This window comes from Aegilops tauschii, chromosome 7, assembly GCF_002575655.3.
Source record: "Aegilops tauschii subsp. strangulata cultivar AL8/78 chromosome 7, Aet v6.0, whole genome shotgun sequence".
In the NCBI taxonomy this organism is placed as follows: domain Eukaryota; kingdom Viridiplantae; phylum Streptophyta; class Magnoliopsida; order Poales; family Poaceae; genus Aegilops; species Aegilops tauschii.
This window is the reverse complement of record NC_053041.3, coordinates 454,342,636-454,414,724: the sequence shown is the minus strand read 5'-3', so window position 1 is coordinate 454,414,724 and position 72,089 is coordinate 454,342,636. Positions and strand designations below refer to the sequence as shown.

The 72,089-nt window shown below is 46.5% G+C and overlaps 1 long non-coding RNA gene and 1 pseudogene across 1 annotated transcript; one reads left to right on the top strand and one right to left on the bottom strand.

Annotated features, from left to right (window-relative positions):
- Positions 1 to 9,985: 9,985 nt before the first annotated feature.
- LOC109748985 (vacuolar-processing enzyme beta-isozyme 1-like) lies at positions 9,986 to 13,037 on the top strand (annotated as a pseudogene).
- A 27,999-nt stretch (positions 13,038 to 41,036) lies between these two features.
- Positions 41,037 to 44,819, bottom strand: LOC141028136 (uncharacterized). The gene is made up of 3 exons (XR_012190417.1): positions 44,388 to 44,819; positions 42,989 to 43,066; positions 41,037 to 41,358 (listed from the first exon to the last, which is right to left on the bottom strand). It is a non-coding gene; the product is annotated as an uncharacterized lncRNA (long non-coding RNA).
- Positions 44,820 to 72,089: the final 27,270 nt, after the last annotated feature.

Sequence of the window (72,089 nt, the reverse complement as noted above, 5' to 3'; positions counted from 1 at the left end):
TCAAGATCGCGACTGGTATGCACTTGGTTGAGATAACCAGAGAGTACTTCACTGATGCTTAATTGAGAATAATTGGCAATGTCAAATCTCACTTTCCGCCTTTCAATAAACTCCTCTTTGGCGAAGTGCTTGGCCAAGACAGTAGGTTTTCCCGGCTCTTGGAAGCTGGTGCCAGTGATCATAACATCCTCAGTATGTGTTTCTGACGGTTTAAGTGGGCTTGATGATTCAGTGTTCAAAGGATTGGCGTTTGTGTGATCACTCGAGAGGTCAGGAATTTCTGGTGGAACATCATGGACAGGATCTTCTGGTTGTTGTACGGAGGCTTCAGACGCTGGAATTTGCTGCTCCGGTTCATGGACTTTGGGGTCTTCAGCCGGTTTGATCACTTTTGCCTTCTTGCTAGGCTTTGCCTTTCCACTGCAAAGAGTTGTGGGAGGTTAGTACAAGTATAAGGATACAAGGTGGTAGAAAATAATAATTGTTACCCAAGGGCAGTTTTGAAGGCCGTCAGTTGGGTCTGCGATGAGTCGCCAGACCAGGAGTGAGAAGTCCCCTGATAGTTTGAATCGGAAGAATTAAGCGGCTGACGAATAAGACCCGCCACAGGATAAAACGAGTTTAAATTTGAAGGGACCTCATTTCGACGTTTCCGCGGAGCTGGAGTATTTGGTAAACCAGAGGATAATTCTCCACCTCCGCTGGTCCGGGTCTGGCGCCGATTCTCATGCTGTTGTTGCTTCAAAAGAAAGTGACGATCCAGATGAGCTAATGGGTGAGAAAAGCTTACTTTCCGGGTTACTCGTTGAATTTTCTGTCTTGGCAAAGGCTCTGAGTCAGAGGAAATAATAGTTACCTCTTCATCGCCCGCTTGACAGGCCCCCGTGTCATCCTCGTAATAATCAGTGTCAATAAGATAATTGAAAAAGGAGCCAAGGGAGTCAAGGGCTACCTCCGACTCAGTACTGTCGTCCAATTCAAACATAACGGAAGCGCTTAAGTTCTTTTTATTCTTCTTGGCGGCTTTTTTGGCGGCTCTTGCTTTCGCCCTGGCTTTCTTGGCAGCTTTGTGGTCATACTCCTTATTCCAAAAAGCGGATCCAGCCTGTGAAGATTATCAAAACTGAGTCGATAGAACATGTGAATGATAAAGTAAAGTAAATGATTTGGAGACTCACAGCTGGTGCCGGGTTAAGTGTGCAGAAAGGGTTCAGTCCCACTTTACTGCAGTCTTCCAGGCTCTCATTAAGAAGGGTTTTTGTCATCTCATTGATTGTGTTATCAGTTAAACGCGTGGAGCTGTAGCGTAATGGATCTTTTGCACCACATGTATAAGTGCACATTAAGCCGGACCAGCGGCTCAAGGGAATGATTCTCCAAGAAACCCAGCACCAAACCAAGTCAATACCGGTTAACCCATTTCCCAGGAGAGCCTTGACCTTTGAAATAGTGGGTGCAAGTTTTGCACGTTCAGCAGTGGTAAGCTTTTCGGGAAGATGATGTTTTGGATCGAGCCGCAGGACACGATAACCCGACAGTGGATTCTCATCAGCCGGAGAAGCATCCTTACAATAAAACCATGTCTGGTTCCAATCTTTGGGGTGACTTGGCAGGCGAGCATAAGGGAAGATAGCATCTCTTCTCCGTTGAATTGAGACCCCGCCAAGTTCTAAGCTGGGTCCGTTAGTAAACTCGTTTTGCCGGTTCAGATAAAAATATTCTCTGAAGAGTTCAACACTAGGTTCCTCTTGAAGGTATACTTCACAGAAGACTTGAAAATTACAGATGTTTGACACGGAATTGGGTCCGATGTCCTAAGGATGAAGTTGGAAGAAATGTAGTACATCCCGGAAAAACTTGGATCCGGGTGGAGAGAAGCCCCGATTCATGTGATCAGTGAAAACAATGACCTCACCATCCTGCGGCTGAGGTCTTTCTTCCTCTGGTTTGGGAGCGCGCCAATGCATGATGTTTTTTGCTGGTAAAAAGCCGACTTTGACAAAGTCCACGAGCGTTTTTTCGGTGACAATAGAAGGAACCCAATTACATGAGGTAACTGTCTTCAGCATCGTAAGGGAAGAAGCCTAAGAGAAAGAAATATTGCCAGTTTAAGTTGATTTATTAAGCCAGAGATGAGTGTTGCAGTAAATATTCACATCGGCGGCTTAAATGGGGCCTAATGACATATGACTAGTTATAGCTGGTGATGTAAGCCGCCATGACAATACTAAGATCTATCAAGAGCAAATTCTACTAAGTGTTGAATAAACAGGTTTTATAGATTGATGTGGTCAATTTTGGATCTGACGCTATTCGGAAAAGAAAATAAAATTAAAAGCTAGTATCACAGCAGCGGAAGAGCTAATATATTGGCGAGATTTCTGCATCTGGGAGCCATATTCAATGATTAAGAGAAGGTATAGAAATAGATTCCGCATGTTTTAAAGGCCATCTTTGGATCAAAGTAAGGATTAAATAGAGGTGTGATGAAGAACGATGATGAACTCCCAAGAACTATAGAAACCCTAGTGGAGATCTGTGGTGAGGAAGATAAGATGCTTACTGGATCTATCGAGCAATGGAGAGGCGCCGCAGTTCTCTGGTCTCGTTCAGGTCGATGCAGCGGTCGGGGTCGAGGAAGTTGACGAGGTCGGCGGCGGCGGTATGTAGATGTGCATATGCGCTGCGAGAGAGAGGTTCAAGACGAGAAGGTAAAGGGGGGGAGTGAAAAAGGACCCCTGGCCCTATTTATAAGGTTGGAAGAATAAGTGGCATGCGCGGGAATCGAGGAGACCAAAAAATGGATATGTGACGATGCAGACGCCTCGATTTTCGGAGGTTCATTAAAAGAGAAGATTTATTAAGATTTGGGCTTTGTGTAGTATTAATGACAGGTGACGTCACGGCGGGTTATCGCAGTCGCAGGACATGACGTCATGGCGGGTTACAAGATCTCGCAAGAATAAATGAAGAAGAATTTTTTCTAAGTGTTGAAGATCGACATGAACAAGTTCAAATCAATTTGGGGCCTAATGTTGGGGATATGACTATTGGGTATGACCCGCCTAGGAGGGGCCGGGTTATACCAATGGTGGCTCATCAAGACAAAGCCCATGAAGATGTTGAAGATGGCGGATCATCAAGCAGACTTGCTAAGGGCCCTAAGCCCAAAGGCGACTTAAGGCCCATAGGTGTAAACCGCCATATATGTATGACTTGTATTGTAAGGCAAGTATAATTAGCCACCGAGCCGGACACGTTGTTTATGAGCCGGACACGTTGTTTATGAGCTGGCCGGGACTCCATGAGCTGCTGGGCGTCAACATGTGTATATAAAGGGACGACCCGGTGGCGGTTTAGGGCAAGAAACAAGAGATCGAAAGCTAGGTCAAGCGTATTCGCTCCCTGGTAATCGAAACCTAAGCAATACCACCTCAAACTGGATTAGGCCTTTACCTTCACTGCAAGGGGCCGAACTAGTATAAACTCCCTGTGTCCTTTGTCCTGTTTAACCCCTTTAAGCTAACCTAGTTGCGATGGCTCCACGACTAAGTCCTTCTGCTAGGACATCTGCCGTGACAATTCCACGACAGTGTTGCTTCTGGCCAAGGCCCGGTCTTGCAACCCCGAGACTGGTCTATAACTCCCTCTCTGTTCTTCTTTTGGGTTTGTGATTATGGTTTCTTTTCTTTTATTTCTATTTGACAGTTTTTTGATGTACCCTGGAGCACCGGCCAAAGTGATGTATGGCTCTGGCCAAAACCGTCGAGGCTCAGGGTACGAAGAAGCGCAAGCACCCCGCCGAGAGTACCGCAGACAAGCTCAAGGCCATCGCCCTGTCCAAGTCCCCCTCTCCGGAATCCCTCGTTAAGCAAGTCCAGGTAATATCTCTTCTTGACGATCTTTTTGGCGATCTTGATCGTGTTTTTTCATCTAACACGCAATACTAGTACTAGTAATACAACTTTCTGGGTGATCTTGCATGTGATTTTTGTGTGCCAAATGATGGTTCTAAATTGCTCTTTTGACCAAAACATGTGAGAGGTTGACATACATATGATTATTGCACATAACATTGATTTCTTATAGATTACTTTTAACTACTTTATTAACATCAATGCTAGCTATAGGAAATGCAAGATTTTAGCTCTCATGTCTTTGAAGAGAGTATAGTAGCCTCAGTAACTTGTGTTATGGATATTGCAAGTAATCCCTCTGCTCTCATGCCTTTGAAGACATGCTCTAGTGTCCTTGATCACTCATTTCTGTGCGTATATGTAGTTTTATATGGAGTAAAATATCGAAAATCATCTTATATTTCTGAACGGAGGTAGTAATAAAATATTTGGTTTATATTTTAATTAGAACCAGGTCCGCGGTGGAGATGAAGTTCTCAAAGTCATGCTGTGTGAACTGGAAGACCTGAGGATGAGTTCTACTACTAAGCTATCCAGCTACTGTGTCCTTGTCGCCACGTGTCAGGAACAAGTGTTTTCCGGTAGCATTGTTGTCAGACGTGTTCTCGAGGGTGTACTTCAGCACAAAAATTTCCTAGTTGTGCCTTCGATTATGAAGGGTGTGGTTCTTGTAAAGCTTCTCCAAAAATCTGATGCGGACTGTCTTCATCGTCATGTTTATGAGTGGAAAGACCACTCTGTTAGGTTCTCCAAGGTTGACGAGATGGCGATGGTGCCGGTAGACATCTCTCACGACGTCCATGGCCTAGTCAGTTATGTGGGGTACATCCTGTAGGTCGGTGGCTAGAAATAGTCTGCAGAGTTTAACTAGTGCAACTTTGCTTCTCTGTAGTAAGTACTATTGTTCAGTACTTGATTGTGTGTGTGAACCCTGTATTGTTTAGTATTGCCACTTTTGTGGTGTGGTGAGTCCTGAGAACAATCTATGTTAATGCCTGTCCACTCAATTCAGTCTGTATATGTTGAAGTATCCAGATCATCTTTTTTGTGAGGATGGTTTATCAATTATGGTTACACTCCAATATCTGTATGCATTGTAGGGTTTATCGCACCCACCAGGATTTCCAGTCCCATGGATGTTCGGTCCATACGATTTGTCACGACCTTTAGACTGTCCTGCTTGTGGGAGTAAGCGGGGGCCCTGCATGCCACACGTAATTGGACGATCAACCTTCAATTTAGAACTTGAACATAGTGATTTCCTGGTAAGGATTGACTTGTGCCACATTAAGTAAATCTTATTGATTTACTGTCTAAATCTTATTGATTTATATCATGTTTTCTTTCTTTTGTTGTAATTTTACGATGCAGGTTTTGCCATGTGACATTCGTTACAGAATAAACCGTTTGGTTTGCTCTATGATGGTTATTTTTACAGGTTTCACTTCTTATGTCATGTCAGTAACGAAGGCATTGTCCATCACTTATATTACTGGACACAATTGGATCAGTCTGTTGTCTGAGTACAATCTGAAGCCCTATGATGAACTGCAGTTTTGTTTAACAAACACGCCACAATTATTCCTTCTCACGTTTAAAAGAAGTGAAGAAAAAGATTGGATGAAGGTCACAGAGCCTAGTGAAGTTAGAAAGTTGAAGTATGAAATCATAGCAGACCAGAGACGATCGCTGATGTCTCGCACATCGGTACCACCTTTAGCATCGGATCGAGCACCGGCACCTTCTCCAACGGCACTGGCTCTAGCACTGACAGCGACACAGCAGCTCAGTCTGATCCACTAGAGGATTGGGCACAGACCGCGTCAGCGGATCAGGCTGATCTACCGGAGGATCGGGCACCGACACGGGCACCTACTCTGACACCGGCACCAACTCCACAAGGAACACCATCTCTGGTAGCAGCAGCGACACTACCAGTCGCACAGGCACGGGCACCAGCAACGGCTCCGGCACCTGCACCAACACTTGAAGTTGCACTTGCATCTACTCCGGCCCGTGTAGCGGCAACGGAACCAGCACTTGCACCGGCAATAGACTGGGCTGCAGTTCAAACTGCATATACCAAAGTCCTTACAAAAACCGACATCTCCACCTTCTTGGTAAGCATTGGCAGCCCAAGTGCTTTGTTCTTTTTTCTTTCCATGTATGTCTTCTTGTTTGCAAACAGAGAATTCCTAGAGCAACAAGGGATTCGTTCAATAATCCGGGCGACCGTGGCCAAGTTTCTCTTACCATGCGCAATCTTGGTGTGAATGAACCTGCTCAATATACCATAAGTACAAAGGATGGTCGCATGATGATTGATGCTAAAGGATGGTCAAGGTTCAAAACTCTATCAAATCTTGCGGTAGGGGATGATGTCAAAATCGAACTTTCTCGGCAAGGAGAGCTGGTCCAAATCAACTTTGAAATTCTTCAGTAGCAGCACGCAACTGCCGAACTGATCTATCCTCCGAGAGCTTTTGATGTAATAATGGGCATATTGAAACAAGTGTCCTGTGTGTATAAGTAGTGCGACAAGATTATTTATCATGTAGGATATCTTGAAAGAATTGCAACTCTGATTGCTGGTTAGGAACTATCCTTCGATTTCATTCTAACAGCTGTCGTGCTTTATTTAATTCTCTATATTCGCCTTGCGACAGCGTCTAAAACCAGCGATGTACCGATCGCTTGCAATATCAAATGCGCTGAGTTAGAACACATGGGCCCCCAAACATGCTGCCCCACCGACCAGTGGCCCAAAGTCTAGAACCGTCAACCTATATGAGTATTATATTCTCATTTGAACCCCCATATTATGTTATATATATTCCCCTTCATTTTTCTTATATATAAATTCGTGATATAAAAGATTTTTGTATTTATTTTCAGAGGGAGTATGTCTCTATCAAAAATATATTTATGTGTAACTAGTTACTCCTACCTTTCTATTTCCTTTCGTTGATATGCGGGGTATCCAGCAATGGGGTCCACGTGCCATGCACCAAATTAGAGTGCCCAACTGCACGACAGACTCACCCCAGTCGTAGCGCTGCAGTAATGCCCAATGAGCCGTGAAATCACAAAAAAACCACCTTTCCAGTAGTAGCAGTAAGCTGGACGGACGAAGCAACAATATTTCACTGGGTCTGAATCCCCTTCTCCCTCATCTGCTTGTTCAGAGAAAACCTCCTCTCGGCGATTGCGTTGGGTTTTCTCATGGAGAACCAGGTACGAATTCTTCATCCATCCCCGATAAATCCTAGTCCCTAGGTCGCGGGTGATCCTAGGATGGTAGCTGCCGCCATTGATGCATTTTTCTTCCTACTGAATCTAGTGTGTTTCATTTGCAGTGCCCAAAGTGCAAAGACCCTACAGGTTTCTGCGCCCTCGGCGAGACGCCACACTTGTTCCTTCTCGTCCTAACACAAGATTTTAAAACGCGCACAGTATGTTCATAGAATCCTCTTTTCTATCCGGGAGGGTGGGGGTTTTTGAACATGCTGTCGGCTAATTTGGAAATTTGGATTTCTATATTTGGATAAAAAGGTACTAGTACCATGGTCAACACCGACGTGAGATAGGAAATTATTTCTAGATTTGGATAGCGAATACATTGTGTTCTCATTTATTTTTCCTACAGTGCATTCCTTGCTCTGCCAGAACACATGTACCCAAGATGGTCGGCCTTGCCATAACTCAATACACCAGTTTAATGGTCACATTGAAGACAAGCCCATGGATATAAGTTTTGAATTGGGTTCATGAACCAAGAAGATTGCTGTTTTTTTATGGCCGAACTTGGATGAACTTTCTCAAGTATTACAGACTGAAAGTTGGCGCATGAATATTGATGGAAATAGCAGAACCTGGTCTCATCTTCACTGTGATCTTCCACCTCGACGTCATTCCAGTAGTTCATCCATGTTAGTTTTGTATCTGGTTCTTTCATGTTGCCTCATTTACTTCTTAATCGACCTATTCTGTGTAACTAAATTTGACTTTAGAAGTAGCAACGATTTGTGATTCCCTTTTCTCACGGAGATGCTACTTCTAACTGGACGCGGAGGAATTGATCCCGAGCTCATATGCTCTCACATGAACAGTAAAATCGAAAAAATATCGAAAAATATTCAAAAAATTCCAATTTTTTTTGGGAGAAACATTGACAAAAGTTCTAAGTGCCTGCAAAAATTCATCGTGAAATCACATTCCTAGAAGGCATGGCAAAAAAACAAAAACAGTACTCTGAAAAAGCTACTTTCAAAAGCATTTTGAAGCACTGAAATTTTTTTTTGCCACGCCTTACAGGAATGTGATTTCATGATGAATTTTTGCAGGCACTTAGAACTTTTGTCAATGTTTTTCTCAAAAAAATTGGAATTTTTTGATATTTTTTCGATTTTACTGTTCATGCGGGAGCATATGAGCTCGGATCAAAAGATGACTTTCGCTTCTTACTAATCTTTACCTTGCTTACGTCGTCAGCAATTTCACAAAAAAGTCCTTGTGCTTTTGTGTATTAAACCCGCAGTCCTATTTTAAGTGGCTACCAGAGAAAACGTTTCGCTTTTACAAAAAGGACCCTGCATTCTGGTGTATTCAACCCACGATCCTGGCTCTGAGAAAACGTTGCAAAAAAAAAAAACATGCATAACGAGCGACTGGGGGCGGCGGCTGCTCGATGCGGAACGACGCCGGCGGCTGGGGGCGGCGGCTGCTCGATGCGGAACGACGCCGGCGGCTGGGGGCGGCGGCTGCTCGATGCAGAACGACGCCGGCGGCTGCAGCTTGCAGGGGCCGGATCCGTGCGCGGCAGATCCTGGGGAGGCCGATTTGGAGGCGGGCGGCGAGGCAGGGGTCGCCGGTGACGATGAGGAAGGCTGGAGCATGGTTTCCCTGGCAGATCCATGGAATCCGCGGCTCCTGGGCAGAAAGAAGAATGGAGATGAGGGAGAGAAGAAGGAAGAAAGGAGGGGAGGTGCGGTGTCCTAGGCAGGAGCTCGCCGGAGCCGTGCGATGGAGGACGGGCGCTGGAGACGGAGGGATTCAGAGCCGGCCGATCCGGCGACACCAACCAGGCCAGGGGTGGCGTACGAATCTACATCACCATCAGGTAATCCATTCATCTCCTCTCTTTTCCTAATTCCCCACGATCTGGTCCTCAATCGCCATGTTCTTGAGCTGCAGAAATCACTCATTCCCCATGTACTTGAGTTGCAGAAACCATTGGTTAACCAAGTTTTCTAATACATTGCTGTCAAATTGCATGGGCCTATCAAATTTTGTAATATATAGATGATGTTATGCTGTCAAATTCCATCCATCTACATATTCCATGTGCAAAGTAAAGGAATTCAGATGTTGCAGGTTGCAAACAAGCAAAACCATGACCTGTCATCTGCAGAATTAACCTACATGTAAATAAGATTTCTCTTCCAACCATCTTTCAAAGATAAAATCGTACAGCGAATGGATCAGTTTTAACTAATACAAGTGCACACAACATTCAGCTCGACAATTGATCATCTTGCTGCAACACCACTACTTTTCTTGATAGCAAACAACCAGTTTCAGTAATCATATATTGCTTTTCTGATTTGTTTATTCTATTATACCATAGATATCGTAAGAGACAGTTAATCACTTAATGAGAGTGTTTTGTTCAGTCAATTGAGTGCCTGCTGGTCTGATTAGTTTATGTATGTCACAGTTCCTTTTAATAGTTATAAGTTGCAATTTCCAGACAAGGCATATGTTCTATTGTTTCTCAGGTTTGTGCATTCCAAGCCTGCCTTAGGACAACCCTTGTGATAGTATGCCTAAGATAAAGATAGGCCGTGTCAAATATACTGAAGGGTGGGTGCTTATTGAACCCACAATCCGTGAGCTGGATGCCAAAATTAGAGAAGGTATGCATATTATTAAGCATGCTATCCATCGATGTGACCTTTTCAGATGTCGATTGATATTTCATACTACAGGATGAGTACTAATATGATCTGCACGCACAGCTGAAAATGATACACATGACAGGAAGAGAAAGTGTGAAGCACTCTACCCAATTTTCCGCATTTCAAGAAGCCATTACATTTATGATCTTTTCTATAGAAGGAAGGATATATCAAATGAGCTGTATGTGTTTTGCCTGGACCAGGGTTATGCAGACCGTAATCTGATTGTAAAGTGGAAAAGGTCAGTTGCCTCAACTTTATATCATTTAAGCTAGGGACCAAGATGGATGAGGTTGATTTGGCTTGATCATGCCAAAGAAATTTACCTCCTTTTTGGAAACTGAAAGCATGTTTCGGAAGTTCAGGGTTAAGTTTCCAAATCTGAGCTTTATAGCAAGTCAAAGAGGATCAAGAGAAGCAGAGTAGGATAATAAAGGTTCACATAGATGTAGTAATCTGTCACTATCAGCTAGCTCAAGTATGTATGACTGTACGATAATACAGGTTCACATACATGTAGTAATCTGTCACTATCACCTAGCTCTAATTGAAATTTTCTTGGAGCAGTTTCATTTGCAAATAGACTAGCTACACGGGCACACACATACACACACACACACCCTAATTGAGATATCATATTACTTACATGATGTGGATTATTCAGGTTATTATGATAAATTATTTGACTGATCATTGTAAGCTGTCAAATCCAGTGGGTAAACAGATGGCTAGGCTGCCTATAGATCCAATGTACTCCAAGGCATTGATAGTGTCTACCGAATTCAAGTGCTTGGAAGGAATGTTGATTGATGTTAGTAGCTACAGTTATCTGCAATGTGACGACGTACAGGAGCAATAAGAAGGATCTCATGACTTATCGGCTACCGAGCAGAACCACATATAGCCGTGTCTCCTTTGCTGCATCAAGGTCAGGAACCTCCAGATTCATTGCTTCTTGGTCTTTATTTTGTTGGTGCATAAATTGTAGTGGTGGCTTGAGATTTTTTTTAATGTCTAGGTGAATAACAGAATTTTTTCTTATCACATAGCATTCTGTTTTGCTATTTCAAATGTGCTTGCCAATGTGCTCTTTATCGAACAATCTTTTGGCCTTTGAAGTTTCGAACAACTGTTTGTCACAATTTTTTAGATCGGTTGTAGATTTTATTGACCCTCTCACGTAAACTCGGAATTGAGTGATTCTTTTTACTTTGGAAAGCTTAAGTCAATAAGCATCTTGAGAAAAAATATTAAAAAATTGGTAAAAAAATTCAGAGGATAAGTTGAAGAGAGAAGTTTCATTAATTGTACATGTTTTGGAGCTTATATTTTTATCGAGAGCTAGGTTTGTTGGTCCTTTTGTGCAATTAAGCTCATGCCGCTGGAACCATGTGTACATGTAATCAAGGCATTGGGGTCCACAGATTTTGTTACGACACGAAAATATTTGATGGTTATCATTGCAGACGCCCTCAATCTCAGGAACACTCTTACTATGTCTTTGATTCTGTTAAAGACCCATGTAGGTATGCCCAACCTGCCATTTGTTTATGCTGGCGACTTCATCAAAGTGCTATGGCAAAAGCATGCTTCCAAAAGCTATTCCAATATGGTATCTATCCTCTCTTTTTTCTTTTCCATTAAAAATATATTTATTAAGCTGAAACGGTATGTTTCGAGTCTTATAACTAGAATTGCAATTTTGGCAGATCATATATGTTGAAGCATGTGAATGTGGCAGTATCTTTGAGGGATTAATGCCACAAGATCTTAATATTTATGTTACAACAGCAGCAAATGCGGAAGAAAGTAGCTGGGGAGCATACTGCCCTGGGATGGAAACACCACCTCCTGAATATATGACCTGCTTGCTGCTTGGATGACGCATACAATGTTTCTTGGATGGAAGACAGGTAAAAAGCATCAGCTGTAATATTTATGCTCTGTATGTTGTCTTGCTATTCTGAACCATGGGATCCTACTGTGCAGTGAAACTCACAATCTACAGAAGGAAACCATCAAGCAGCAGTACGAGGTGGTTAAAGCAAGAACGGCACCCCCAAATGACTCCAATATCGGTTCTCATGTCAGGGAGTATGGTGATAAGACATTCAAGGATGACAAGCTTTTCCTTTATCAAGGTTTCTATCCTGCGAAGTCAAGCATCACAAACAGGCCGCTGCTTTCGCCCAGCCTCAAGGGTGCAATCAATCAAAGAGATGTTGATATTCTTTTCATGTGGAAGAAGGTAAAATCCCAGTTATATATTTCTTGTGTAGCTCATCTTCTCTGTTACTACTAATTTTCATGTGTTTTGTTTTGCCAAATTTGTCTGCTAACAATGTATCTTCTCGCTTTCAGTATGAGCAGTTAAATGTTGGATCAGAGGAGAAGCAGAGGGCTCTCAGGGAGTTCAAAGAAACTGTGTTACACAGGAAGCATCTCGACAGCAGTATCGATTTCATCGGGAAGCTTGTCTTTGGATTTGAGGGGCCTTCGGTGCTTGAGGCTACTAAAGGCCCTGGCCAGCCATTAGTAGACTATTGGGATTGTCTGAAGACGATGGTGAGTGTAACAATTCCTTGTTTACAATCCCATAAATATGCAACACCCTGCAGTACTCTTTATTTTTCCGGTTGAGCTTAAGTTTACTGTGTACTGATGCCAATCACTGCTGTTAGGTGCGAGTTTTCGAGTCCCAGTGCGGATCACTCACTCAGTATGGCACGAAACACATGAGGGCTTTCACAAACATCTGCAACAATGGCGTCTCCGAGACCGAGATGAAGGAGAAAAGCATCAGCGCTTGCGACAGCTACAACATGGGTAAGTGGAGCTCGCTGGTTCTAGGGCACAGCGTCTGGTCGGCTGCACTACAGTAGTACATGCATGGGAGCAGTACCAAATGCTCCAGAGGTTCGTAGATAGACCTCATATATGGTGTGTGTGTGTACATTTATACATTGTTTTAAACATGCAAGAAACAAGCCGACGATACGCCCCATGTGGTGTCGGGTCAATCAGTAGTTTATGATCGTGCTCGTGATTTGACTGTAGTCAGTTGAAAGGCAATGATTGTTGTGCATGCTATGCATATGATTCGTATTTGTGGATTTTGACATCAATAGTTTATCCAGAAGAAATATTGTAATCTCGTACAAAAGAGCCGACTAAGTTTTCTTTAAAAAAAAATTGTCAAACGTGAAGGGTCATACAGGCATATGCTTGACTAAATGATATATTTATAAAAAAAAATTGAATTAGATGCACTAATTAGAAAATATGCATTTAAATTCAATCATCGCCTTTCGCCTCTACTTTGAGCTAGCTATTTTTTTAAATGAGTTCAGCTACTAATTTTAAAGACCCCTAAAAAATCTACTAATTTTAAAGGGTTCGCTAAATCTCAGTTGACTGAGATTTAAAGGAGTCTCAGACACCTTTTCAAGCCGTTGGATACATGCACACTAAGATTATGTGCTAGGAAACTTTCCTTTTTTATTGTGACCTGGAACGGAAAGAGATGCGTGTGCGATTCTGGACTCTACGAAGTGTGCGTGTTTTTTTAGAGAAAGAGCCTACAATCAACATCAGAAGCTTGTGTTTGGGCCAAGTCCAAGAAATGCAAAACAAAAGAAACATATGTAATATTGCAAACCAAACAACCAACATTTTCTAAAAAGAAAATCAACATAGCAAAAACATGTTTGCTTTTGAATATTAACAAATAACTGTATATAAACAATCTCATTTCAATGCACGCTGATTGAAGCAACATCAAAGGACACGAATGTGGGTTCATCAAGTTTTTCTGAACTGTGAACACCAAAAATCATATCATCATTGAGGGTGGTGGCAAACATGAAAAGTGGCAACATGAATGAGACACTAAAATCATGCGATGATTTTCTCCTTCCGATGGGACGCACAACACATTAAATTGCTGCATACAAAAGTTAGATGGAACCTTCTTTTGAAAAATGCAGTAAAAACACAGACTCACAAACACATACATACACTAACCCCTAGGGAGACCGACCGGACGGGTTTTGAGATTGATGAACACACCACAAGCGTCTCGCTATCGACACGAACATCGCCATCCATAGAAATAATATTTCGCCTTCGTGAGACATGAAAGCGTCAAAGGTAGATTTTAATTCCTGTTGGTATTGGGGTACCACCGCCCTCCAGACCATCCAATCCAACTAGAGGTTGGTTGTCATGGTTAAAGAGAAGCTGACGAATATATCGGCATGCACCTCCCTACACCCGCCATCTATGATGATGGGTGTTTTGTTGGACACATCAATCTTCCCTCCTTTCGCAACGCACGTGCATATTTGAACTCTTCCAAATCAAACAAACAATTACCTCTAAAAATCCAACATAGTAAAAATCCGTTTGAATTTAAATCTTTTGAAAATTCTATTTTTTTGAATTAGTTAATAAACTCTCAATTAGTATAGAACATTCTAACGTTTGTATGACCCACTAAAAATAAATACACCACTCTTCCACCCATTGATAGTGCTAAGCCGAAAGAGGCGCCATCAAAGGACACCACTACGACTTCTTTAAGAGCAAGTATAATAGGATGATGTAGACAGGTTGTAAGGGTTTAAATATTATATTTTTGATGAGTTCGAGGAGGGAAAAGAGGAGAGAGAAGAGAAGCGGGCACGATTAATAGTCGGCTATACTATTAACCATGCTCTAACTCTATACTCCATGGTCCGGACACCAGGAATCATTTTTTATTTACAGGCACTGACCGTGTGTTTTCTAAGATAATGAGAGTTTCTAATTGTTCCTGGTTTCAAAAATATGTACATATTTTAAATATGTTCACACTTTTAGGAAATGCTGAAAATTACCAAAAAATTGTTCCAATTAAAAAAATATTTATAATTGTTCACAAAATAAATAAAAAAATTCCAAAAAAAAATCATGCGTTCATAAAATGTTTGGCCTCAAAACATGTTCCAATTCTAATTTAAAAAGTTAAAAATGTTGAATTTCTTAAAAAATAAACAAATATTTATGTTTTTTTTAAAGTAAAACATATAACCGATTCACATACTATTTCATGCACCACTACTCTTTCACTAGACGAAGCAAGTTAGGCTGGTTCTTCACGTCCACACTTCATGCTCCAAACAACCTTATTACCAAGATTTATAGAATTGGTTATAAGAGCAGGTTTTGTAATTTTTTCGCCCGTTGCAACGCACGGGCATTTGTACTAGTATTTCTTATAATTGGTGGCATGTGTAGGTTATTTCAAAGTTAAGATACTCGTTTGTTATTCTATAAGAACTCGACTGTTACTGATGGCACTGAAGTTGACTCGGACGACATCCACCAGTTCCTACACTTTATTGATCATCTTGAGGTCCTTGTGGGGCGTTTCAATCATGGAAGTTCACGTGGGATATGTGTGCCACTGGTGCATACGTTGAACAGGTCCAACTGTGTCAAGAAACTTATGGTACGAGTTGTTTTCTGTTATATATGTTGTTCATAAACTCCTGCTTATACACAGTTTTACAACTATGATCTTCTTGAAATAGAAACTGCACAATTCTATTGTTCCTATACAGATGCCTAACCATGGTCGGGCCAGACATGCGCTTGATCACAACATGATGTTTATGTCGACCTACTCCATTTCCCTTGGAGGTGAAAAGATACTTATTCATGGGTGGTCTCAAATAATGAAGTCCCGTCCATCTTGGAGAATAGGACAGAAGGTTATGCTCATGCTTTTCCATGGATCTAAAGCGAATATCCTGTTTATTGACCACATTGCGAGATGAAGCCGCTTTCAGAAGGTTGTGGATGCGTGGGGTAGCGCCTGGGTCTTGGTGGCCTCACCCTTGGTTAACTGTAGGCAAAGTAGCACTGTTCGAGGTGTGCTTTGTACGGTTGAACCTGTATAAGTACTCATACTGCTTTCAGCTATGGTTGTTAAGTGCCCCTGGTGGTTTCAGTTAAGGTTGTTAAGTACTCCTGGTGCTTTTAAAGTCTATTGTGTTTCTTCAGTCTCGTCTTCCTCCATCCGCCAAAACCAAACCAGCGCCGACGGGACCGCCTGCTTCCGCATCCCACGACTGGCTGCACCTCAGCGCACGCATCGCCGCCCCACCTCTCCTAAATCGTTAATGCCGACGTCCGAGGCCTCACCATCGTCCTCCGCGCGCTTTGGTGCACTCCTCGTGGCGCCACCCTCTCGCGTTGTCAACATGGTCAACAAACAAGAGGAATCGGGAGAGGACTGTACGTGGAGAGGATGACAGTAGGGACCCACCATGTCCATGGTCGTATGCAAGCAAGTTCCTCATTTTTCGTTATATACTCCATTGTCAACGTATAGAAAAAGAAAATGCTTCCTCCTAGTGGTTTGCTGACATCTGGGACACATGACATTGTCAGCGTATAGTCAATAGACAAGAGAACAGCACAAGATCGGCTGACACTTGGGACGTAGCTGCTCGAGCAGTATTTTTTTGTTATTGTTGAGACGGAGCAAAGTTTCAACTGGGCTGTGGCCCGTCTAGCCCAGGCTTCTATTTTACGTTCACCACATGACCAGCCCAGCTATTTTTTTCTTTGTGAAAATGGCTAGCCCAGTTTATTTTTTCTGAAGAATACCCAATCCAGGCCTACTTATTTTTCTCCGCCCTGCTGGGCTGCAACTCTTTCAAGAGGGCTGCAAATCTTAAAAGTAATATGAAATGGGCTGTAAATATAAAAAACACACGACAAATTGGCAATCACTTTCAAATTTCATAATTTTTTCACATTTTCAGATTCTAATTTCACTGGGCTTTAACCTAATTTAAATATATCTTCAAAATACTTTAAATCTGGCTTGACATTCGGTATTAAAAATAGTTTGGAACCCACCAAAATATGCGAAATTTAGTTTAAATTTTTATCCCTGGCCCTGGCCAACAAAAAAACGGACTACAATAAATTGCATAAGAAGTTGCAATGAGCTATAAATTATTAAAAAACAGGAAATGGTCTGACTTGTGGGCCTATTAAGTTGACGCGTATGAAAGATTTTTTTACTTATTATATACGTCAACAAATGATTCTAGCAGACGTGACCGTTGGATGTCAATCCAACGACCGTCGTGCTTATTCAATCTCTGATCTTCTTGCTCTAGCCACCAAATCCAGCGCCGACGGGACCGCCTGCTCCTGCCTCCCGTGGTCGGCTGTGCTACCGCGCAGGCGTCACCGCTCCCTACTACTCCCACCGCTGGCCAGGCCATCCCTCTACTCACCCACATCCCTCCACTGTTGTGGCTTCGCCGCCTCCGGGTCATTCCCCTCCTGGGTCTCGCCTCGTTCATCGCATTGGTGTTCTCGGCGTGGCGTGGTCAACGTTGTCAACAAACGACAACATCGGAAGAGGGATGTACATGGAGAGGCTCAAAATTGGGACCCACATGGTCCATGGCTGCACGCAAGCAAGTACCTCCTTATTACGCCAAAAAGAATGAATCCTCTGTATGACAGCTGGGACCCACGAGCTATATCTTGGCACGGAAGGAAGTGCCTCCTTATTAAGCAAAAAATAACGAGTGCTCCCCATGACAGCTGGGGCCCACCAGATTTGGAGGCTCACTTGTGGCCCTACTAAGTTGACGCGTACGCAGGGCTTTGTCAACTTAGTCAACAAACGATTCTATCACTAGTGATCGTTGGATTGTTAACATCCAACGGTCGTCCTGCTTCTTCAACCTATTATTTTCTTGCTCCAGCCGTCCAAACCACCGCGTGCTCCTGCCTTCCGTGGTCGGCTGTGCTGCCGCGCAGGGCTCATCGCCCCTACTATTCCCACCGCTGGCCAGGCCATCCCTCTACTCACCCACACCCCTTGTTATTCTGCGGCGACGGTAGCCTCACACCACAACCGAACCAGTCAACCCTCGTACTACCCTCCGCGTGTTCCCCGGCTCTGGGTCGTTCCCTTCCTAGGTCACGTCGTCGTCCACCACCTTGGTGCTCTCGGATGGTATGGTGTCGTCAACACGGTCAACGAACGACAGCCATCAGAAGAGGACTGTACGTGGAGAGGCTGACAGGTGGGTCCATGGCCGCACGCAAGGAAGTGCCTCTTTATTACGCGCAAAATAATGATTCCTCCACCTGATAGCTCAGACCCACCGGAAGGGCCTCTGTATTTCACGAAAAAACGTCCCTCCTGACAGCTGGGACCCACCGGCTTTATCTTCGCATGGAAGGAAGTGTCTTTTACCCCCTGATAGCTGGGACCCACCAGGTTGAAGCGAAGGTAGCGTTATCTGTCTGGCCGCGAACGTGTACGTACATAGCGGTCGATTTGTCTCTCTGTGGCGACGTACCGTGGCCGAGTAAGGAGCGGCATGTGTTGAAGTAGAGGCGCTGACGTAGCATGTCACGCAGTCCCGTCTATATCGTGTACACGTATGTACGGCCACGCTGCAAGATAGTAAATACAGCTACATACGTACATACGGGCGGGGTCTCTAACACGTACAGCGGCGTCGTCCTGTTCATCGGCAGCCAACCGGCTAGGTCGGAACGGAGTAAACAGCGTCGTGTGTTCATCGGGAGCCAACCGGCTTGGACGGAACAGCCGAAACGAGGTCTGGCGTACCACAGAACGGAGAAAACGGCCTTCTGTTAGACCTTGTACGGTCGAAACGGGGTCCGGTTCATCGGGAAGGGTCTGGCGTACTGCAAAACGGAGGAAACGACTTCTGCTTGAGTGCCTACGGTCGAAACGGGGTCCTATTGATCAGGAGGGGTGTGGCGTACCACAAAATGGAGGAATTGGACTTGTGTTGGAGCACCTACGGTCGAAACGGGGTCCTGTTCATCGGGAGGAGTGTGGCGTACCGCAAAACGGGATACATGGGCTACTGTTCATCCACCGTCTACTGCCTCGCTCCAGCCTCCACGCGCAACTGTTCATCCACCGTCGACTTCGTCCAGCCTCCACATGCTATTGTTCATCCACTGTCGACTTCCTCCTGCCTCCACCAGCTACTGTTCATCCACGGGGTCCTATTCATCCAGCTTCCACCGGCTACTGTTCAACCAGCCCTCCACGGGGTCCTGTTCATCCACCCTTCACTGGCTACTGTTCAACCATCCCTCCACGGGGTCCTGTTCATCCACCCCCTACCGGTTCGATCGGGTGGTGTGTGGCGGCCTCCTCTCAATCGGGGTCATGTTCATCCAACGGCAACGACCTCTACTACCATGGGGTCCTGTTCATCCAACCCCCACTAGGAACTGTTCATCCAACCCCCAACAACGGTCACTGTTCACCAAGAGGCAGCAGCAGGTTTCGATCGGCTTGAGTTAGCAGCAGTAGCGAAGGAATCGCTCGGGTTCAGTTAACAGCCAAGGGATCGATCGCTCGGGTTCAGTAACGTAGCTAGCACAATCGCTCGGGTTCAGTAAGCGAACGCCTCGCTCGGGTTCAGTTAGAGCCCAACGCCTTGCACACACGTGCATACGTGTATGAGAGGAACGCGCAATCCCTCCGTGCATCGCTCGGCCCCGACCACCCACTGTAACCGGGAACTCCCCGAAATTTTCCTCGCCCTTGCTTCTACCACAATTTTTTTCGTCATGGACAGCCCAAAGAATGTCATGTAGGTGCGTCCCCGGCCCACCCATGACGAAAAGCCCATTTTCGGTCATGATTTTGTCATAGAAGTAGGGGCCAACCACATCTATGATGATACGTGGTTTTGTCACAATTATCGTCATAGAAGTGTCATAAGCATGACAGAAAAAAATTCGTTCAGCCCAAAATGTCATGGATATGTCTTTTTTTTGTAGTGTTAGCCCTTGTCGTAAGTCCGCGAGACGGGGCGATGGGACCACAAATCGTGGATCATTGATCGTCTTCGTGCGCTCCCAAGACACTAACGGGTTTGGATATGTGATCTGAGTAGGCCTCTGTCCTTTTCGCACTAACCCTCATGCGGGAATAATTGTGGGCACTCGGTGTCGTACGATTCTCCGAAAACTCTTCAAACGTCAACGATTGAGTGGTGCGCACACGGTTGGACGGTAACCACATGTGCTTGTATAAGGGGGTGTGTCTGCTCCAGGCCGCGTACGCAACATGCATGAGTGCAAAGGGCGATGGGCCCAAGACCCCTGCACGCATTGGATGTAGACCGGCGGCTGGCCTATCTGTTGAGCCTAGGTAGGACTGCTGCATGTCGATCAGCCGAGGCCAGGCATGACCCAGGAAAGTGTGTTCAGCCGGAGTTAATCGAGCGTGTTGGGTAAGATTGTGCACCTTTGCAAGGAAGTTAATCTATTCGAATAGTTGTGTCCATGGTACTGGACGCTCAGAGTTGTATCCCGATCTATACAACTAGAACTGGATACTGGAGGCACTAAATGGATATGATGGCCCCGAGATTGCTTTCTCGCAGGGAGTCGAGGAAGGCTCTCTGGGCTTTACTACAACATACTTGTTACTTTATGTTATGCTAATCTGCACTCTTCTAATGCTGCAAGATGCGTCAAGATGCTAGTCTTTGATATGCTAGTCTTTCCCCTCTCTTCTGGCATTTCTGCAGTTCAATCCAAAGATATAGCCCCATTGCTTTGATATTGGTGCATACTTAGTATAGATCTGATGTAAGTCTTGCGAGTACTTTGGATGAGTACTCACGGTTGCTTTGCTACCCCTTTCCCCTATACCCGATGCTGCGATCAGATGACGGAGTCCAGGAGCCAGCTGATCCAGCCACGACTACTACTACCCCGACAGATCCTACTACTATGTGGAGACCGCCGACGACCAGGAGTAGTTAGGAGGCTCCCAGGCAGGAGGCTTGCGCCTTTTCGATCAGTTGTCTTTGTTTTGCTAGCCTTCTTAAGGTATACTTGTTTACTTATATCTGTACTCAGATATTGTTGCTTCCGCTTTCTCGTTTGTATTAGAGCTTATGTATTCAAGCCCTCGAGGCCCCTGGCTTGTAATATAAAGCTTGTATGACTATAATTTTTTGTCTAAAGTTGTGTTGTGGTATGTTCCCGTGAGTCTCTGATCTTGATCGTGCGCACTTGCGTGTATGATTACTGAATGATTAAGTCGGGGCGTCACAGTTTGTCTACAGATCATTTGTTCAAAATAGCTGTTGTAGCCACCACCCTACATATAAGTCTTTGATTTGGCAGCCAAAACTCATACAACATCACATACAAGGATCATATCACAACAAATACAACTCAAGTGTCATCTCACATCACATAAAACTTGTTGAAAAGGATCAAGTACCACATCTGAAATAACACAAGTATATGACAGTAGACCCAAGGATCAAAACTATGACATTTTACAATGTACAAACAACAATTTGAATGTAATAGGAATGAAAGAGTGTATTATGAGTCATAACAATCACCAGTACCAAAAATTCACCGGGAGTCAGTTGCATGGTGGTGAAACTCTCCTTCTGTGGTGACATGTTCAACCAAGAAATAAGCTACCATGACGCGTATTGACGTTGTGTCACTTAGCCGCAAACTCCTTTCAGGGGTGTTTTGGAAAAGCTGCAATGATTGATATGAGCCATTATCATCGAACAACGAGAAAGTCAAGAACTAAAAATAATAAAGTAAGTTCCAATTCAAATACATCGTTGCATACACACTTTCCTGCCGAAGCCTACCCGTCGAAGGTTCATGTGGCACGCAACATGGAACTGTTGGAAATATGCCCTAGAGGCAATAATAAATGGTTATTATTATATTTCTTTGTTCATGGTAATTGTCTATTGTTCATGCTATAATTGTATTGTCCGGAAATCGTAATACATGTGTGAATACATAGACTACAACGTGTCCCTAGTAAGCCTCTAGTTGACTAGCTCGTTGATCAACAGATAGTCATGGTTTCCTGACTATGGACATTGGATGTCATTGACGGGATCACATCATTAGGAGAATGATGTGATGGACAAGACCCAATCCTAAGCATAGCATAAAAGATCGTATAGTTTCGTTTGCTAGAGCTTTTCCAATGTCAAGTATCTTTTCCTTAGACCATGAGATCGTGCAACTCCCGGATACCGTAGGAGTGCTTTGGGTGTGCCAAACGTCACAACGTAACTGGGTGACTATAAAGGTGCACTACGGGTATCTCCGAAAGTGTCTGTTGGGTTGGCACGGATCGAGACTGGGATTTGTCACTCCGTGTGACGGAGAGGTATCTCTGGGCCCACTCGGTAATGCATCATCATAATGAGCTCAATGTGACTAAGGCGTTAGTCACGGGATCATGCATTGCGGTACGAGTAAAGACTTGCCGGTAACGAGATTGAACAAGGTATTGGGATACCGACGATCGAATCTCGGGCAAGTAACATACCGATTGACAAAGGGAATTGTATACGGGATTGATTGAATCCTCGACACCGTGGTTCATCCGATGAGATCATCGTGGAACATGTGGGAGCCAACATGGGTATCCAGATCCCGCTGTTGGTTATTGACCGGAGAGGCGTCTCGGTCATGTCTGCATGTCTCCCGAACCCGTAGGGTCTACACACTTAAGGTTCGGTGACGCTAGGGTTGTAGAGATATGTGTATGCGGAAACCCGAAAGTTGTTCGGAGTCCCGGATGAGATCCCGGACGTCACGAGAGGTTCCGGAATGGTCCGGAGGTGAAGAATTATATATAGGAAGTCAAGTTTCGGCCACCGGGAAAGTTTCGGGGGCTACCGGTATTGTACCGGGACCACCGGAAGGGTCCCGGGGGTCCACCGGGTGGGGCCACCTATCCCGGAGGGCCCCGTGGGATGAAGTGGGAAGGGAACCAGCCCCTAGTGGGCAGGGCACCCCCCCATGGGCCTCCCCCCCATGCGCCTAGGGTTGGGAACCCTAGGGTGGGGCTTCCCACTTGCCTTGGGGGGCAAGGCACCCCCTTGGCCGCCGCCCCCCACCCTAGATGGGTTTGGCCGGCGCCCCCCTCCCAAGGGGGCCTATATAAAGGGGGGGGAGGGAGGGCAGCAACAAGACAGCCTTGGGCGCCTCCCTCCTCCCCTGCAACACCTCTCCCTCTCGCAGAAGCTCGGCGAAGCCCTGCCGAGACCCGCTACATCCACCACCATGCCGTCGTGCTGCTGGATCTCCATCAACCTCTCCTTCCCCCTTGCTGGATCAAGAAGGAGGAGACGTCGCTGCACCGTATGTGTGTTGAACGCGGAGGTGCCGTCCGTTCGGCACTCGGTCATCGGTGATTTGGATCACGGCGAGTACGACTCCGTCATCCACGTTCATTGGAACGCTTCCGCTCGCGATCTAGAAGGGTATGTAGATGCACTCCTTTCCCCTCGTTGCTAGTATACTCCATAGATGCATCTTGGTGAGCGTAGGAAAATTTTAAAATTATGCTACGATTCCCAACAGTGGCATCATGAGCCAGGCCTATGCGTAGTTACTATGCACGAGTAGAACACAAAGCAGTTGTGGGCGTTGAGTTTGCCAATTCTTCTTGCCGCTACTAGTCTTTTCTTGTTTCGGCGGCATTGTAGGATGAAGCGGCCCGGACCGACCTTACACGTACGCTTACGTGAGACAGGTTCCACCGATTGACATGCACTAGTTGCATAAGGTGGCTAGCGGGTGTCTGTCTCTCCTACTTTAGTCGGAACGGATTCGATGAAAAGGGTCCTTATGAAGGGTAAATAGAAATTGGCAAATCGCGTTGTGGTCATACGTAGGTAAGAAAACGTTCTTGCTAGAAACCTACAAACCACGTAAAAACTTGCAACAACAATTAGAGGGCGTCTAACTTGTTTTTGCAGCAAGTGCTATGTGATGTGATATGGCCAGAAGATGTGATGAATGATATATGTGATGTATGAGATTGATCATATTCTTGTAATAGGAATCACGACTTGCATGTCGATGAGTATGACAACCGGCAGGAGCCATAGGAGTTGTCTTTATTATTTTGTATGACCTGCGTGTCATTGTATAACGCCATGTAAATTACTTTACTTTGTTGCTAAACGCGTTAGCCATAGAAGTAGAAGTAATCGTTGGCGTGACGACTTCATGAAGACACAATGATGGAGATCATGATGATGGAGATCATGGTGTCATGCCGGTGACGAAGATGATCATGGTGCCCCGAAGATGGAGATCAAAGGAGCATAATGATATTGGCCATATCATGTCACTATTTGATTGCATGTGATGTTTATCATGTTTTTGCATCTTATTTGCTTAAAACGACGGTAGTAAGTAGATGATCCCTTATGATAATTTCAAGAAAAGTGTTCCCCCTAACTGTGCACCTTTGTGAAGGTTCGTTGTTTCGAAGCACCACGTGATGATCGGGTGTGATAGATTCTAACGTTCGAATACAACGGGTGTTTACGAGCCTAGCATGTACAGACATGGCCTCGGAACACACGCAATACACTTAGGTTGACTTGACGAGCCTAGCATGTACAGACATGGCCTCGGAACACGGAGGACCGAAAGGTCGAGCATGAGTCGTATAGAAGATACGATCAACATGGAGATGTTCACCGATCTTGACTAGTCCGTCTCACGTGATGATCGGACACGGCCTAGTTAACTCGGATCATGTTTCACTTAGATGACTAGAGGGATGTCTATCTGAGTGGGAGTTCATTAAATAATTTGATTAGATGAACTTAATTATCATGAACTTAGTCTAAAATCTTTACACTATGTCTCGTAGATCAAATGGCCAACGTTGTCCTCAATTTCAACGCGTTCCTAGAGAAAACCAAGCTGAAAGATGATGGCAGCAACTATACAGACTGGGTCCGGAACCTGAGGATCATCCTCATAGTAGCCAAGAAAGATTATGTCTTAGAAGCACCGCTAGGTGAAGCACCAATCCCTGAGAACCAAGACGTTATGAACGCTTGGCAGCAGCGTGCTGATGATTACTCCCTCATTCAGTGCGGCATGCTTTGCAGCTTAGAACCGGGTCTCCAAAAGCGTTTTGAGAAACATGGAGCATATGAGATGTTCGAGGAGCTGAAATTGGTTTTCCAAGCTCATGCCCGGATCGAGAGATATGATGTCTCCGACAAGTTCTTCAGCTGTAAAATGGAGGAGAATAGTTCTGTTAGTGAGCACATACTCAGAATGTCTGGGTTGCACAACCGCTTGTCTCAGCTGGGAGTTAATCTCCCGGATGACGCGGTCATTGACAGAATCCTCCAGTCGCTTCCACCAAGCTACAAGAGCTTTGTGATGAACTTCAATATGCAGGGGATGGAAAAGACCATTCCTGAGGTATATTCAATGCTGAAATCAGCTGAGGTAGAGATCAGAAAAGAACATCAAGTGTTGATGGTGAATAAAACCACTAAGTTCAAGAAGGGCAAGGGTAAGAAGAACTTCAAGAAGGACGGCAAGGGAGTTGCCGCGCCCGGTAAACCAGTTACTGGGAAGAAGTCAAAGAATGGACCCAAGCCCGAGACTGAGTGCTTTTACTGCAAGGGAAGTGGTCACTGGAAGCGGAACTGCCCCAAATACTTAGCGGACAAGAAGAAGGCCGGCAACACCAAAGGTATATGTGATATACATGTAATTGATGTGTACCTTACCAGTACTCGTAGTAGCTCCTGGGTATTTGATACCGGTGCGGTTGCTCATATTTGTAACTCAAAACAGGAACTACGGAATAAACGGAGACTGGCGAAGGACGAGGTGACGATGCGCGTCTGGAATGGTTCCAAGGTCGATGTGATCGCCGTCGGCACGCTACCTCTGCATCTACCCACGGGATTAGTTTTAAACCTCAATAATTGTTATTTGGTGCCAGCTTTGAGCATGAACATTGTATCTGGATCTCGTTTAATTCGAGAAGGCTACTCATTTAAATCCGAGAATAATGGTTGTTCTATTTATTTGAGAGATATGTTTTATGGTCATGCCCCGCTGGTCAATGGTTTATTTTTGATGAATCTCGAACGTGATGTTACACATGTTCATAGTGTGAATACCAAAAGATGTAAAGTTGATAACGATAGTCCCACATAGTTGTGGCACTGCCGCCTTGGTCACATTGGTGTCAAGCGCATGAAGAAGCTCCGTGCAGATGGACTTTTGGAGTCTCTTGATTACGAATCATTTGACACGTGCGAACCATGCCTCATGGGTAAGATGACCAAGACTCCGTTCTCCAGAACAATGGAGCGAGCAACCAACTTATTGGAAATCATACATACCGATGTGTGTGGTCCAATGAGTGTTGAGGCTCGCGGAGGATATCGTTATGTTCTCACTCTCACTGATGATTTAAGTAGATATGGGTATGTCTACCTAATGAAACACAAGTCTGAAACCTTTGAAAAGTTCAAGGAATTTCAGAGTGAAGTTGAGAATCAACGTGACAGGAAAATAAAATTCTTATGATCAGATCGTGGTGGAGAATATTTAAGTCACGAATTTTGTACACACTTAAGGAAATGTGGAATAGTTTCACAACTCACGCCGCCTGGAACACCTCAGAGAAATGGTGTGTCCGAACGTCGTAATCGCACTCTATTGGATATGGTGCGATCTATGATGTCTCTTACCGATTTACCGCTCTCATTTTGGGGCTATGCTTTAGAGACTGCCGCATTCACTTTAAATAGGGCTCCGTCGAAATCCGTTGAGACGACACCGTATGAATTATGGTTTGGGAAGAAACCTAAGCTATCGTTTCTAAAAGTTTGGGGATGCAATGCTTATGTCAAGAAACTTCAACCTGAAAAGCTCGAACCCAAATCGGAAAAATGCGTCTTCATAGGATACCCTAAGGAAACCATTGGGTATACCTTCTACCTCAGATCCGAAGGCAAGATCTTCGTTGCCAAGAACGGGTCCTTTCTGGAGAAGGAGTTTCTCTCGAAAGAATTGAGTGGGAGGAAAGTGGAACTTGATGAGGTGATAGTCACCCCTTCCGAACCGGAAAGTAGCGCAGCGCGGGAAAATATTCCTGTGGTGCCTACACCGACTGGGAGGAAGTTAATGATGATGATCATGAAGCTTCGGATCAAGTTACTACTGAACTTCGTAGGTCCACAAGGACACGTTCCGCACCAGAGTGGTACGGCAACCCTGTCCTGGAAATCATGTTGTTAAACAACGGTGAACCTTCGAACTATGAAGAAGCGATGGCGGGCCCGGATTCCGACTAATGGCTAGAAGCCATGAAATCCGAGATAGGATCCATGTATGAAAACGAAGTATGGACTTTGATTGACTTGCCCGATGATCGGCGAGCCATAGAAAACAAATGGATCTTTAAGAAGAAGACGGACGCGGATGGTAATGTGACCATCTATAAGGCTCGACTTGTCGCTAAGGGTTATCGACAAGTTCAAGGGGTTGACTACGATGAGACTTTCTCACCCGTAGCGAAGCTGAAGTCCGTCCGAATCATGTTAGCAATTGCCGCATACTATGATTGTGAGATATGGCAGATGGACGTCAAAACGGCATTCCTTAACGGCTTCCTTAAGGAAGAGTTGTATATGATGCAACCGGAAGGTTTTGTCGATCCTAAGAATGCTAACAAAGTATGCAAGCTCCAGCGCTCAATCTATGGGCTGGTGCAAGCATCTCGGAGTTGGAACATTCGCTTTGATGAGATGATCAAAGCGTTTGGGTTTACACAGACTTATGGAGAAGCCTGTGTTTACAAGAAAGTGAGTGGGAGCTCTGTAGTATTTCTCATATTATATGTGGATGACATATTATTGATGGGAAATGATATAGAATTCTTGGAAAGTATAAAGGCCTATTTGAATATGTGTTTTTCAATGAAGGACCTTGGAGAAGCTGCTTATATATTAGGCATCAAGATCTATAGAGATAGATCGAGACGCCTCATTGGTCTTTCGCAAAGTACATACCTTGACAAGATATTGAAGAAGTTCAATATGGATCAGTCCAAGAAGGGGTTCTTGCCTGTATTGCAAGGTGTGCAGTTGAGCACGGCTCAATGCCCGACCACGGCAGAAGATAGAGAAAAGATGAGTGTCATCCCCTATGCCTCGGCCATACGGTCTATTATGTATGCCATGCTGTGTACCAGACCTGATGTAAACCTTGCCGTAAGTTTGGTAGGAAGGTACCAAAGTAATCCCGGCATGGAACACTGGACAGCGGTCAAGAATATCCTGAAGTACCTGAAGAGGACTAAGGATATGTTTCTCGTTTATGGAGGTGACGAAGAGCTCGTCGTAAAGGGTTACGTCGACGCTAGCTTCGACACAGATCTGGATGACTCGAAGTCACAGACCGGATACGTGTATATTTTGAATGGAGGAGCAGTAAGCTGGTGCAGTTGCAAGCAAAGCGTCGTGGCGGGATCTACATGTGAAGCGGAGTACATGGCAGCCTCGGAGGCAGCACAGGAAGCAGTCTGGATGAAGGAGTTCATTACCGACCTAGGGGTGATTCCCAATGCGTCGGGCCCGATGACTCTCTTCTGTGACAACACTGGAGCTATTGCCCTTGCGAAGGAGCCCAGGTTTCATAGGAAGACCAGGCATATCAAGCGTCGCTTCAACTCCATTCGTGAAAGTGTTCAAAATGGAGACATAGATATTTGTAAAGTACATACGGACCTGAATGTAGCAGATCCGTTGACTAAACCTCTCCCTAGAGCAAAACATGATCAACACCAGGACGCAATGGGTGTTCGATTCATCACAATGTAACTAGATTATTGACTCTAGTGCAAGTGGGAGACTGTTGGAAATATGCCCTAGAGGCAATAATAAATGGTTATTATTATATTTCATTGTTCATGGTAATTGTCTATTGTTCATGCTATAATTGTATTGTCCGGAAATCGTAATACATGTGTGAATACATAGACTACAACGTGTCCCTAGTAAGCCTCTAGTTGACTAGCTCGTTGATCAACAGATAGTCATGGTTTCCTGACTATGGACATTGGATTTCATTGATAACGGGATCACATCATTAGGAGAATGATGTGATGGACAAGACCCAATCCTAAGCATAGCATAAAAGATCGTATAGTTTCGTTTGCTAGAGCTTCTCCAATGTCAAGTATCTTTTCCTTAGACCATGAGATCGTGCAACTCCCGGATACCGTAGGAGTGCTTTGGGTGTGCCAAACGTCACAACGTAACTGGGTGACTATAAAGGTGCACTACGGGTATCTCCGAAAGTGTCTATTGGGTTGGCACGGATCGAGACTGGGATTTGTCACTCCGTGTGACGGAGAGGTATCGCTGGGCCCACTCGGTAATGCATCATCATAATGAGCTCAATGTGACTAAGGCATTAGTCACGGGATCATGCATTGCGGTACGAGTAAAGAGACTTGCCGGTAACGAGATTGAACAAGGTATTGGGATACCGACGATCGAATCTCGGGCAAGTAACATACCGATTGACAAAGGGATGTGTATACGGGATTGATTGAATCCTCGACACTGTGGTTCATCTGATGAGATCATCGTGGAACATGTGGGAGCCAACATGGGTATCCAGATCCCGCTGTTGGTTATTGACCGGAGAGGCGTCTCGGTCATGTCTGCATGTCTCCCGAACCCGTAGGGTCTACACACTTAAGGTTCGGTGACGCTAGGGTTGTAGAGATATGTGTATGCGGAAACCCGAAAGTTGTTCGGAGTCCCGGATGAGATCCCGGACGTCACGAGAGGTTCCGGAATGGTCCGGAGGTGAAGAATTATATATAGGAAGTCAAGTTTCGGCCACCGGGAAAGTTTCGGGGGTTACCGGTATTGTACCGGGACCACCGGAAGGGTCCCGGGGGTCCACCGGGTGGGGCCACCTATCCCGGAGGGCCCCGTGGGCTGAAGTGGGAAGGGAACCAGCCCCTAGTGGGCTGGTCACCCCCCATGGGCCTCCCCCCCATGCGCCTAGGGTTGGGAACCCTAGGGTGGGGGGCTTCCCACTTGCCTTGGGGGGCAAGGCACCCCCTTGGCCGCCGCCCCCACCCTAGATGGGTTTGGCCGGCGCCCCCCTCCCAAGGGGGCCTATATAAAGGGGGGAGGGAGGGCAGCAACAAGACAGCCTTGGGCGCCTCCCTCCTCCCCTGCAACACCTCTCCCTCTCGCAGAAGCTCGGCGAAGCCCTGCCGAGACCCGCTACATCCACCACCACGCCGTCGTGCTGCTGGATCTCCATCAACCTCTCCTTCCCCCTTGCTGGATCAAGAAGGAGGAGACGTCGCTGCACCGTACGTGTGTTGAACGCGGAGGTGCCGTCCGTTCGGCACTCGGTCATCGGTGATTTGGATCACGGTGAGTACGACTCCGTCATCCACGTTCATTGGAACGCTTCCGTTAGCGATCTACAAGGGTATGTAGATGCACTCCTTTCCCCTCGTTGCTAGTATACTCCATAGATGCATCTTGGTGAGCGTAGGAAAATTTTAAAATTATGCTACGATTCCCAACAGGAACCCACACAGAAGTGTCGCATCTAGCTGTGAGTGGCACTGATACATATTGCAGAGACGTGTGATGATATTATCCATTAAATAAATTACACTATGTTACAAAATGCTTTTGGAACATTAGGAGGATACTCATTGGAACATTGCAGACATGTATAAACTCATGTAAGGCTAAATTTGTTCTCCCACCTTCATGAATATATAGTTGAAATGCTTTGAAAATGCAAACAAGAAATGTGAGATAATATTCATTTAGTATCAAATTTATATGTCATAAAGAGTGATGCATGCAGAAATGTACCTATCAAGTAGCTTTTCTAAGTCCTCAAAACTAGACTTTGACTGGCTATACATATAAGAGTCCAAATACTATACTTTCGCTTCATCCACAAATATAGCAACAAGAATCCAAAGGAACCTACAAAATATATGTAACATTTAGTTAATCGATGTTATTTCAGCAGTTCAAAAGGAAGAAATTGTACAGGGAGAAGTAGACTTGCTCTCTATTGAAGGGAAAAATTATGATATTTTCATGTTTGTTAATGCTTGTATACGTGAGCATCATAGATAATCCTTGGATTTGCGAACACTATATTTTTCTTCATTTCTTGCTGTTGAAGGATAGCTCATGGTACGAAGCATATAAGTATGCTCGCATCTAAAGCTGTCTGATTATATAGGACTATAGGTCAAACAAGTCTCCTAGCCAACAAGGAGTAAATTAATGAACTCTGTCATGGTGGGAGCGATGTGTTTGAAACTGAACCATTATCTCGTCAAGTTCCGCTATCGTGGTACTGTTTTCTAGTCCTGGAAAATATATTAGAGGTGTGTGGCGGCAAAGGCATGCAATGTTCCTCATCACTAGTGGCATGCTCCATTATATATACATGACATTAGTAAGAACTACTAATTATTTGTTGAAAAGAACTACAAAAAATTCTATTGGCATGCCCGCGTGTAGCACGCCACTAGTGCAAGTGCTAGTAGGGGCGTGTCAAAATGGCCACACCACTAGTATTTGGGTTACTAGTGTAACGTGGAATCCACGCCACTTGTAACATTTATTAGTGGCATGATACTAGTGGCGTTCCACCGTTACGCCATTAATAGTCTTTTTGGCACGCCATTACTAGTGTTTCTGCATGAGTGCTACATCCCTAGTCCGTGCCCAATCTCCACCTCCCCTTCCGTCTTTCTTCGCTGCCCACCTCCCTCCTCGTTGTTTACCACCGCTCCCAATGTCGTGCCTATGTCGCCTGTCCTGCCGCATGGATATCGACTCAGCGGAGTTTGGGGGCAACTGATGGCATGGTTACTAAACATGCAGAGACACGCCCACAAACAAGCTAGCAATGTCCAAATGGAGAAGCTAGAGCTTGGGAAGGAGAAGGTGAGGGAGAGGTTGAGACTTGAGAGCGACAGAGAAAGAAAGAAGGCAATCATTGTAGCAAAGAGAGTGAAATCGAGGCCGAGTAAGTTGGGCTCTGTGACGCCCCCGATTCAATCGTACACTAATCATACACGCAAATGTGTACAATCAAGATCAAGGACTCACGGGAAGATATCACAACACAACTCTAGACACAAATTAAAATAATACAAGCTTTATATTACAAGCCAGGGGCCTCGAGGGCTCGAATACATAAGCTGGAATACACAAGAGTCAGCGGAAGCAACAATATCTGAGTACAGACATGAGTTAGACAAGTTTGCCTTAAGAAGGCTAGCACAAAAGCAACAACGATAGAAAAGGCAAGGCCTCCTGCCTGGGAGCCTCCTAACTACTCCTGGTTGTCGGCGGCCTCCACGTAGTAGTAGGCACCCTCGGGGTAGTAGGAGTCGTCGGTGGTGTCGTCTGGATCCTGGGCTCCACCATCTGGTTGCGACATCCGAGAAGAATGGAAAAAGGGGAAAAAGAGGAAGCAAAGCAACCGTGAGTACTCATCTGAAGTACTCAGCAAGCAAGGATCTACACTACATATGCAACATTATCAAAGGAAGGCTGTATATGTGGACTGGGCTGCAGAAATCCCAGAATAAGAGGGGGAGAAGCTAGTCCTATCGAAGACTAGCATCTTCTAGAAACCACCATCTTGCAACAACAGGAGGGAGTAGAGTAGTATAACATAAGTCATATTTATGTTGTTGTATCAACGCTCCGGGATCCTTTCTCGACTCCCGAAGCAACATATCCAAAACATGCCTCAACATCCAGTTCTAGTTGTATCGATCGGGATACAACTCCGAGTGTCCGTTACCATAGGACAGGCTATCGATAGATGTTTTCTTCCCTGCAGGGGTGCACCAACTTACCCACCACGCTCGATTAACTCCGGCCGGACACACTTTCCTGGGTCATGCCCGGCCTCGGCCAAATAATACGCCGCAACCCGACCTAGGGTTAATAGAGAGGTCAACACGCCGGACTAAACCTATGCCCCCAGGGTCATGGGCCATCGCCCCGGGAACTCCTGCACGTTGCGTACACGGCCGGTGAGCAGACATAGCTACCTCCTTCAAAAAGGCAGGTGCTTATGCAGTCCAACCCGGCGCGCGCCGCTCAGTCGCTGACGTCTATTAAGCTTCGGCTGATGCATACGACGCAGAACGCCCATACTATGCCCACGTGATGGTTGGTGCCAGAGGCCCCTCGGATCAAATATCCAAATCGTAGTGGATTAGGAGCACGCGGTAACAAGCAGAGACTCACGAAAGATGTGACCCCGTTGCCCCGTCTCGAGGACTTGCGGCAAGGGCTAGGAATGCCCGGCCACGCCTCGTAATTATCTCGCGGGCACCCTCCAGGTCAACCCGTCTCCACATCACTCGCGGGTACACCTCAGGGTCGACCCGCCTTTCCAAGTAACCGTTGTAAAGTCCAAGTATCCGTGTGCCCAAACATCAAGGGGAAAACCCGAGGAATCACCCCCGGTGAATTCCACTCGATGTAATCATCAAGGTGAACGTAAGAGGATCCACCCTCGAGGTTCACACTTGAGGGGTTGCACGTCAGAGTCGTATCGAAAGTGGTTAAGGAGGAAATCACCCTCGATGACCACGACCGAATAGCTACACTACAGGGTTAACATCAGAAGTGCTGATGAGGTCTCACCCTCGGCACTCGATAGTAACCCAGTAGTGTCGAGCAACTAAGGGGAAAGTGATGTGTTGTGCCGGGGCCTGGTCTTCGATCCCATTGATCGGGTCTTCGATGATGAAGCAGGGGCAACAAGGACAAGGTGAGGGTCACTGATGGATCACTAGCCAACCTATACTAAGAAGTTTAGGATAAGCAGGTAGGTAACAATAGGCAGGTTACAAAAGCAGGCTATGCATCAGAATAGGAGCAAACAATAACAGTAGCAAAATCTAATGCAAGCATGAGAGAATGGAATGGGCGATAGCAAGATGATCAAGGGGGGGGGGGGGCTTGCCTGGAAGCTCCGCTGAAAGGGAAGAAGGGTCGTCGACGACGTAGTCGATCACAGCGGCATCAGCAGCGGTCTCAGGGTCTACTGGAGAGAAGAGGGGGAAGAAACAATAAATACAGAGCAAACGAGTGCAGTACTATGCATGACAAGACAAAAAGCAGCACTAGACGTGTTCTAACGCGATGCTACACGATACCGGCGAAGGGGATAACATCCGGGAAAGTTTTCCCGAAGTTTGGCATTTTCGGACAAACGAACCGGAGGGGGACGGTTGCAGGTTCGCTATGCTAGGGACGCGTGGCAGACGAACGGACCGCGTATCCGAATTCGTCTCGAAATTCTGAGCAACTTTCATGTAGAAAACATTTTCATCCGAGTTACGAATATTTTTATATATTTTTTCAAAGTTTTAACGATATTCTAAAATTAACAGATTTAATCTAATTTCGAAAAATAAAAGGAAAAGGCTAGGTGCACCCGGTCCAGTGCACCCCACAGTGTACAGGAAGCTGACAGTGGGGCCAATCAGCAGTTGACTGGTCCATGGTTGACTAGTCAAAAGGCCTAGTGGGACCGAGGTGCCAAAGACACTATTTTTAGCAGATTATTATTTAAACAACTGGATTAATTTAACCAAGGGTCCCACATGTAATTGACTCATAATTTTAGACAAGGGTTATTTAACCCATGGGGCCCATCTGTCATTTGCTAATAGGCTAAATTAGCACTAAACTAATACAGTACTAAGCTACACTTAACCTAATTAAACAAGGACCGGCCATCACTGGACATAGTCCAGCCGGCCACGCACACAGCCATATACAAGGGCTTTGGCGGCCATGGCTAGGTGCGGTAGTAGAAGAAGCAAGTGAGCAGCAGCACCTAATAGCAATCAGCGGCAAGAACAAGCAGCAGCACGTAAGAGAGCAGCAGCAACGCCGCAGGCGAGCAGCGTGACAGTAGCGCAGCAGCTGCACGCGGGGCACGGCCCGGGCGCGCGTGGCGACACAGCACGCGTCGTCGGGCACGACCGGGGTGGCTAGGAGTTCGCGACAAGCGCGGCCAAGCGAGGCAAGGGAGTGGCAGCGGGCGGCGAGCGGGGCAGCCGAGCAGCAATAGGCAGCAGCAGCGTAGTAGAGCAGAGGCTGCAAGTAGAGCAGCGCAAGGAGCAGCAGGCGCTCGTACATGGACATTGAGGTTCGGCCATGGCGGACTACAGCTCATACAGGCGACTACAGCAATGGAATCGAAGGGGGAACAAGGAGAATCGGGGAAGGACCTCACAGCGGTTCTCGACGACGTGCTCGGGAGGCCGGGGAAGCGTCGAGGGAGGAGATCCGGGGCGGGGAAGTGATGACCGGACGCGGGGAAGACGACCGATGGCGAGCGCTCGGGGCCTCCTGGTTCGAGTCCTTCGGCGTGGTGATGGAGCCGACCACGACGGAGCTCCCGGATGCCTTCTCGTGGCTCGGGGTGGCTGGTGGCCGCGTTAGTGGCGAGCGGCGGCGACAGTAGCACTTGGCTCAAGAGTGAGATGCGAGGGAGAGGGTGAGGGGGAAAGTGTCCTAGGGTTTCCAGCGAGAGGGAGGCTGTTGGGGAACGTAGTAATTTCAAAAAAATTCCTACACACACGCAAGATCATGGTGATGCATAGCAACGAGAGGGGAGAGTGTTGTCCACGTACCCTCGTAGACCGAAAGCGGAAGCGTTAGCACAACGCGGTTGATGTAGTCGTACGTCTTCACGATCCGACCGATCAAGTACCGAACGCACGGCACCTCCGAGTTCAGCACACGTTCAGCCCGATGACGTCCCTCGAACTCCGATCTAGCCGAGTGTTTAGGGAGAGTTTCGTCAGCACGACGGCGTGGTGACGATGATGATGTTCTACCGACGCAGGGCTTCGCCTAAGCACCGCTACAGTATTATCGAGGTGGACTATGGTGGAGGGGGGCACCGCACACAGCTAAAAGATCAAACGATCAATTGTTGTGTCTATGGGGTGCCCCCCTGCCCCCGTATATAAAGGAGCAAGGGGGGAGGCGGCCGGCCAAGGAGGAGGGCGCGCCAGGGGGGAGTCCTACTCCCACCGGGAGTAGGACTCCTCCTTTCCTTGTTGGAGTAGGAGAGAAGGAAAGAGGGGGAGAGGGAGAAGGAAAAGGGGGCTGCACCCCTTGTCCAATTCGGACCAGAGGGGGGGTGCGCGCCTCCTTCCTTTTGGCATCTCTCCTCTATTCCCGTATGGCCCAATAAGGCTCAATACTTCTCCCCGGCGAATTCCCGTAACTCTCCGGTACTCCGAAAAATACCCGAATCACTCGGAACCTTTCCGAAGTCCGAATATAGTCGTCCAATATATCGATCTTTACGTCTCGGCCATTTCGAGACTCCTCGTCATGTCCCCGATCTCATCCGGGACTCCGAACTACCTTCGGTACATCAAAACACATAAACTCATAATATAACCGTCATCGAACTTTAAGCGTGCGGACCCTACGGGTTCGAGAACTATGTAGACATGACCGAGACACGTCTCCGGTCAATAACCAATAGCGGAACCTGGATGCTCATATTGGCTCCCACATATTCTACGAAGATCTTTATCGGTCAGACCGCATAACAACATACGTTGTTCCCTTTGTCATCGGTATGTTACTTGCCCGAGATTCAGTCGTCGGTATCTCAATACCTAGTTCAATCTCGTTACCGGCAAGTCTCTTTACTCATTCTGTAATACATCATCCCGCAACAAACTCATTAGTTGCAATGCTTGCAAGGCTTAAGTGATGTGCATTACCGAGAGGGCCCAGAGATACCTTTCCGACAATCGGAGTGAAAAATTCTAATCTCGAAATACGCCAACCCAACAAGTACCTTTGGAGACACCTGTAGAGCACCTTTATAATCACCCAGTTACGTTGTGACCTTTGGTAGCACACAAAGTGTTCCTCCGGTAAACGGGAGTTGCATAATCTCATAGTCATAGGAACATGTATAAGTCATGAAGAAAGCAATAGCAACATACTAAACGATCGAGTGCTAAGCTAACGGAATGGGTCAAGTCAATCACATCATTCTCCTAATGATGTGATCTCGTTAATTAAATGACAACCCATGTCAATGGCTAGGAAACTTAACCATCTTTGATCAACGAGCTAGTCAAGTAGAGGCATACTAGTGACACTCTGTTTGTCTATGTATTCACACATGTATTATGTATCCGGTTAATACAATTCTAGCATGAATAATAAACATTTATCATGATATAAGGAAATAAATAATAACTTTATTATTGCCTCTAGGGCATATTTTCTTCAGAGGCGGGGCCCTTGTAGGCAAGGGGGGAGGTCGTGGACGGCCTCCACGCAAGGCACGGCGCGGCCATGGCTTGCCGATGGGTGCCACGACCCCCTGCCTTCCTATAGCAGGAGGTTGGGGATGGAAGGGGTGGGCTGGACCTGTTTTGCTAAAAGGGCCAAGGGTCCAGTAGGTTTAGGTCCCCTTCTTATTTTCTATTTGTGTTCTTTTCTTAGCTTTTGCTTTCTGTTTTCTTTTAATTTTCAACAGCATTTTAGGTTTATAAAATATGAGACTCACACCAATATTAGCATTCCAAATTAGTTCACTGCCACAAGAAGATTGGTAGTTAAATAAAATATATTAGCATTTTTATAAATCAAAAAAGGCATCTAATTTATTGTTTGGCCACTGTTTATTTATTTAAGGGCACTAAACCATTTCATAAAAAGTTGGTTCTCCACCAGTATTTCCTATGGATTATTTGACACATTTAGAACAATTTAGTTTTGACATTTTGAAGACTTTAAAAGTTTGACTTGATTTTAAATTTGAATTAGAACTGGTTTTGAAATAACGTGAGTTTATCAACAGTAATCGTGATGACGTGGCAACATTAGTGGAGGGTTACTGTAGCGTAGTTATCCGGGCGTCACAATTCTTCTCCACTACAAGAAATCTCGTCCCGAGATTTAAGGGGTGGAGTAAGGGGGAAAGACTCGGGAAGGATGGAGCTCAACACAAGATAGGTACATGGGAGCTATCTAAGTGAACGTGGCATAGAGGCATCTCTCGAGTTGAAATTCAGGAAAGTCATCGAGAGAAATGCTAGAGGGTGCAATAAGAAGCTTCAAGCGGATGGACAATCGTTCAATGTCTGAAACAGAGTGTGAAAGGGGTTCAAAGTATCGAGAACAAGTATTGCATATGATACCAGAACAGATCAAAAGAAGGTGGCTCGCGAATTACATACCAAGCCAAGCGTGAGGAACAATTTTGGAAGATAGGGATGTACATGAGGGTCAGGTTCCGATCCTGTGGAACTATGGGTTATGGGCCCACCATGTGGGTTAAAAGCAGGAAGGGTGCTAACATTTTGCATGGTCATGATAACAAGGCAGGTTAGAGGATAGACTGTCAGTTATGTTGGCAACAACGTTGGTACCAAGGGCGAGGGATGAAGAGAACCATTTTCCTGCTCGTTGAACGAGGCGGACCAATAGGCAAAGTTCTCGTCCATCGGGGGTTACCGGGATGTCGTCAGCAATAGTAACAGGGTCACTCTGACAGAGTTGTAAACCGAGGTGTTTCCATAAGCAGGGAATTATTTCTACTTATAACATATATAGATCACAAGAAAGGTTAAGCAAACCAATGGAAAGGAAAATATGTTTATACACAAAATTTAGGAGTGTATCTTTTCCCAATGAAAAGTAGAGCATGATATACATGTTAGATCAACAAGTACATCACCATTTGGATAAAGGGGCAAGGGAATTCATGATGTTACCCATACAACGGTGTTTGGATAATAGAGCAAGAAACATTTGGCAATGCTCTTCCAATGTTCTTGTTGTTGTTCGGCGTACCACAGTCATGCTTCGAGGTAACATTAACATGGTGTTTCAAGCAAGATTGAATCTGAAGGTCACAAGAAGTACAAAGGAACAATTCCAAGAATGTCAAGGAATGTAAGATATAACCAAAACATGACCAAGTCTGTATTAGCAGGAAGTCAAGGATGGTGTCGATGACAACATGAATCATCGACGGGCAAGGATGGTATTTCTCCTCAAGAATTCGATTGATATCTTAGAACAAGGCAGTATATTGATGGTGATCATGACAAATTTTGTCGAGAGGCTCTATGAAGATGCCATCGAGCAGCAACGACATCAAGCAAAAGGAATGATGAAGCAAAGGCTATTGGAACCATGGATACGACACAAGCTCGGATTCAAGCTTGTTGTTCAATGTGGAATGATACGATGAGGAAGATCGACGTAAGCTTCGCTCATCGTCGAAAAGTTGTGCTCCAGGAATAAGGACCAGGTAGCACAGTTAAAATTAGCACGATAATGATATACCCGATCAGGCTAGGAATGACTTGAGGGATTATTTAACTCATAAGCAATGAAAATTACTTAGAGTTATTGATTTGGAGTGCGGGGTCGATTCACTTATCGGTGTTCTTGAGTGACTAATAAATCAAAACCCAGGGGAAATATGAAATCGGTGAGGAGCAATACTAGATGAAGACTCATAGGAAGCAACACGGTCCTTTGATATCCTCGAGATTCCGGAGGGTAATAATCGAAGGAAGATCAAAATAGAGGTTGCGGAGATGTATTGATCTGCAGAAGGCAAGTACTTTAACTTGTTCGAGAAATGGGATCAAAGGGGAACACTCATGGTCAGAACCACGGTTGCAAAGGATCAAATCCCAGATATAAGATGATCTTATACCATGGGGATAATTAATTTTAAGAGAAGCTTCCATGATAAGATCTACATCGTGTCCATGGGCATGAACACAAAGTTCAAGGTCGACTCCCACTTCTTCAATGCATATCATTTCATTTACTTCTCGCTTTCGATGAAGTTGTAGTGTTGAAATGTTATCTGGCTAAACACCAGAAGAGTAAGACTCGTTAAAACTCCCGGGTTCAAACGGATTATGGGAGGCATAGGTTCAACCCATAGGGGCATCTTAGGAACCTATTCCACAAACTTCAGAAGTAAACAACACAAGCTCGAAAGCAGAGCATGGTTGACAAAAGGAGAGGATACAATTACCAAAGGCATTATGTATCTGGGAAAGAACTTCATGAGGTTCTTTCAATATGAAGGACACTGTCGGATGATAATCCAGTAATGGATCCGGCGATCCACAACAGAGCTGATGTGAGTATCGATATTCAATTAGAAGAAGAAATAATGCAGAGGCATCGGATTTTGGAAATATCTGATAATTCCAAAGCTTAAATGCAAAGGCATTATGATTTCCAATTGGGGGATCAGAAGCAGATGCTCTAATCAAAAGATAAGCAAGTTGAAAATACATAGACCGACAATCATTCATTGTTTGATTTGCCGAGAACCAGCTCATGCCTAGAGTGGAGTCTGAGCCAGAAGGATAAATAATTACCAGGAATAACTAATGAATGTGTGCATTCACGCACATGTCGAATCAATAGGATAAGAATGACAATCTCAAAGGAGTTTAATGAATATTGTACATATGGAATTAACCATAACGCAAGACGATAAGGAAAAACAGGAGCAATAGGCTACTGAGGATTATCGGAAGATCGAATAGTATTCCAAAGAATTTTGTGAGACATATGAGCAACTGGGGATGAACGAATCCCCGATAAGCGTGACGAATTATTCGTAGGGTTATTCAGGCGGAAAAGAGGTGCAAGGCAGTCAGAAAAAAGATTCTCAAAAGTTAGAGAATACTTTCGGGTATCTTGTAATAACAAGAACAACTAGGGATGGAAGTATGAACGGCGAGGTACGCAGTTATCCATAAGGATTCAACGGTGTTAAGGGATTGCAAAAGAAATGGACACAAGTTCTCTGGAGTAGATCGGAGATTATCTTCAAAGTCTTCTCGTGAAGCAGGCAACCATCCGGAATGAAGGGGCTCTCCGGGGAAAGTCGTTACGAGAACCTAATGTATTAGTAAATTCATTTAACCCGAATAGAAGAGAGAACAGAGTCCCAGAGTATAGACGAGGAGTAAAAGATCCTAATACCACCCAATGGCGACGTGGGCCCGTAAGACACACAGCCATGTTAGTAAAAAAATTCAGTGACTAGACTCAACTTTGGCCAAGGAGTGTGGAAGGGGGATTCCTACAGGCAGTCGGCTCTGATACCAACTTGTGACACCCTCGATTCAATCGTACACTAATCATACACGCAAATATGTACGATCAAGATCAAGGACTCACGGGAAGATATCACAACACAACTCTAGACACAAATTAAAATAATACAAACTTTATATTACAAGCCAGGGACCTCGAGGGCTCGAATACATAAGCTGGAATACACAAGAGTCAGCGGAAGCAACAATATCTGAGTACAGACATGAGTTAGACAAGTTTGCCTTAAGAAGGCTAGCACAAAAGCAACAACGATTGAAAAGGCAAGGCCTCCTGCCTGGGAGCCTCCTAACTACTCCTGGTCGTCGGCGGCCTCCACGTAGTAGTAGGCACCCTCGGGGTAGTAGGAGTCGTCGGTGGTGTCGTCTGGATCCTGGGCTCCACCATCTGGTTGCGACATCCGAGAAGAATGGAAAAAGGGAGAAAAGAGGAAGCAAAGCAACCGTGAGTACTCATCCGAAGTACTCAGCAAGCAAGGATCTACACTACATATGCAACATTATCAAAGGAAGGCTGTATATGTGGACTGGGCTGCAGAAATGCCAGAATAAGAGGGGGAGAAGCTAGTCCTATCGAAGACTAGCATCTTCTAGAAACCACCATCTTGCAACAACAGGAGGGAGTAGAGTAGTATAACATAAGTCATATTTATGTTATTGTATCAACGCTCCGGGATCCTTTCCCGATTGCCGAAGCAACATATCCAAAACATGCCTCAGCATCCAGTTCTAGTTGTATCAATCGGGATACAACTCCGATTGTTCGTTACCATAGGACAGGCTATCGATAGATGTTTTCTTCCCTGCAGGGGTGCACCAACTTACCCACCACACTCGATTAACTCCGGCCGGACACACTTTCTTGGGTCATGCCCGGCCTCGACCAAACAATACGCCGCAACCCGACCTAGGCTTAATAGAGAGATCAACACGCCGGACTAAACCTATGCCCCCAGGGGTCATGGGCCATCGCCCTGGGAACTCCTGCACGTTGCATACGCGGCCGGTGAGCAGACATAGCTACCTCCTTCAAAAAGGCAGGTGCTTACGCAGTCCAACCCGGCGCGTGCCGCTCAGTCGCTGACGTCTATTAAGCTTCGGCTGATGCATACGACGCAGAACGCCCATACTATGCCCACGTGATGGTTGGTGCCAGAGGCCCCTCGGATCAAATATCCAAATCGTAGTGGATTAGGAGCACGCGGTAACAAGCAGAGACTCACGAAAGATGTGACCCCGTTGCCCCGTCTCGAGGACTTGCGGCAAGGGCTACGAATGCTCGGCCACGCCTCGTAATTATCTCGCGGGCACCCTCCAGGTCAACCCGTCTCCACATCACTCGCGGGTACCCCTCAGGGTCGACCCGCCTTTCCAAGTAACAGTTGTAAAGTCCAAGTATCCGTGTGTCCAAACATCAAGGGGAAAACCCGATGAATCACCCCCGGTGAATTCCACTCGATGTAATCATCAAGGTGAACGTAAGATGATCCACCCTCGAGGTTCACACTTGAGGGGTTGCACGTCAGAGTCGTATCGGAAGTGGTTAAGGAGGAAATCACCCTCCATGACCACGACCGAATAGCTACACTACATGGTTAACATCAGAAGTGCTGATGAGGTCTCACGCTCGGCACTCGATAGTAACCCAGTAGTGTCGAGCAGCTAAGGGGAAAGTGATGTGCTGTGCCGGGGCCTGGTCTTCGATCCCGTTGATCGGGTCTTCGATGATGAAGCAGCAACTAAGGGGAAAGTGATGTGCTGTGTCGGGGCCTGGTCTTCAATCCCGTTGATCGGGTCTTCGATGATGAAGCAGGGGCAACAAGGACAAGGTGGGGGTCACTGATGGATCACTAGCCAACCTATCCTAAGCAGTTTAGGATAAGCAGGTAGGTAACAATAGGCAGGTTACAAAAGCAGGCTATGCATCAGAATAGGAGCAAACAATAACAGTAGCAAAATCTAATGCAAGCATGAGAGAATGGAATGGGCGATATCGAGATGATCAAAGGGGGGCTTGCCTGGAAGCTCCGCTGAAAGGGAAGAAGGGTCGTCGACGACGTAGTCGATCACAGTGGCATCAGCAGTGGTCTCGGGGTCTACCGGAGAGAAGAGGGGGAAGAAACAATAAATACAGAGCAAACAAGTGCAATACTATGCATGACAAGACAAAAAGCAGCACTAGACGTGTTCTAACGCGATGCTACATGATACCGGCGAAGGGGATAACATCCGGGAAAGTTTACCCGAAGTTGGCATTTTCGGACAAACGAACCGGAGGGGGACGGTTGCAGTTTCGCTATGCTAGGGACGCGTGGCAGACGAACAGACCGCGTATCCGGATTAGTCTCGAAATTCTGAGCAACTTTCATGTAGAAAACATTTTCATCCGAGTTACCAATATTTTTCTATGTTTTTTTCAAAGTTTTAATGATATTCTAAAATTAACAGATTTAATCTAATTTCGAAAAATAAAAGGAAAAGGCTAGGTGCACCCGGTCCAGTGCACCCCATAGTGTACAGGAGGCTGACAGTGGGGCCAGTCAACAGTTGACTGGTCCACGGTTGATTGGTCAAAAGACCTAGTGGGACCCAGGTGCCAAAGACACACTATTTTTAGCAGATTATTATTTAAACAACTGGATTAATTTAACCAAGGGTCCCACATGTAAGTGACTCATAATTTTAGACAAGGGTTATTTAACCCATGGGGCCCATCTGTCATTTGCTAATAGGCTAAATTAGCACTAAACTAATACAGTACTAAGCTACACTTAACCTAATTAAACAAGGACCGGCCATCACTGGACATAGTCCAGCCGGCCACGCACACAGCCATATACTCCCTCTGTCCGAAAAAACTTGTCCAAAACTTGTCCCTCAAATGAATGTATGTAGCACCAAGTTAGTGCTAGATACATCCATTTGAGGGACAAGTTTTTTCGGACGGAGGGAGTACAGGGGCCTTGGTGGCCATGGCTAGGTGCGGTAGTAGAAGAAGCAAGTGAGTAGCAGCACCTAGTAGCAATCAGCGGCAAGAACAAGCAGCAGCACGTAAGAGAGCAGCAGCAACGCCACAGGTGAGCAGCGCGGCAGTAGCACAGCAGCTGCGCGTGGGGCACGGCCCGGGCGCGCGTGGCGACACAGCACGCGTCGTCGGGCACGACCGGGGCGGCTAGGAGTTCGTGACAAGCGCGGCCAAGCGAGGCAAGGGAGCGGCAGCGGGCGGCGAGCGGGGCAGCGGAGCAGCAATAGGCAGCAGAAGCGTAGTAGAGCAGAGGCAGCAAGCAGAGCAGTGCAAGGAGCAGCAGGCGCTCGTACGTGGACACTGAGGTTCGGCCATGGCGGACTACCGCTCATACAGGCGACTACGGCAATGGAATCGAAGGGGGAACAAGGGGAATCGGGGAAGGTCCTCACAGAGGTTCTCGACGACGTGCTCGGGAGGCCGGGGAAGCGTCGAGGGAGGAGATCCGGGGCAGGGAAGCGACGACCGGACGCGGGGAAGACGACCGATGGCGAGCGCTCGGGGCCTCCTGGCTCGAGCCCTTCGGCGTGGTGATGGAGCCGACCACGACGGAGCTCCCAGACGCCTTCTCGTGGCTCGGGGTGGCTGGTGGCCGCGTTAGTGGCGAGCGGCGGCGACGGCAGCGCTCGGCTCAAGAGTGAGATGCGAGGGAGAGGGCGAGGGGGAAAGTGTCCTAGGGTTTCCAGCGAGAGGGAGGCGGGGCCCTTGTAGGCAAGGGGGGAGGTCGTGGATGGCCTCCACGCAAGGCACGGCGCGGCCATGGCCTGCCGATGGGTGCCACGACCCCCCTGCCTCCCTGTAGCAGGAGGTTGGGGATGGCAGGGGTGGGCTGGACCTGTTTTGCTAAAAGGGCCAAGGGTCCAGTAGGTTTAGGTCCCCTTCTTATTTTCTATTTGTGTTCTTTTCTTAGCTTTTGCTTTATGTTTTCTTTTAATTTTCAACAGCATTTTAGGTTTATGAAATATGAGACTTACACCAATATTAGCATTCCAAATTAGTTCACTGCCACAAGAAGATTGGCAGTTAAATAAAATATATTAGCATTTTTATAAATCAAAAAAGGCATTTAATTTATTTTTTGGCCACTGTTTATTTATTTAAGGGCACTAAACCATTTCATAAAAAGTTGGTTTCTCCACCAGTATTTCCTATGGATTATTTGACACATTTAGAACAATTTAGTTTTGACATTTTGAAAACTTTAAAAGTTTGACTTGATTTTAAATTTGAATTAGAACGGGTTTTGAAATAACGTGAGTTTATCAACAGTAATCGTGATGAAGTGGCAACATTAGTGGAGGGTTACTGTAGCGTAGTTATCCGGGCGTCACAGGCTCGTTAGGATCACCGATGAGTCGAGGATCATGTTGCCCACATGCATCATGGACCCTGAAGCCAACGAGTAGTTCCACGTGCTGTGAAATGACATTAATATGTACCATGATCTTTGATTCATTAGATTTTTTTACCATGCTCGAATTATTGAATTATGGGTGCCTAATATTTATTGGTGAATGTGTTGAGATTGTTGGGCTCCAGATGGGAGATGCCGTTGGGAAGGATGGTTTGGCCGACAAGCCAGTGATGTCCGAGGATGGATAGTGGTGGGGGAGGGGTGCATCCCCTTGTAGATGCACTTTTCTTGTTAGTCTGCAAATGAAGGCCCATGGGTCACGCGGGGCTTGTAGCGTTGTGCTATCACAGAAACACCTTGTGTTCAACTTGTCATGCATGAAATATGACTCACATCAGTTTAAGTTCCATCTCATGAGTGAGTGAATTAGTCAATTTTACCAATGCTATCAACAAGTATAAATATCATATTCTATGCTAACCAGGCGGTATTCTATCAGTAAGGAGGTTTTCTTTAGAGTGGTTACTGGTACCAGTGATTTTCAATGGGTGAGCTAGCATGGGCGGTTTTTGGCTAGAATGTTTCACTCGGTTCGTTTCTACGTTTTTTCTTTAGTTATCCATTGGTTTTTTCTTTCTCTTTTTAATTTCCTTGTTTTTCTTTTTCACTATCCTTTTATTTCTTTCATATATTTTTCAAATTTATGATTTTATTTTTTGCGATCCGCAACACATGTTTTAAATTTGTAAAGAAATCTAAAAACTCATATATATTTTAAAATTTGTGAAAACTTGAAAAGTTGATGAGCATTTTTTCTAAATTTTGTGATTTTTATAATTTACGAACTTTTTATAAAATTCATAGAAATTTTTAAAAATCATGATAATTTTTAAATTTTGTGACTATTTTTTAGTCAATTAACATTTTTTATAAGTTATGAACATTTTATAGGACCGTGAAGATTTTTTGAATATATGAACTTTTTTCATACTTCACGAACATTTTGTTAATTCAAAAACATATTTTTAACCGGTCAGGAAAATCAGTTCTTTTAAAGGGAGCTGCAAGTTTTTAATCAGTGGGGCTTGCAGTCGTCCTTACCCAGAAACCGGTTCTAAAATGGCAAAAAAAAACCTCCACCGGTTTTCTGGGGACACGTAAATCATACGCTTTTCTCTTGGAGAGAAGTACCTCTACTGAGCCGGCCCAAGGACGCACTATTCATCGCAATCCCCCTCAGCGAGCGGCTGAAGGTATATCAACGCGTAGTTCTATATATGTGTATGGGTACTGAGTAGTGCCCTAACAATCTGTAGCAGTACCATGCTCTTGGTGCTTTAGGTTCTTTACCTTCGGATTGGCAGCGATCTGCTGGGCTATCTGGAACAGCAGGGACCGGGCCACCTTTGAGTTCAAGCTTCCTAAAACTCCATTTGGGATTTGTTTTTTCTGCCTGCATGTTTATGAATTACTGGGCATGACTCATGAAAGGAGGAGATCGTGAAGCGATGGAGCGGGGTGCAAAGATGCCGAGAGACAACACCAGCAACAAGATGATGATCTGCGCGGCAGCCACGGATGACGAGGTGACGACCTGAAATTGGAACTGTTGCATCGCTGCCTTCGTTCTTCTGTCCCAGGGGTTCCAATTGATCTTTTGCTAGTCGGTTGTGTCATTTAGCTATAAACTGTTTGGATCCTTAGCTCCTGCGTGAGCGCTTGGAGTGCTCGGATGGGGAGCATGTTCCCTGAACTTATAAGTGCGGTCCTTTTGTGAGGCTTAGGTGTCGTCGGGTTTTCGCCCCATAGCAGGTGTCTCGTAGGCGAGTTCCTGTGGTGGGTTTCCCGGCGATGCGTTAAACTCGTTTTCCCTTTTTCCGTCCCTTTCTGACTGGTTTGATATGTATTTTCATTATTCAGTTATTAATGGAAAGGGGTTATGCCTAAAAATTCTATATAGAGCAATGCTAGGCGGACGACAAACGATGGACGACCAGCGCACGACGATGAAATCCAGCCAGCGAATCTCGTCCATAGCCATGCAACGTCCGCTGGATTGCTGGTCGTGCATAGATCGGCCAGAGTGTGTCGTGTGTGGAGCAATTCCGTTTTATATATGATGTCATTCAAAAAAAAAACGCAGTTCTATATGCAGGAGGACCGTACGTAACGAACTTGGCAGCCACGTTGAATACGATGTATCTTCGGCTGCCTACGTTTGGTTGCTATTATTATCTCAGTCCCATTCATGTAGCTAGAACTTGATAATCATAAACAGTACTAAGTAGCATGCGAGGAATGATGAGGGCATGTGACCCGGCGTCATTGTCGTAAGGCATTCTCCTCCATCCCCACGATGTCGGGCATGTGACACTTGAAAGGAGGGCTAGCTATAAATTGGCCAACTGGCATTTAGACATAGGACGACGTTAGCTGGCGAACGCCCCCGGAGAGGGTGGCATATGTGACCGATTTTGTGGCAGTTTTAGTTGTGAGGAAGTGGTGAAGGGTGGCATTTTTTTCAGACGACTTGGCAGTTTCTTCGGCAATTTTCGTTTCGGCCAATTGGCATTTACATTTATTTGATAAACATGAGGAATTTCGAGTATGAAGAACCTAAAGTTATGAAGATTACATGGTAACTAGAAAACACCCGAAAACATTTTTGTATAATGGAGAAAAATGATTTATCTTTCTTATTAAAGTATCATATTTTAGCTATGAGAACACACACTTCTTTTTTCATTTCTCTATATCTTTCACATCACTGATTATTCTAGATGGCATCACCAACGAAGGACTATTGTACATGCTCCTAATATATAATACCTCCTATTCGCAAAAATAAAATAAAAATAATACATCCGTCTCAAAATATAAGACAAATTTTAGGCTAGTTTTACCTCACTATTGGGTATCTAATAAAGTGAACTAAACATAGTTCAGATGGCTAGGTTCTTTGTGATAGAACCTGTCCATCCGGGTTCAAGTTCCAAACTTGGTGTCACTGGTGGCCACATTATCCTGAATTTATACAAAGTTTCCAACACTATTCTTTCGGCTACTGCATATTTGCAACTACGAGGCGCCTGTAACGACTTAGTCAATCTATAGATCATTTAGGTTTTCAAACCAAGACCGGTATGTGAAAATTGATGAACAACGTCAAAATGATCACTTAAGTAAATAGACCCAGTGAATCATTTATTTTTTTAAACTTATCAAATATGTAAATACATTTATACTGTCGCCGGCCTACCTAAGCATGGAATAAATATTTTCTGTATACATATTTCATAACTATAGTTTCATAAACATGATAATTTCTTGAAAGAGCTCATGAGATAGGGTGTGTTGATGTGTTTTCGTAGAGACGAGTGTGTGTGCACATATAAGTGTGTGTCTGTATTGCATTTCTTCAGAAAAAAAAAAGGTTTTCTAGAGAAAAATTATGACCCGGCGGGTTTTTCTAGCTAGAAAAGCATGGCAACAATATTAGAGAATCACAACAATCATGGAAGTCACCAAGCGGATGGGGGGCCTGGGCTCACCGTGCAGGCGTGCACGTCTCCTGCATACACGAAGAAGATGGGCAGCCTCGGCCCCTATGTGGTTGACGTCGTACGCTGGTACCATTGTTATGACTAGCTGTGTAATTAAGCACCGGTGTTTCGTACTTGCTGTCTTGCTATAGTTCGAAGCTAATGGACACAAAAATCCATTGAATCTGCAGATGCGCTTGCTATGGTTCATCGGGCTTAGAGCATCTACAGCCGGACGTCCTAAACTCGTCTCAAATGTCCGGACGGACGGCCCGGTCACTGGCCGGTCAAGAAAATTCGACTTGGATGGGCTCCTCAAACGGGCCTCAAACGTCCGGGCTGACCGGTACCCCTCATATCCGGCCCAAATTTAGGACGGATATGGGGGAGCCCGGGCGCGTCCGCCACGACGGACTGACGTCGGGGTCCCACGCGAAATCGCCCAGAAACTCGATGGTCCGACAGACGTCTTCTCCGACGAGGGGGGGGGGGGGGGGGGGGTGAACGTCGCGTGGCACCGGTCCGGCTTGCCATCCGAGGTCAAATCCGGCTATTTAAGCCGGCCGGCGTCCCCCAACTCTAGCCCATCCACCTCCCCCCTCTCCGCGTCGCCAGCCCAAGCCCATCCACCTCCTCTCTCCCGCTCTGGTGCTCTTCCCACGCTCTCCGGCTTCGCCATGATCCGAAAGAAGAAAACCACCTACGTTATGCTCACGCCAAAGCGTCGGTACGAGATCAAGCAGGAGATCCAGCCTAGGCACACCGCGCGCGCCGCCCGCACCACTGTTGGGCTGCTTCTGGACTCGTCGGAGCCAGAGGAGGAGGAGGGAGAGGAGGAGCAGCCGGCTCCGATGGAGGTGGCTGATTTGGAGGACGACAACGAGGCGGAGCAGCCGGAGCAGGAGCTGCCGTCGGCTCCATGCTTCAACATGGAGCAGGCGGAGGTGGCGTTCGACGTCGCCCAAGCGGACGAGATGGCGGAGCAACATGCCATCCTGGAGTCCATCTAGGATGAGGCCTATGTGGAGGCCAACCGACGGTTCATCCGGTAGAAACGAGCGACGACCGATGCCCTCTTCGACGAGGTCGAAGCGGAGATGGATGTGCAGGCCGCCGCAGAAGCCGGAGCTGCGACTGCCGCCCATGTACCAGGTGTTGGGCACGGAGATAGTGGACATCTCCGACGCGGACTAGCTAGTTGTCTACGTAGTACGTCGGTGTTTTTTCTTTGCATACTTTTGTATGGATTTAAGATTTCTAGTATGAGGTATCCTGATGCAGATGAGTTAATTTGAGGCTTGACCGATCTGTGTCCGGATTTTCCTACTCCGGCTGTAGATGCTCTTATAGCATCTACAATCGGACCCCATGCCCGCCCCAACGTTCGGATGGGCTGCCCAGTCATTGTCCGGATGCCAAAGCGCCACCAACTGGTCTCCTCATAGCCTGGCCCAACGCCCGGACTATCTGGGGTGGATATGGGGACACGCCCGCCATGTCAGATCCGGTCCACGCTGGCCCATCCAGCCCCACATATAATGGACCCTATCCACACTCCGGCCGAAACCCTAACCGCATTCCACTCCACTCCGCTCCCTTCTAGCCCATTCCCTTTGCCCAAAAGCTCCCGTCCGACGATCTCCTACCTTCTCCGGCATGGCAGGCAGCGGATCTGAGTGTTACACCTCCAGCTCCGTTGACCCCGAGCTCATCCCATGTGGCTCTGAGGAGGACATGACTGTCTGTCTTGCGCTTTGCCACTCCCGGGAGGAGGCCGCCTGACGACAGCGCTCGGATTCCTTCCGCCGGGAATCCATTGCGTCCGCCCAAATGGCGCATGGATCCGGCACGAGGTGTGTCGTCGCTGCCTTACCGAAGGCGGTGCGGTCCTTCTGGCGTCCGAACACGCCGGTGGATGCGCAACTACTTCGTTGGCATGACGAGGTGGAGCTGAACGCATGGGCATCTGCCGACACAAATATGATGCGACCTACACGCCATGCTAGGCAGTGGGCACGGGAGGCGGCGGCAACCTACGTGGCAACGGACATTGCCGAGGCGGAGTCGGATTCTCCGGTGCCTCGTATGGTGCACGGCCACCCCGGGCGCCACAACAACATCGTGTGGACGTCTCTAGCTCTTCCCAAGATGGATCCATCATCAATCTCACATCCACCGGTATCGTGAAAGTTCCGGACTTCGACGGAAGAGTAGGGCATGGGAGTCGGCGGGGCCTCGACTCCCGTGAGCCGGTCCATGTCCCATGTCCTACTCTACCTCGCCGGCGACTGGACCAACATTTGGGCGGGCACAACTGGCCGCCGGACATGAACACGGCGGAGCCGGATGGGCTCCACTTTAGATTAGGTTTCACGCGCATGTAATAATATGGATTTGAGAATTTGCAAATGGGGTATCTGGAAGTGAAAACGGTTTTCTGTGTCGTCCGGTCATTCTCCGCGGGCGCGCCCGGGGTCTGCGGGCGTTTGGGGAACGGAATTTGGTCTTTGTGGTTGTAGATGCTCTTACTAATCGTGTGCTCTGTTTCTAGAATAGAAAATAGCTCTGCAACTAGACAATCGAATGTCATGATGCCTTAGTGTATCTTCAACCAGACGTGGTTGTATGTTTCATTCAAAGCTTTCTTTCTTAATGTTGCATCCATAATTGTATAATTTCTTTTTTATTTTTATCATGCTCAGCGTATCTCTTGTTAGTGAAGGGCCGAGTTCATGCATGTGGCCAACTGGCCCATCAATGTGGAGGGCACAATGCAGTTTGACACGATGTTGTTAAAAATGGCATACCCTTAACCCTCAGTATCACCAACGAGGGAGGGAGAACATGTCTTAGTGGTCCAAGTTGGATTCAGATTGCCACAAAATTAGGGATGCAAGCTGGGAAGGCGTTCAAACTATTTCTTCACGAATTCGAGAAGGACCACACCAGCAACAAAATCTATGTGTGGTACCATGTCCCGCAATCACCATAGTACGTATAGTTCCGGTGGTGATCCGGATGTTGTACGAGTACTTGTATGGTACTAGCTACCACTTTATTGCACATATATATGTTGTATGCACTTATTATATCATAGTGTGTAAGTATTAAACATTAGAGAGTTGTTGAACTAAAGTGTATATTTGAAGTATGCTATTTACGATTTTAGGGTACTGATATTATTGCTAAACTGAAATAAGATGCAACGACGCCCCCAAAATGCTGCCATGACAGGTTTTTTGGTTGTCATAAGACAACTGTGGCGGGCGCAATCGAATGCCTGCCACAGGTAAGTACATAATCAGTGGCGGATGAGGCGGCAGTAGTGACGGGAGGTCACTGGCGGGCGCCTCTGAGAGCCTTGTGAAGGAAATATGCCCTAGAGGCAATAATAAAGTTATTATTTATTTCCTTATTTCATGATAAATGTTTATTATTCATGCTAGCTAGAATTGTATTAACCGGAAACATAATACATGTGTGAATCCATAGACAAACAGAGTGTCACTACTATGCCTCTACTTGACTAGCTCGTTGATCAAAGATGGTTATGTTTCCTAAACCATGGACATGAGTTGTCATTTGATAAATAGGATCACATCATTAGGAGAATGATGATTGACTTGACCCATTCCGTTAGCTTAGCACTTGATCGTTTTAGTTTACTGCTATTGCTTTCTTCATGACTTATACATGTTCCTATGACTATGAGATTATGCAACTCCCGATTACCGGAGGAACACTTTGTGTGCTACCAAACGTCACAACGTAATTGGGTGATTATAAAGGTGCTCTACAGGTGTCTCCGATGGTACTTGTTGAGTTGGCATAGATCGAGATTAGGATTTGTCACTCCGATTGTCGGAGAGGTATCTCTGGGCCCTCTCGGTAATGCACATCACTATAAGCCTTGCAAGCAATGCAACTAATGAGTTAGTTGTGGGATGATGCATTACAGAACGAGTAAAGAGACTTGCCGGTAACGAGATTGAACTAGGTATTGAGATACCGACGATCGAATCTCGGGCAAGTAACATACCGATGACAAAGGGAACAACGTATGTTGTTATGCGGTTTGACCGATAAAGATCTTCGTAGAATATGTAGGAACCAATATGAGCATCCAGGTTCCGCTATTGGTTATTGACCGGAGACGTGTCTCGGTCATGTCTACATAGTTCTCGAACCCGTAGGGTCCGCACGCTTAAAGTTCTGTGACGATCGGTATTATGAGTTTTGGTGTTTTGATGTACCAAGGTAGTTCGGAGTCCCGGATATGATCACGGACATGACGAGGAGTCCCGAAATAGTTGAGACGTAAAGATCGATATATTGGAAGGCTATATTTGGACATCGGAATGGTTTCGGGTGAAATCGGGATTTTACCGGAGCACCGGGAGGTTACCGGAACCCCCCGGTAATTGTATGGGCCTTAATGGGTCATAGTGGAGAGAGAGAGGAGGCCAGGGCAGGCCGCGCGCCCCCTCCCCCTCTGGTCCGAATTGGACTAGGAGGGGGGCACCGCCCCCCCTTTCCTTCCTCCCTCTCTCCCCCTTCCTTCGCTCCTAGTCCAACTAGGGAAGGGGGGGGGGAGAATCCTACTCCCGGTGGGAGTAGGACTCCTCCAGTGCGCGCCATAGCTAGGCCGGCCCTCCCCCTCCTCCACTCCTTTATATACGTGGCCAGGGGCACCCCATAGACATACAAGTTGATCAGTTGATCTTTTAGCCGTGTGCGGTGCCCCCCTCCACCATAATCCACCTCGGTCATATCGTAGCGGTGCATAGGCGAAGCCCTGTGTCGGTAGCATCATCATCACCGTCATCACGGCGTCGTGCTGACAGAACTGTCCCTCGAAGCTCTACTGGATCGGAGTTCGTGGGACATCACTGAGCTGAACGTGTGCTGAACTCGGAGGTGCCGTGCGTTCGGTACTTGGATCGGTCGGATCGTGAAGACGTACGACTACATTAACCGCATTCTCATAACGCTTCTGCTTACGGTCTACGAGGGTACGTGGACAACACTCTCCCCTCTCGTTGCTATGCATCACCATGATCTTGCGTGTGCGTAGATTTTTTTTTGAAATTACTACGTTCCCCAACAGTGGATCCCATCCAGGTTTATGCGTAGATGTTATATGCACGAGTACACTACTAGGGAAAACCTTATACACAGAATCTTAGCAGCAGCGCGACACAAAAAGAGGCGCTACTGCTAATTAGCAGTAGCGAGGTTAAGAAAACCACGCTACTGATGTAAATTTAGCAGTAGCGTGTGTTGTCTAAACCGCGCTGCTACAAAAATCCACCGACAGTACCCAACAACCTAAGTTTACCAGCAGCGCGGTGTCATGATGCGCGCTACTGCTAATGCAATAGTAGTAGCACACTTTTTAGTCACGTCGCTGCTGCTAATTTTGAAATTGTCCACATGGTTGGCCCGTTTAGCAGTAGCGCGTGTGACGAAAGGGCGCTGCTGCTACGCTCTTAGCAGTAGCGCGTTTTTCAAAATTAGCAGCAGCGACGTGACCACCTTTTTCCCGCGCTACTGCTAAGATGCAGCACCCCACCACCTTTTTCCACCCGTCCTCCCCTCCCCCATCTCCTCTTCTCCCTTTCCCCTACCTCCCACATCCTCCCTCTCTCACTCTTCTTCTTCCTCAATACTTCTCCCCCATTATTACTCTCCCTCTTCTACCTACCTTTCCCTCTCTTCATTACTCCTAGCTAACTACACCACCTCCATTAATGCATCTCCTTTCTCTTTTTCCTTCCCCCTCCACTAGTTGAAGTTGTCTCCTACCAAATTAGCTAGCTAGGTAGATGTAGCATTTAGTTAAGTGACCTATTTGCCCCCTAACTAGATCTATCTTTGTCAAGAAGAGCTTTGTGCACTTTTGATCTCCCTACATCATCATCTCCACCGTGTGCTCGATCTCGAGATAGAGGTGATTAAAATTTCATGCTTTTGCAAAATGGAAATATGTGTATGTGTGTGATATGATAATTGGGCAATATGATGGAAATTGTGTGTGTGGCATGAGTTGACGCCAAATTGTGCTTTTGAGTTGCCTATGTTTTGCCGAAATGTCGATTTATTTTCGTTTCGGCGAATTCCGGGCAAACTCTAGATCTATACGTCCTATTTTTAGGGAAGGTCATGCCGAATTTTTGTATGACTTTGATGCATGCATGCATTTTTATAATCAATTTGTTTATTATTACCATGCAGACGTTCATGATGGTCAGTGTACGGCGGTGCAGGACATGAAAGAAAATAACCGGACAGAGGTTTTATGTCCGTGTCGAAAATGCAAAGGAATAGTTTGGCTCGACCCCTATGACGATGGTCGTGTCGAAGCGCACCTGCTCATGACTGGTTTCATGGATGGCTATACTCGGTGGATAATTGAAGATGAGGATGACGATGTTGAGGATGCTGACGGGGCAGGCAATGACGACATGGGGCAAGACGAAGAGATGGTCGATAATGGAGGCGGGGAAGAGGCCAGACATGGCGACGGAGAAGGGGCTGGATATGGAGGAGGAGAAGGGGTCGGGCATGGCAGAGGAGAGAACGACGTGGACTCCACGCAGCAGAGTTCATCGGTACTAAGTTCAAACGTGCGGGACCCTCATGTTCAAGCACTGCTTCGCAAGGAGACGAGTACTGAGAGAGCTTCTTCTAGAGAGGAGGCTAAGCTGGAGCAACTGGTGGTAGACTCGAACACTCCATTGTATGATGGTTGCAATCCTGAGGTGACCCGCTTGAGTTTCACGCTCCAACTCCTGAAGACGAAGGCTAAAAACAAATGGACCGACACCAGCCTCAATGAGCATCTCAAGTACCTAAAGGATGTTCTTCCCGCGGGGAATCTATGTCCTACTAGTGTTGATGAGGCCAAGAAGATCATGTGCCCTCTTGATCTGCCGCACGTTAGATACCATGCATGCATCAACGATTGCATAATTTATTGGAAGGAGCACGCGGAAAAAACAAGCTATCCGGTGTGCAATGCTTCTCGATACAAGAAGACCGGGAAGAAATGTCCCCAGAAAGTTGTATGGTACTTACCGATCACTCCCCGTCTCCAGCGGTATTTCATAGATCCCAAGGAAGCAAAGCTAATGCGCTGGCATGCGGAGAGGAAGAAGCCCGACGATGGAGATGATCCGAAGCTGAGACACGTCAAGGATGGAAGCCAGTGGAGAGCGTTGAACAACTTCTATCAGTATTTCGAATGTGATGCAAGGAACATCGTGCTCGGCGCGTGTACCAACCATAGCACATGGCCCGTGTTTGTATGGATGTACAACCTCCCCCTGGTTGTGCATGAAGTCGAAGTACATTCACATGAGCATGCTTATTCAAGGGCCGAAACAACCAGGAAATAATATTAATTTGTATCTGGGGCTACTTCAAGAGGAGTTAGACATGTTATGGAAAACACTGGCCAAGACATGGGACGCCAGCAAAGGCGAGTATTTCTACATGAGAGCCGCGCGGATCACGATGGTGCACGACTATCTCGGTTACGGATATGTTGCAGGCCAGGTGTGCCATGGATATTGCGGATGCACGCGGTGCATGGATGATACGCCGTCCCAGCAGCTAACGTCAAGGAAAGATGGCGGGTCCGGCAAAATCGTGTACATGGGGCATCGAAGATGGCTCGAACAGGACGACCCATGGAGAAACCTAGATCTATTAAATGGTCACGCTGAGCATCGAGGACCTCCACGTAAGCGGAGCGGTGCCGAAATCGATGAGCTGTTGAAAAACTGGAATAAGTGCCCCGCGCCGGGAAAGACGATGAAAAAGGCGCCGGAGCCGCTGCTGAAGGTATGGAAGACGAGGTCTGTGTTCTGGGACTTGTAGTACTGGAACAAACTCGATACACCTCATTGCCTTGATCAAATGCATATCTGTAAGAATGTCCTTGAGAGCTTGCTCGCGACACTGATGAACATGCCGGATAAGACCAAGGATGGGCCGAAGGCAAGAAAAGACTTGCAAGATTTGAAAATCAGGGAAGATCTGCACATGCCGCCCCGTAAAATGTCAGACGAGACAGAGACGGAGACAGAGGCGCGGGAGAAGAAGGGCAAGAAAATAAAGAAAGAGGATTATTGCCCCCCTTCTTGCTTCACCTTAAGTCAGGCCGAGATCGGTCAATTCTTTAAGTGCCTTACCGGAGTCAAAGTTAGTTCCGGTTACTGTGGCAAGATAAGCAGATATCTAGACATGGACAAGAAAAGGTTCAGCGGGATGAAGTCCCATGACTGTCATGTGATGATGACGCAGATACTACCTGTTGCCCTTAGAGGGGTAATGGACAAGCACGTCCGTGACACGCTTATTGGTCTCTGCAACTTTTTCGACGTCATCTCTCGAAAGTCGATCAGTCTGAAGCAGCTCCGAAGGCTACAGGAAGAGATCGTTGTGATACTGAATGAGGTTGAGATGTACTTCCCTCCCGCGTTCTTTGACGTGATGGTGCATCTGTGTGTCCATATTGTGGACGACATAATAGACCTGGGGCCGTCATTTCTGCACAACATGATGCCGTTTGAGAGGATGAATGGGATCGTCAAAGGATTCGTTTGTAACATGTCCCGTCCGGATGGAAGCATCGTCCAGGGCTATCTGACACAAGAGTGCATCTCTTTCTGCGAGAATTTTCTATATGGCGCAGACCAGCCACCTGGTGTTAGTGTTGGTTTGCCCGTTAACAAGCACGATGGGAGGCTCGAAGGAGAAGGTTACTCCAACGGTCGCAGGGAACTGCACGTGGCATACTCAGATCGATGCAGCGACTTTGACATAGCAAACTTGGTATTGCTACAACACCTAGACGAGGTAGATCCTTTCGTGGCACTGCACAAAGAAATTATCGCAAAGAAGTATCGTGACCGGGGGGTATGCAGGACGGACGCCGAAGTTACTAGAGAGCACAACTCCACTTTCCTGCATTGGTTCAAAGAGCATATTATTGCTAATCCCCCGGAGGAGGGCTCTAAGGACGGATTGCTCATATACGCCTTAGCACATGGCCCCTTGCCCAACCTCCTAACCTATCAGGCATACGATATCAATGGATACACGTTCTACACGGAGGCCAAAGATATGGACAGTGATGATCAGAACTCAGGGGTGACGATGGAATGCATGACCGGCAGCGACAATGGCGCAACTGAAAGATTTTACGGAAGGGTCGAGGAGATCTGGGAGCTTGACTACTCTGGACTACACAACACGACGATGTTCCGTGTCAGATGGGCTAAGAATGTCGAAAGAGAAAACCGGAATTTCACTACTATGACTATACCCGACGCCAAGAGCACTACCATGAACGCTATCGCAAAAAATGAGCCATGGGTACACGCTAAGCACGTGACACAATGCTTCTTCATAACCGACTCGCGCAATCCCAGTCGTGTTGTCGTGAGGAGAGGCAAAAGGAACATCATTGGAATGGATGGAGTCGCCAACGAGGAAGACTACGATCAGTACGGCAACCCAATGAGGGAAGATGATGATGATGATGAAGTATACGTCAATAGAAGAATCAATACTACATTACCTAAGAAAAATCATACTCCATGGAAAAGGCAAAGTCACAATGAGGGGCTCAATTATTCTTCAACGAAAAAGAAGGGAAAGAAGCTTACTCAAAAACGAAAACGTCAACACTGAGGAACCGTATGTTATCGGTCAAATGATGTAATATATATGTTCCTATTTTGTATAGACACTTAGCCATTATTATGCATGGGTTCAATGATGTAATATATATGTTCCTATTTTGTATACATATTTAACCGTCAAATGATGCAATATATATCGCCTTCCCTTCGTTCACTGCTCTCGGAAAAAAAGAAAAGGAAAGTGAGAGAAAATAAAGGAAAAGAAAATAGCAGCAGCGCTTTTGTGAGGAAAGAGCTACAGCTAGTCAAGATAGCAGTAGTGGTTTCTACACGAAACCGCTATAGCTACCTGGAGTAGCTATAGCGCGTTTTGCCTAAACGCGCTACTGCTATGCCCACTTAACCCCTAAAATCCCCACTCCTCTCTTCATCCCACCTCTTTTCCCCCAAATCCCCGCACTCTCTCTTCCCCCGTCGCGCCGCCCTCGCTGGAGCCCTGCCCTCGCCGGGCCTCTGCGCTCGCCCCCGACCGACCCCGGCGCCGGCTCCGTCCCCGACCCCGACCCCAACCGACCCCGGCGCCGGCTCCGACCCCGACCCCGACCGGCCCCGGCGCTCGCCCACGGTCCCGGCCCCGACCCGACCCCGGCTCCGGCCCCGGCGCTCGACCCCTCCCAACCTCGGCCGTCATCGGGCCTGCACCCTCTGTAAGCCCCCCCGCTCATCCTCTCTCTGGTAGATAGGTTTTTTGGTTAATTTACTTAGGTTTTAGTTAGGGAAGATGGTTAATTAGGTAAATTTAGCTAGGTTTTTTCTTCAAGTTCTATATTTTTCTTCCTTTTATATGCAAATTTGAAGTGGACATGTGATAGGTGGACATGTGATGTTTTGGACATGTCATATTTGGAATTTGGACATGATGATTATGTGCAGGGTAAATGATCCGAGTGGCCTATGTTACGCCGGAATGTTGATTCATTTCCGTTCCGGGAATTTCAGGCGCTCGACATGTCCATTTTTAAGCAAAGGTCATGCCAAAATTTTTCGTGAATTTTGGCATGATTTGTGCCAGACAGTAGGCATATCGAGTGCTGCGAGTTGCTGGGAAACGACATTCCGGCAAACATAGATTTCTTTTTTATGTCATTTCTCATTTTTTCATAGTTTTAGAATTAAACAAGGAGACTTAATCATAGGAAACATGTCGAACAACGAAGAAACTGGGCCTTCTGACCAAGATGCTAACAAGATGGATTATGATGGTGAACAAGAGTACCTCGACTATTTAACTGCTAACAAAATGCAAATTCAAGGTTTGCAGGTCGGCCTCGATGATGGTACTGACGCCGACATCGACACCGACGGCGCCGGCGCCGATGGCGGCGCCGAGACGGGCGGGGAAGATACCGGCGGGGAAGGTACCGGCGCCGATGCCGCTACCGAAAGGAAGAAGCAGAGGATACGAAAACCTAACAAACTAGGGATTGGACGACTGGTGATCACAAAGATGGCACCGGGCAAGTTTGAGCCATTAGAGCCGGAAGAACCTCGCAAGTGCTATGGGAACCAAGTAGGATGCATCCTACGGGAATGCGCGAGCATCAACGACGATGACTTAAGGAGTAAAGAACATTTGACGCAGTTGCTCCTGACGAAGTTGCACAAGAGATTCAAGTTCCCCGACCGGGATGATAACATTAGAACAACCGTGGGATGATCCGAAGATGAAAAAGATTAACAATCACGCCATGGGCATGTTCAACAATGATTTGGCCTCCTGGAAAGGAAGGGTGAAATGAGCTATTGAGGCTGAGGAACCCCTATCCAAGATTCTGGAGGAAAATCCGACACTTACGGAAGAGGAGTTCGAAAAGTTCAAGGACACTTGCGCTACCGAGGCAGCCAAGGCTAAGGCTGCAAAATTCAAGAGCCTTCAGCAAAGGAACACGGGGAAGCATCGCCTCGGAAGCCGTGGCTACCTCGGTAAAAGGCCCATATGGGATAAGGAGGACGCGGAACGTGAAGCCACGGGTATCCCAGACCCCTTCGCGAAGTTCACCAACCCCTTGGAGCGTGACTTCATCAGGGCCCGTGATACGTCTCCAACGTATCTATAATTTTTGATTGTTCCATGCTATTACATATTCTGTTTTGGATGTTTAATGGGCTTATTTATACACTTTTATATTATTTTGGGGACTAACCTATTAACCGGAGGCCCAGCCCAAATTGCAGTGTTTTTGCCTATTTCAGTGTTTCGCAGAAAAAGAATATCAAACGGAGTCCAAACGGAATGAAACCTTCGGGAACGTGATTTTTGGAACAAACGTGATCCAGAGAACTTGGAGTGGACGTCAAGCAAGAAACGAGGAGGCCACGAGGTAGAGGGCGCGCCTACCCCCCAGGCGCGCCCTCCACCCTCGTGGGCCCCTCGTGGCTCCACCGACCTACTTCTTCCTCCTATATATACCTATGTACCCCCAAACCATCAGAAGCGACCATGAAAACCTAATTCCACCGCCACAACCTTCTATACCCGTGAGATCCCATCTTCGGGCCTTTTCCGGCATCCTGCCGGAGGGGGCATTGATCACTGAGGGCTTCTACATCAACACCATAGCCTCTTCGATGATGTGTGAGTAGTTTACCTCAGACCTTCGGGTCCATAGTTATTAGCTAGATGGCTTCTTCTCTCTCTTTGGATCTCAATACAAAGTTCTCCTCGATTCTCTTGGAGATCTATTCGATGTAATCTTCTTTTGCGGTGTGTTTGTCGAGATCCGATGAATTATGGGTTTATGATCAAGATTATGTATGAACAATATTTGAATCTTCTCTGAATTATTTTATGTATGATTGGTTATCTTTGCAAGTCTCTTTGAATTATCAGTTTGGTTTGGCCTACTAGATTGATCTTTCTTGCAATGGGAGAAGTGCTTAGCTCAGCAAGACACGTATTGTATTGTTGCCATCGAGGATAAAAAGATGGGGTTTATATCATATCGCATGAGTTTATCCCTCTACATCATGTCATCTTGCTTAAAGCGTTACTCTGTTCTTATGAACTTAATACTCTAGATGCATGCTGGATAGCGGTCGATGTGTGGAGTAATAGTAGTAGATGCAGAATCGTTTCGGTCTACTTGTCACAGACGTGATGCCTATATACATGATCATACCTAGATATTCTCATAACTATGCTCAATTCTATCAATTTCTCGACAGTAATTTGTTCACCCACCGTAATACTTATGCTATCTTGAGAGAAGCCACTAGTGAAACCTATGGCACCGGGGTCTATTTTCCATCATATTAATCTCCTGTTATTTCCATTACTGTTTACTTGCATTCTTTACTTTTACTCTTTATCATAAAAGTACCAAAAATATTATCTTATCATCTCTATCAGATCTCACTCTCGTAAGTGACCGTGAAGGGATTGACAACCCCTTTATCGCGTTGGTTGCGAGGTTCTTATTTGTTTGTGTAGGTGCAAGGGACTTGACGTGACCTCCTACTGGATTGATACCTTGGTTCTCAAAAACAGAGGGAAATACTTATGCTACTTTACTGCATCACCCTTTCCTCTTCAAGGGAAAACCAACGCAGTGCTCAAGAGGTAACAAGAAGGATTTCTGGCGCCGTTGCTGGGGAGGTGTGCGTCAAGTCAAGACATACCAAGTACCCATCACAAACTCTTATCCCTCGCATTACATTATTTGCCATTTGCCTCTCGTTTTCCTCTCCCCCACTTCACGCTTGTCGTTTTATTCGCCCTCTCTTTACCGTTCGCCCTCTTTTTCGCCTGCTTCTTGTTCGCTCGTGTGTTGGATTGCTTGCTTGTCACGATGGCTCAAGATAATACTAAATTGTGTGACTTTGCCAATACCAACAACAATGATTTCCTTAGCAGTCCGATTGCTCCTCTTACCGAACCTGAATCTTGTGAAATTAATGTTGCTTTGCTGAATCTTGTCATGAAAGATCAATTCGCCGACCTACGTAGTGAAGATGCCGCTACCCATCTAAATAGCTTTGTTGAATTGTGTGATATGAAAAAGAAGAAAGATGTGGACAATGATATTGTTAAGTTGAAACTATTTCCGTTTTCACTTAGAGATCGTGCTAAAACTTCGTTTATGTCTTTGCCTAAAAATAGCGTTGATTCTTGGAATAAGTGCAAAGATGCTTTTATCTCTAAGTATTTTCCTCCCGCTAAGATCATCTCTCTTAGAAACGATATTATGAATTTTAAGCAACTTGATCATGAACATGTTGCACAAGCTTGGGAGAGAATGAAATTAATGATATGTAATTGCCCTACTCATGGTTTGAACTTATGGATGATTATACAAAATTTCTATGCCGGATTGAATTTTGCTTCTAGATATCTTTTAGATTCGGCCGCGGGAGGCACTTTTATGGAAATCACTTTAGGAGAAGCTACTAAACTCCTAGATAATATTATGGTCAATTATTCTCAATGGCACACTGAAATAACTATTAGTAAAAAAGTGCATGCGATAGAAGAAATTAATGTTTTGAGTGGAAAGATGGATGAACTTATGAAATTGTTTGCTAATAAGAGTGTTTCTTCTGATCCCAATGATATGCCTTTGTCTACTTTGATTGAGAATAATAATGAATCTATGGATGTGAATTTTGTCAGTAAGAATAATTTTGGTAACAACGCTTATAGAGGAAACTTTAATCCTAGGTCGTATCCTAGTAACTTCTCTAATAATTATGGTAATTGCTACAACAACTCTTATGGAAATTTTAATAAGATGCCCTCTGATTTTGAGACTAGTGTTAAAGAATTTATGATTTCTCAAAAGAATTTTAATGCCTTGCTTGAAAAAAAATTGCCTAAGATTGATGAATTGGCTAAGAACATGGATAGAATTTCTCTTGATGTTGATTCTTTGAAACTTAGATCTATTCCACCTAAGCATGATATCAATGAGTCTCTCAAAGCCATGAGAATTTCCATTGATGAGTGCAAAAAAAGAACCGCTAGGATGCATGCTAAGAAAGATTGCTTTGTGAAAGCGTGTTCTTCTAATTTTTATGAGAATAAAGATGAAGATCTAAAAGTTATTGATGTGTCCCCTATTAAATCTTTGTTTTTCAATATTAATCTTGATAATGATGGGACTGGAGATGAGCCACCTTTACCTAGAAGGCGTTCCAAAAATTCGGAGTTTTTAGATCTTGATGCAAAAATTAGTAAAAGTGGGATTGAAGAGGTTAAAACTTTAGATAGCAATGAACCCACTATTTTGGATTTCAAGGAATTTAATTATGATAGTTGCTCTTTGATAGATTGTATTTCCTTGTTGTAATCCGTGCTAAATTCTCCGCATGCTTATAGTCAAAATAAAGCTTTTACTAAACATATCGTTGATGCTTTGATGCAATCTTATGGAGAAAAGCTTGAGGTGGAAGTTTCTATCCCTAGAAAACTTTATGATGAGTGGGAACCTACTATTAAATTAAAATTAACAATCATGAATGCTATGCTTTGTGTGATTTGGGTGCTAGTGTTTCCACGATTCCAAAAACTTTGTGTGATTCGTTAGGTTTCCATGAATTTGATGATTGCTCTTTAAACTTGCATCTTGCGGATTCCATGTGACGCCCGGATAATTAAGCTACAGTAATCCCCTGCTAATGATGCCAGGTCACCATCATTACTGTTGCTAATCTCACTCGAGTCAAAGCCGGTTCATATTCAAATTTAAATCAAAGTCAAAATTTAAAGTTTTCAAAAATCAAAACTAAAAAGTACAAACTATGACAAATAAATCATGAGTAATATTGTTGGAGAAATCATTTTTTATAAAGAATTTGAATACACTAAAGCAATTAAATCAGAGGCTTAAACTATTATTTAAATACCTTTTTAATAGAAAATTATTCTAACTAATTTAATTAAAGTTGCCAAACTTTTGTGGTAGTGACATATTTTAAACCACTAATTATAGTAAAATATTTATAATTTATAAAACAAAATTAAATAGAACAAAAAAAAGAGAAGCTAAACTAAAAAAAACAAAAGGAGGGGAAGCCCCCCCCCCCCCTGCTGGACCACGGCCCAGCTGGCCATCGGGCCAACCAGGTCGGCCCCCACTCCTCTCCCTTATCCACCCCACTCCCCCACCGACAACCCCCACCTCCCCACTCCCTCGCTCCCCCACTCCCCGATCCCATCTGGATCGGGGCAACGACCGCGACGCCGCCGCCTCGCCCCCGTCGCCGGACGCCCCCATCGCCTCGACGCCCGCGTCGACCCCCCCTTCCCCGTGCCCCGACGCTGCTGCTGCCCTTCGCCGGACCTCGACCACCTCCTCCGCCACCTCGCCTCCCCGCGTCGGCCTCGACAACCCCGGCCCGAGCCACCACCCGTGGCCCCATCACCGGATCGCCGCCCCCCGGAGCTGACCTCGCCCGACGCTGCCCCGCCGTCGCCGCGTCCCCGTCCTCCTCCCCGCCGGACTGCGTCCGCCTCCTCGACACGGCGACGACGCCTCGTCCCCATCCTCCTCCACAACGGTCGCCCCCGAGCCTCGCCGCCCCGCTTCTCTCCAACGCCGGTGAGGCCACCTCCGGCCTCCAGTCCCTTCTCCCTTCCCCGCGCCGTACCCGCCCGCTGCCCGCCTCGCCTCGCCCCACCGCGCCTGTTCCGGTAGCCGCCCGTGCCGCCGCGGATGTCGACTCCGCCGTCGACGCCGGGCAAGTCCAGCCGCCCCGCGACCACCGGTCGACGTGGTCGACCACTAGCTACCCATCGGTCCCCTTCGCGCATCGAACCGACGCCCGTAGCGCAAGCCCCGGCGGGTTCCCGCGTTGCTGCCGTCGCCGGCGCACTGTAACTCCTCGCCGGCGTTAACCACGATGACGTGGACGTCATTAACCCCCTAACCAAATCCCTAACAGCCACTGACATCGGACCCCACAGTCCTAATTAATCTCATCGGTTTTGTTTAAAAGTCTGTTAAACAAATCACTCAATGACACTCGGGCCCCACTGGGCCCTTTGACCAGTCAAACTACTGACTAGGACTAGCCCAGTCAATGGTAGGTGGGACCCCGTGGCCCACTTTGACCAGTCAACAGGGACCAGTCAACTGCTGACTGAGCAGTCAACTGGGACCCACTGTCATCCTCACATACAAATAGCTGGGTACACTCTCTGTGTACCCATAGCAATTTAACATTTAATTTCGAATTAAAACAATTTAGAAAATGTTTTAAAACTTTAAATATTAATAATAAATAATAAAAATAATAAATTAAATCAATAAAAATAAATAATTAAAATAATAATAATAATAATAAAGATAATTAATTAAGATAATTAATTAACTTAATTAATCCTGTTAAGTTAAACTAATTAAACTTAATTAACCTAATAACTAGTTAACCTAATTAATCACTGTTAATTAGCTAAACAGTCCCTGATAGGTGGGACCCATCTGTCAGGTTGACCAAGTCAACGGTCAATGTTGACTGCTGACATCAGCATGACATCATGCTGATGTCATAAATCCATTTTTGAATTAAAATTAAATAATTAATTAAATTCCAGAAATTATTAAAATCTTTAGAAAATCATATCTTTTAACCCGTAACTCGGATTAAATTATTTTTAACATGAAAGTTGCTCAGAACGACGAGACGAATCCAGATACGCAGCCCGTATGTCCGCCACGCGTCCCTAGCATAGTGAACCTGCAACATTTCACCTCCGGCACCTCTGTCCGAAAACACGAAACCCCGAGGATATTTTCCCGGATGTTTCCCCTTTCGCCGGTATCACCTATCCCTACGTTAGGTCACCCCTAGCACAACGTATCGCCGCGTCTTACTTTGTGTTACATTTGATTGCTCTGTTATTTATTGTGTTCCCCCTCCGTTACTTCTTTTCGGTAGACTTCGAGACCGCTGCCGATGTTCGTGTGTTCGACTACATCGAAGACGACCCCTCCTACTTGCCAGAGCAACCAGGCAAGCCCCCCCCCTTGATCACCAGATATCGCCTATTCTTCTCTATACTGCTTGCATTAGAGTAGTGTAGCATGTTACTGCTTTCCGTTAATCCTATCCTGGTGCATAGCCTGTCATTGATGCTACAGTTGTTACCTTTACCTGCAATCCTACATGCTTAGTATAGGATGCTAGTGTTCCATTAGTGGCCCTATACTCTTGTCCGTCTGCCATGCTATACTACTGGGCCGTGATCACTTCGGGAGTTGATCACGGGTATATACTATATACATTATATACATGACACATGTGGTGACTAAAGTCGGGTCGGCTCGACGAGTACCCGCAAGTGATTCTGATGAGGGGGCTGAAAGGACAGGTGGCTCCATCCCGGTAGAGGTGGGTCTGGGTTCCTGACGGCCCCCGACTGTTACTTTGTGGCGGAGCGACAGGGCAGGTTGAGACCACCTAGGAGAGAGGTGGGCCTGGCCCTGGTCGGCGTTCGCGGATACTTAACACGCTTAACGAGATCTTGGTATTTGATCTGAGTCTGGCCATTTGGTCTATACGCACTAACCATCTACGCGGGAGTAGTTATGGGTATCCCGACGTCGTGGTATCAGCCGAAGCTCTTTTGACGTCAGCGACTGAGTGGCGCGCGCCGCATTGGACCGTAAGCTCGTGCTTGTATTAAGGGGGCTAGGTCTGCTTCCGGCCGCGTACGCAACGTGCAGGTGTGCATAGGGTGATGGGCCCAGACCCCTGCGCGCATAGGTTTAGACCGGCGTGCTGACCTCTCTGTTGAGCCTAGGTGGGGCTGCGACGTGTTGATCTTACGAGGCCGGGCATGACCCAGAAAAGTGTGTCCGGCCAAATGGGATCGAGCGTGTTGGGTTATGTGGTGCACCCCTCCAGGGAAGTTTATCTATTCGAATAGCCGTGTCCCTCGGTAAAAGGACGACCCGGAGTTGTACCTTGACCTTATGACAACTAGAACTGGATACTGAATAAAATACACCCTTCCAAGTGCCAGATACAACCCGGTGATCGCTCTCTAACAGGGCGACGAGGAGGGGATCGCCGGGTAGGATTATGCTATACAATGCTACTTGGAGGACTTCAATCTACTCTCTTCTACATGCTGCAAGATGGAGGCTGCCAGAAGCGTAGTCTTCGACAGGACTAGCTATCCCCCTTTTATTCTGGCAGTCTGCAGTTCAGTCCACTGATATGGCCCTTTACACATATACCAATGCATATGTAGTGTAGCTCCTTGCTTGCGAGTACTTTGGATGAGTACTCACGGTTGCTTTTCTCCCTCTTTTCCCTTTTTCTATACCGGATTGTCGCAACCAGATGCTGGAGTCCAGGAGCTAGAGATCCCGAGGATGATTCTACATGGAGTTCGGCTTCGAGGAGTAGTTAGGAGGTCCTAGGCAGGAGGCCTTGCCTTTTCGATCGTTGCTACTTTTGTGCTAGCCTTCTTAAGGCAAACTTGTTTAACTTATGTCTGTACTCAGATATTGTTGCTTCCGCTGACTCGTCTGTGATCGAGCACTTGTATTCGAGCCCTCGAGGCCCCTGGCTTGTATTATGATGGTTGTATGACTTATTTATGTTTTAGAGTTGTGTTGTGATATCTTCCCGTGAGTCCCTGATCTTGGTCGTACACATTTGCGTGCATGATTAGTGTACGGTCAAATCGGGGGCGTCACATTCCACTATCAAGAAACCTATGGGAAGAATTAATGATGTTCTTATTGTTGCAAATAGGAATTATGTGCCCGTATATTTTATTGTTCTTGATATAGATTGCAATCCTTCATGTCCTATTATTCTTGGTAGACATTTCCTTAAAACGATCGGTGCAATTATTACTATGAAGGAAGGAAGTATTAGATTCCAATTTCCGTTAAGGAAAGGCATGGAACACTTCCCTAGAAAGAAAATTAAATTGCCATATGAATCTATTATGAGAGCCACTTATGGATTGCCTACCAAAGATGGCAATACCTAGATCTATCCGTGTTTTTATGCCTAGCTAGGGGCGTTAAACGATAGCGCTTGTTGGGAGGCAACCCAATTTTATTTTAGTTTTTTGCTTTTTGATTCTGTTTAGGAATAAATTTTTGATCTAGCCTCTGGTTAGATTTGTTTTTGTTTTTTAATTAGTGTTTGTGCCAAGTTAAACCTATAAGATCTTCTTGGATTATAGTTATTTAATCTTGCTGAAAATTCCAGAAACTTTCTGTTCACGAAAAAAATTGTTAAAAATCACCAGAACGTGATAAAATACTGATTCCAATTGCAGCAGATCATTAAAAAATATTATCTAGGTCGTCCTATGTTGGTAGAATTTTTGGAGTTCCAGAAGTTTGCGTTAGTTACAGATTACTACAGACTGTTCTATTTTTGACAGATTCTGTTTTTCGTGTGTTGTTTGCTTATTTTGATGAATCTATGGCTAATAAAATAGTTTATAAACCATAGAGAAGTTGGAATACAGTAGGTTTAACGCCAATATAAATAAAGAATGAGTTCAATATAGTACCTTGAAGTGGTATTTTGTTTTCTTTCGCTAACGGAGCTCACGAGATTTTCTGTTAAGTTTTGTGTTGTGAAGTTTTCAAGTTTTGGGTAAAGATTTGATGGAGTATGGAACAAGGAGTGGCAAGAGCTTAAGCTTGGGGATGCCCAAGGCACCCCAAGGTAAATCCAAGGACACCAAAAAGCCAAAGCTTGGGGATGCCCGGAAGGCATCCCCTCTTTCGTCCTCATCCATCGGTAAATTTACTTGGAGCTATATTTTTATTCACCACATGATATGTGTTTTCCTTGGAGCGTCCTGTATGATTTGAGTCTTTGTTTGTTAGTTTTCCACAATCATCCTTTCTGTACACACCTTTTGAGAGAGAGACACATGATTCAGAATTTGTTAGAATACTCTATGTGCTTCACTTATATCTTTTGAGCTATATAGTTTTTTTGCTCTAGTGCTTCACTTATATCTTTTAGAGCACGGCGGTGGTTATATTTTTGTCGGTGTACAAAAAGAGGGGTGTGTTTTTGTACCCCTATACTTGTGCACGGGCAATCGGAGCCGCGCCTACGGTTGCGCCAAACAGAGCAGGGGAGGTGAGCCAAGGTAAGACCGAAGCCCAAGACAATCAGAGCAACGCTAAGGCCAAGACCACAAAGAGCAGAGGGACGAAGTAGGTTCCCCCGGCAAGACCCTTGCCGGGGCAGCTCGCCCCACACCAACAGAGCGAGCCACCCTTGAGCCCACAGTCCCCAACGCCATCATCCACGTGGGGCCAGGGCCCGGGAAGGCACCTCTATGGTGGCATGCAGATCTTTGTGAAGACATATTCAAGATCAGATGAGGATTAGCAGACGACGATCCTCGGCAAGATCCTTGCCGAGGAAGGCCACCAGACCCTCGGCAAGGCCCTTGCCGGGGACGACAGCACGCCATGGCAAGTCCCTTTTCGGGCCGCACGGCAAGACCCTTGCCGGGGCGCCCGGCAAGGCCCTCACCAAGGACGCCAACAGGGCCACCGCCAGGCCCAGGCCAACCAAGCTTCCACCGCCGTTCGCATGCAGCTGCCAGACCAACCAGCTGGGCAGGCACCTGCGTGGCAACACGCAGCCCCCAGGCCAACTCATCGAGCGCCTGCGTGGCGGCATGCAGATCTTCGTGAAGGCTCCACCACCGCGCCACCTCAGCTGCCTGCCTGCCTACATGGCACCACGCGCCTCACTGGCCAGGGCGCGTGTCAAAGCGAGGAGGAGCGGCGACGGACGGGACGGGCCTCGCCCCCGTTCCCAATAAAGCAAGGGGACCCTAAGCTACGCATTAAATGCGTCTTGTCCTATAATACGAGCGATAAGCTCAGGGCACTATACGCCTTTCCACCTCCTGTGTGCCACTGTGGCAGCCCCTTTCGACTATAAAAGGAGGCCCATGGCATACTGGAGAAGGATTCGGCTCTTTTGAACCACGCACTCACCACAGCTAGTTCTAGAGCTCAAGAACTCTCTGAAATACACCCACCAAAGCAGGACTAGGGTTTTACGCATCCTCGCGGCCCGAACCTGGGTAAACGATCCTTGTGCTATCTACTGATCCTGCTCTTCTTGCAACCCTGCGCCCCGGCAACCGTAGTAGGGATTCTTGTGATCCCATAGGTGTCGTTCCACACCGACATCTTTGGCGCGCCAGGTAGGGGGCGCAATTGTGAGAATCTGGTCTAGTAGTTAGCCTAGCAGTCCTTCATTGCCCTGGGCTCCTGAGAGGAAGGCGGCCAAAGGAACGACGCCAGCTCGGCAACAGAAAAGCTAAGTCATTCAGAGCTTTGACTTTTTTCCTCTTATACATAAGGTTATCGTCCTCAGAGATCTCGCCTATGTATGAGAAACATGCACGCCAAGGGGCCCTCCCGCAATTGGCAACGCCCTTCTTCTGTTTTGAGTCCGCTCAACAGCTCAAAGTGGCCGCGTCGAGAGTGGCGGGGTAGCCTTCCGCACTTGGCAACGCTCCCGATTCTGACTCGAGTCAAGCTTGACAGTTCAGGCGGCCGCACTAAGGGCGGCAAGGTGGTTCGCCCGGCAGCAAGCACACCCAGCAGGCCAATGGGGATCCGTCCCCAAGACGCCGCCTTGGGTTTACGCGCCGGCGAGCCTACCCAGTAATGTAGGGAGGACATACAAAGGAAAATCGAACAGGAAAATAACATGCATAATACTGAAAGTGCTGCAGAGTTATATTACATCGAATTGTTGCTGCGGTTCTAACTAGAGATAGCAATTGTCTTAGTTGTGAACCTGCAGCGGCGATAAAGAATGGGATGCCTAATCCCGGCGCTAGCCCTCTACCCTCTGGATTTTGCCGACCCGGCTGATGATGGCTTGATGCGCTCCCTGAGCGGCGCGAGGTCAGTACCCTCCGGTAAGCTCTCCAGCGCGGCGTCGAAGTCGAGGTCGGGGTACCAGTGCGCCAGCTTGGTGAGAACCTTGGTCATGGCACCCTGGCAAAGCCTCCGGGACTCGTCGGCCAGTGAGGCCGCCCGGTTGGCGTGGAGCCGCTCCAGAGCACCGACGACCTTCTCAAAGAACATGGTCAGGCTGCAATTGGCGCTCACGCTCCGCTCCGGGACATACCTCACATCTGGCATCCCCATGATGGCCAGCTGCGCGGCGGCCTGGTTGGCGACGATGGCGAGGCGATCGAGCCAACGGTTCTCGCCCGCCACGTGATCCGCGAAGTTGAGGCCCTCATTCTCCAGCAACTGCTTCTCGGCCTCCAGCTCCTGGGCCAGGGTCCCCTCTCGGGTTTTGGCCTCCTCCAGCACCTTCTCAAGACCTTCCAGCTTCAGCTTGTGGTCTTTGATGGAGTTGTTGGCCTCGGAGAGCTCCCCAACCTTGCTGACGACCGCGCCCTGCGCCTCTGTCAGGGCACTATTAAGCGTGTCCCTCTCCTGGGACAGCTTCAGGGCCTGCTCCTTCAGCCCGTCGCGCTCCGCCTCCACCTTGCCGCGTGAACCTAGGCCTGGGAATTGA